Raw genomic sequence first — 68557 nt, 5'->3', positions numbered from 1 at the left:
AATGGGCCTGGCCCCCAAAAGAGAGAGGAAAAAAAACTAGAAAATTTTCCAAACATCTTTTCTAATTAAAATTCATTTTTTTTTAATTTATGTTCTGTCCCGTCTTCTATTTCTAGACTACTTATAAATTAGCAGTCACATAAGCAGTAGCCGCTCGTGTCTTGAAATCGTGGTGGTGTTGCAACTTTCGAAATATATATACAGTGTATATATATTTCGAAATATACAAGTCTAGACGTGTTTGGATAAAATATCAAAATTATGGTGAAAATAAAAAAAATTAAACATGAGTAGTTAGGGAGCTCTGTGAGGTATTTTTAATCGGGGGTGGGGAGTAATTCCTCCGTTATCAAAAAGTAATTAAATTCATCCCCCCCCTCGACCTGGTTTGAACTCCTTTGTAACCAAGTTTTGAGGTCAAAGTGTATGGCGTTATGTAGAATTATCAGCATCGTTTCTAACGTAGTTTTAATCAAGAGGGGTTTAATTCATCTTATCAAAAAGTAATTAAATTCATCCCCCTTCGACCTTTCTTTCGAGATCGAATGTAATAGTTAGCATGTTTGTACCTCAACCAATGGGGAGAGACTCACGCAATTTTAAGTTATGATGTCTTCATTTCCAATAATTTCTAGGTTGTTGTTTCGTTGCCTTGTTTATGATTTCTACCCGGGTCGGGGTCATGTCTGGTTATCAGTTTCCCCTGTTTCCCCGGAAATCGGTTTTTCCGACAAAGTTCCGAGGATGGTCACACTACCGAAACGGCCCCACACCCCGTTAACCCACCGCCAGTTGCCACAATAGTCTTTATCCTTCCTCCCCCTTTCCCCCCACAAAAATGCGCCCTAATTCAAAATAATATATGTATACATTTATATATATATTACTAATATTAACCCGGGTTATCTAAACTTATTTTCCCGCGTCTAAACACCCCCCCTGGGTTCCCCACCTGCTTGTAAACAACCTCCAGCGAGATCATGGAAGTGGAAGACATCGTAGAATCAATAAAGGTATGTACCAAAAAATTTTTCCACCTCTTTTATTCTACCTTAATTGCCTTCTGTACTCACCAATAATGTACTCAACAATAATGTACTCACCAATAATACCCCTAAATATATATACCCCTTGAGTATTGATAGCTAATGTATTTAAATAAGGGTCACTCCTATACAAAAACAGGCTATAATAGCCGAATTTATAATAGTTTTAAGAGGAGTAACATGGGGTTTTTTCCCCAGAGTGTATACTTAATAAAAAAAACTAGTTTAAATGACTATATACCAAGAATGAAAAAACAACAAAGTTTAATATTATGATTCAACTAGTTTCGTTGAATGATTCAACTTCTTCAGTATCACAGGCAAAGAATTATACAATATATATATATATATATATATATATATATATATATATATATATATATATATATATATATATATATATATATATATACGGGCACGGCGAACCCGAGGCACCTTGAAGCTGGACCACGCCTTACGTCATGTAATATACACCTGTTATATTATCTGTAGATTGGCCTTACTCTTCCTTCCCTCTGTATTACTTTTCATCTTGCTCCTTTCCCCAATTATATTAGAGTATTCGAGGGCTAGGGGTGATCCTTTCCTATTTTTCATCTCATGCACCTGACCATTCGCAGTTAAAAATGGTGAAGACAAATCAGACTCTATACCCCATCGGTCGTCGCGTGGGTTACCAAGGACCGTAATGGATGGTAGGTCCATTTTTCGTTCTTGAGATTCGTTTGTAATTTGTTCAGTCCACTTTGCCTTGTTATTGTGCCTCTTATGATTGTCCCATAGGTTTTTCCAAAATTTGAGTGTATTTTCTTTGTCTCTGGTATTTATATTTATATTTTATTAAATATAATACATAGCATAATACATACCATTAAACTTTAATAAAAATTAAAGAAATCAGTAGGAAAAAGTGGAGCATAGCCGAAAATCGACAAGTCATGCAGTGCTTCTACAGTTCAAACCCCTCAGTTAGGGGATTTCAGAAACGAATCTTCCTACTTTGGCTTGAACGATACCCAAATTCGTAAATTTCATTCGTAAGTATCAAACGCAAGATATTTAGTGAACTTGAGCTGGAAGCACTGAAACCTCAAGCTGTAAAAAGAGACTGTACTGACCCTGAAGTAACCAAGAATATGAATGGAGCAGAACCAGATTCCAACGTGCAGATTGCTGAAAATCTTGAAAATATACAAATAGTTGAAAGGAAGCTATCAGAGAAGGAACAAGAACTCGCAAAACAATTATCGAGCAAATGAACACCAACCTGGAATGAGTTAGGCTTCCAATATTGAGACAAGTACCTCAACGAAAACTGAAGACTCGTACAAGAGGCCAATAAAACTGCAAGGGCTATTCCGACTGGAATACGATTAGTGAACCCAAAAGCAGTAAGGCTCAGGAACCAAAATGGAAGCATTGACTGGAGAATAAAATTCTTAAACTCAGAACAGAAGTGAGCAATTTTAAAAACCTTACGGAAAAGAATCTGAAAAACACGAAAATCCGAAATAAACTCATAAAGAGAAATAATACTGGAACACGACCTATTGATTAGAGGAACTGAAGAAAAGAAGAATTAGAGGAACTGAAACATAAAACAGTTGCAGTTGCGGCTAAAATAAGAAGATACAATGCACGCATTGAACAGTACAATAATTCGATGTTTCGCGCAAATCACAAGAAAATTGATTGCTGCAGGAATGATAATCTTAAAGAAAAAATATAAATATTAATACCAGAGACAAAGAAAATACACTTAAATTTTGGAGAAACCTATGTGACAATCCTAAGAGGCACAATAACAAGGCAGAGTGGATTGGACAAATTACGAACGAATCTTAAGAACGAAAAATGGACCAATTGAAAATAACAACTGAAATGGTTCAAAAGCAAGCTAAAAAGATAAAAATTGGTCAACACCCGGGAAGGATGAATTACATGACTACTGGTTGAAATATTTAACGGGCTTACACGAAACAGTTGCTAACCAATTTTATGATGTTTTAAAAGGACAAAGCAAAAAAGAAAGAAGAGTGGCTCACAGCAGGGAAAACGTTTTTAATCATAAAGGATAAAGAATAAGGTCCAAACCCAGAAAACGTCTCCGACCAATAACCTGCCTGCCAACAACTTTTAAGCTACTTACAGACATACTAGCTGATAAAATTTACAGCTATCTTAAAGCAAATTCTCTTTTCCCAATTGAACAAAAAGGTAATAGCAAAAATTCAAGAATCACAAAAGAACAATTATTGATAAAATGATTCTGAAAAACTGCAAACGTAGAAAAACCAACCTTCATATGGATTGGATAGATTATGAAAAAGCATTTGATTCGGTGCCTCATAGTTGGATTTTAAAATGCACCGAACTATCCGGTATTAGCGAAAACGTACAAAAAGTTTTGCAATCCAGCATGAAAAACAGGAAAACAACGTTGGTTCTGAATAGAGAAGAAATTGGAGAGGTAAACATCAAAAGGGGTATCTTTCAAGGAGACTCATTATATCCTCTATTGTTTATCTTGTCATTGATTCCCTTAACCAGAATTTTAAATAAAACTGCTCTCATGGTTATCAAACGGCGCAAAAAGTGCAAAGATATCTCACCTTTTATACATGGACGTTATGAAGTTGTACGTAAAAATCAGAGAATGAACTCGGATCATTGCTTAATACTGTGCACATATTCAGTCAAGATATATCAATTGATTTTGGAGTACACAAATGTGCAATTTCTGGAATAACAAGAGGAAAGTTTGAAGATCTGAACGAAATCGAGCTGTTCAATGGTGAAATAATCAAGGCAATAAAATTGTAAAATAGCTACAAATATTTGAGAATTTTAGAAGCATCACAAATTTTGCACAAGATCAAAGAAAGAACTAGAGCAGAATACATAAGACGATTAAGAAAACTCCTTAAGTCAATGCTGAAGTTTAGAAATTTGATAAAAGCAATTAATACCTGAGCCATACCTGTCCTGAGATATTCAGCAGGCACTGTTGAATGGACCCAGCTAGAGATGGAAGATGGAAGATTTAGACCTAAAAACTCGAATATTAATGACAATGCACCATGCCATCAAACTTCGCAATGACATTGACATGCTCTATCTCTCACTCAAAAAAGGAGGCAGATGATTATTACAAGTAAAGAAGTTATTGAAGAAGAAAAACTAAATTTGAATGATTATCTGCAGCAAACAATGGAAAAATTTCTAACTGAGGTAAGGAAAGAGAGTTTTATTTAAACCCAATGAGACAAAATTGAAATACAAAACCAGCCAAGTAAAAGTGAGAACTGAAAGATGGAAAAATAAGGCATTACATAGAAAATACCTTCCCAGGTATTTTCTATGCACTTCACAGCATAGAGGACAGTGCTGATAGCAACTTGACCTGGCAATGATTGAGAAATGGAGCACTAAAGAAAGAAACAGAATCGGTAATTTTTGCAGTACAATAACAGGCCATTAAAACCAACGTTATGAAAGCAAAAATACAAAAAATTCAAGAAGACAGTAAATGCAGATTGTGCAAAGAAAATGGAGAAACGGTAGACCACATCATATGTGGGTGCAGCAAAATCGCACAAATTGAGTACCGTAAAAGGCATGATAATGTAGCCAAGATAATTCACTGGAATTTATGTAAAAAGTATGAGTTTAAAGTGTCTAAAGGCTATTGGAGGCATAACGTCCACCAGAAAATGGTTGAGAATGAAAAGGCTAAACTATTCTGGGATTTCAAAATCCAGACTGACAAAAGCTTGGAATGTAATACACCCGATACAACGGTGGTTGTAAAAAGTGAAAACATGGGTGTTAAGTTTATCGAAATATCAGTACCAGGAGATAATCGGATTGATGACAAATAAAATAAAAAAATTACAAAGTATCGCGATTTGGAAGTTGAATGAATCTGGCAAAAGAAAACGAAAGTTGTTCCCATAATAATAAGTGCTTTAGGCGCCATCCCTAAAACATTGAAAAACATCTAGAAACACTGGAGTTAGATGGATTAAAAATTGGGCAGCTGCAAAAGGCGGCTTTGTTCGACATAGCGTTCATTTTCAGAAAGTATTTCTACAACTCATAGGGCCCTTGGGTAGGGCTCGAATTAGTTGAATATAACCTGCCTTTTACTTAAGACTGAGGAAGCAAATCAAGCTTTGATGAATATTATATATATGTATGCATGGAAGTTCATTTACTCCGTTGTTATACATATTTTGTTAAAATATGTATAAATATGTAAAATATGTAAAAATCGTTTAATATATATATATATATATTCAACAGAATCAGTATCACTGAACTCCATGCCAATTGTATAATCATGTTTTCAGTTAATAATCTTGTTTTCAATGAAGTAATGATTCCATAATCTTTTCACTAGTTATATTTCAGTCATCAAATTCGCAATGAAATAATTGAGTCAATTAGCTTTGAGAAGTTCTCTGCAAAGATGATATGCTTCCAAACCCTTGCCTCGTCAAATGAGAAAAAAGGATTACATCGCGACAGTAACATTTTTTTCGTATAATAAAAGATAGCATAACTGGCTATCTTTTTTCGTGGCATTTATCAACAATTCAACGTGAAGAAGAACTGCTAGCGCTCGTACCTATGAAGGGAACGACGAAACGCACTGATATTCCTGAAGCCGATAAGAAAACGCTCCAGCGTTTCGACCTCAGCTTAATCAATCTCAAGGGTGTGGTAATTGATACTGTCCCTGATATGGTGAAAGAATGAAAGGTTTGTTGCGTTGCTACGGAAAGAACCGGAACAAAAGGGAAAGATTTCGTCCATTACCACTGTTTAATCCTCCAGGAGAATTTGTGGCGAAAACTATTGGATTTGAGAATGTCATGAAAGTAATTGTGACTGTCGTCAAGATTACTAGGGCAAGAGGATTGAATCATCGTCAATTCCAAGAGCTTCTGACCCAAGAGTGCGAAGCAGATCATGGCGATGCGGTTTATTATAGTGATGTACATTGGTGGAGCAGAGGTAAGGTTCTTAAAAGAGTCTTTGACTTAAGGAGCGAAATACAAAAGTTCATGCAAACCAATGAGAAGCCGATTGCGGAATTCAACGATGCGAAGTGGATGACAGATTTTGCCTTTGTGATCGACATCTCTTTGCATATGAATGACCTAATTACGCGGCTACAATCCAAAGATCAAAGATCAAATGGTGCACACACACACACACACACACACACACACACACACACACACACACACACACACACACACACACACACACACACACACACACACACACACACACACACACACACACACACACACACACACACACACACACACACACACACACCACAAAAACTTTGATGTGGCCAAGCTTAAATTTTGGGAGAGGCAACTCCCAAAGTTTGAGCTTAACTCGTTTTCAGTTTCTCTCTGAGTCCAACTGTTCGTCTCTTGATGAATACGCTCCAAAATTAGCCGTGTTGCGAAGTAAGTTCAAAGAGAGATTTGGTGATTTTCGTAACCAACAGTCTTCTTTTGATTTATATTCAATGCCATTTAGTGTCAATGCTGCCGAAATGCCAGGCTCAGTACAAAAGCTTGAACTCCAAAACAACTCTCCTTTGAGAGAAAAATTATTCAATGTGCCCTTGCTTACATTCTACAAAGACTACATTTCTGAGGACGCATTCCCTAATCTTCGCCGGCTTGTTTTGAAGATGTGCGCTTTGTTAGGAAGCGCACATACTTATGTCACGAGTTCTTCTCCAGAATGAAGCGTGCAAGACAAGAGCTCAGATTATGGACTAACATTTCGCGAATACTCTGCGCATAGCGACTTCCAACATTGATGCCAATTTCGACAAGCTGGTTAAGGAAAAGCATTGCCATGTTGCCAATTGACATTGTAAAAAATTTATGTTTTTTTCATTAGATTATCTCTTTTCTAGTATCGATTGTATTTACTTATCATGAACCCGATTCCTACCTACACTCTTAAAGCTGAGTTTGTTTATTTTTATAGAATTTTCTGTAAAGTATCAAATGCACAGCGTTCCTTGTAAATCTGGAAAGCATCTTACAATTCTAAATACCATAGTATAGCTTAGTGGCCCGCTGGCTTCATTGAAATTTTTAATGCGGCCAGCACTGTCCAATAGGTTGAAGATCCCTGTTCTAAGATGTTAATCAACTTTCTCCTAAACTTAGAAGACTATTACCTTAAAGTAACGTATCACAATAGCACTCATGCCGCTGATGTTACTCAGCCTGTCCAAGTGTTTCTTCTGTCTCCAGCCCTGTATGTAAGTTGTTTGCAATGTTCACTGACTTATTTTTTTTTTCGTAATTGATTTTTCTTCTTAGAATTGATATTACGTTATATATCCAGAAAACATCTAGAAACATAAGCGTTAATCTCGGTACTTTTTGAATAATTTCTTGATTTTCCTTTGCTCTTTAGTTTATTTCTTTAAGCCCTTCAAATTGTAGATAGCATTACTCTTAACTGCGGCAAACTAGCTTCGTGTTGTTTTTATTAATAAAGAATTAAACAATATGCATCAACTACAATAAGTATCAAAATCTCCCATTTTGCCTTGAGATCTTGTCAAGAAACAAGAAACTTCATCTGATGAGAGGAAACAAATCTTAAACTTGGAAGTTTGGATTTGGTTTTTCATCATGGAATAAAAGTAAAATCCAAACATCAGATAGCGTTTTAGGTCTTATAAAAATTTGTTGGTGATACAAAATAAACGAGGACACTGTTCTTCTTGCACAGTACTTTTGATGAAGTACTATGTAACTTCTCAAATTAGACAAATATAAAAATTCATGATGTCTGAATGAAGATCAAGATTTCTTATTGACAAAAGAAAAGTCGCTTAAACACTTCAGAAAACTGAATGGTGCGCATTTGATCATTCTATCCCCACTTGCCCAACGAACATTATCTTAGGAATATTAAAGTTGTGTATCTTCTATTCATCAGTGCTAACTACTTTGAATATAAGTGTTATCCAAGTCGTGAATTTGCCTTATTTAAAATGATAACTTGTAAGGTCGTAGCACTGATAGATGAAGGCACTCATGGAAAGACAGAGGTGAAATATTGTACGTGGATGCAATACGATGATTCACACCATAATCAAAAGACAATATCGAGTATATGGTTTCATGGATGATACTCAAGTTTGAAGAGGTAAATACAGTTGGCTGGGAAAATTGAACAGTGAGAAACGCCTCTGAAACATCTCTGACAGAATAAAGATAATGGCTGATTTCATACAGAACCTCCACTGCAAGGTGGAAATGAACTCTCACACTTATTGACAAGAATGCAGTATCGATCATATGGTGCTCAAATTTGTTTACTCGGTATGCGATGAATTTAAGCACATGCGTAATAAAAAAAGATGAAGAGAAGAAAAAAGAACATCAATAAACAACTGAAGATGAAATAACATTTGCAGATGCTTTAAGGGAGTTTATGTCGAAAACAAAATTGTAAGTATAACCCATCTGACAGATGTAGCACAAATCTGAAAGTGGAGTTTATAGGATGAAAGCTAAACCTGCATGAGTGATATATAAAAATAGCAGTTATGATGGCTACATTTGATGGCTTCACACCTTGAAAATCGTGTGAAGATTTTTATCGTATTTCAAGACGATGTACATGGAGTTGGCAAGAGCTGGGTAATAATCCCGTTAACAATGCCTGGCTTTTCAATAAGCACTTGAAGGCTGAGCTAGGCAATCTCATATGTAGTTTTGTTTTAATTTTTCTCTAAAAAATTCTTCCCCTGGAAAGCGGGAGTTTTCATCAACAAAACAGGCAACTCACCCAGAAGATCACGCACAACTTAATAGACATGGTACATTGGTCTTATAGCTACATCAGCCATAATTCAAAATGTCTCATCTCGGGAAATGTTTCTCACAAGACAAAGAATCCAGAGAGAGAGAGAGAGAGAGAGAGAGAAAGAGAGAGAGAGTTTACACGCAAAATGTATTTCAACCTATAGCAATATAGGTTTAATAGAATAGTGTTATATTGTCTCTTATAGATCTCTACAGAAATTATATCAACATTCCCTAAATTTTATTTGGAAGCAAGTGGAGAAATTTGATATGCGACGTGCTTTCTAATATTATATGCGCATGCGTGCAGCAGATTTGGAAGATTTGCACAGGATTAGTAGTTCGCCAGAAAAGAAGTAGTGCAGAAAGAAAACTTCTTAATGCCGAAAGAATGTTATTCCTAGAACAGAAATTTGATCTTATCCGTATTTTTGTTTTCAAAAGTCACAATCATAAAAATATTTTTTTTACGGAACTGAGGATCTGCTTTTGTTGCTAGTTCCGATAGTTAACACTCCCATACAGAAGTTGGATAATTCACTGCCACGTATTAAGATTCCCAGTTGTCTTATTTCTTCTTATTCTGACGTCATATTTTGTTAATTCAATCATCCTTTGAAAGACATTTTGCGGTGTTCTATTGGGGTTACTTCAGGAAGAGCAATGTGACCAATATTATGTCTATACGTACAATAGTCGTTCGATGACATTAGGATATGTAAACACTCTTCCAGTGTCTTCCTAACGTCACCGAAACTGAGATTACGTACAATCTGTCATTACATATTGATACGATAGTCTCGATATTGTCACATAGTTAAACTAGACTAAAGAATGTATCAATCCTAACTTCGTTCACTTTTTACATCGCTGATAGACTTTTCATGCTGGAATTAAGTTTATGATCAAAAATAGTTTAAGTTTTGCTATCGCTTAACACTCCCTGTTAAGTTGGTGATGTTACTGAATGATTTCTTACTTCAGTTTTTTTTCCAATGTAATCTGGTTAAATCAAAGGTTACCTGCTCCTAATGTGGGTGAGCAGTAACCAATAATCATCCTTTTATACGAAATTGTAGAGCCGAAATTAAATCAGGAATTTAATTTCCTGATTTCTCTAATTTAGGTAAAGAAGAGATCAGAGTTGCAAATTGTTAATTTCGAAGTTTCCTCCTCCTTTTACCGTTTTGATTAATCTGAAAGAAAAGCCGCCGTGCCTAGTTTTGACACAAACTTTCTGCAAGCATATCTTCACGCTTCATTACTCCTGCTTCTTCGAGACTCTGGATGCAATTAGTTTGTACGTGACATAAATATAATGATGATGGAGCAGTTCTAGATACGAAATGCCCTTCATTACTGAATCACAAGACAGAATAGGAATCGCAGTACTGAATGTGACCTTTCAGTAGAAAGCTACGAAGGAAGGCAATACACTATAAGAGAGCTCGGGGGGGGGGGGGACATTAAACATATTTATAATTGATTTATTCGAAAACGCACTCTAGACTCCGTTAACTCGGATCATTACTGGTTTGTAATATAGAAACAAAGGTGCAAAGACAACAACAAATAAATTTCACAAATATGAATTCAGTGTGCTTTTATTCTCTATAAAGAAATGAGGAGATATACTAAGTAGGAAGTAAGAAAGTACGGATTTAAAATTAAAAAAATGGCGACCGCACTTTGACTTTGATTTTAGGTATGCATATTTAGTTGCAGATGTGTGAGTTTATTTTAAGCTGTGTTATAATAATGTTTTCTGGTTATTACAGTTGAAATGATTATTCCACTTTTTTATGTTACTTGCACCTGGCAAGTAACATAAATAACATCAATATAAATAACCTATACATAACATAATATACATAAATAACAAATAACATCAAACATAAATAACTTACTGGAACACATCGTCCACCACAAAATAAAAAAAACTGAGATGCCTCAGTGATATGATGAATCGGTTTAAGATGCATTCCACGAAAGCAGTTGGAAAGGGATTAGCTGCCTTGATGGCTTATCTCTCTCCTCTGATATACTGAAATTTCTCAAATGATGTGAGAATACATTTAGACGTTAGCAGATCTTTCACCTCTTAATCCTTTATGTTCAGTTTGATTTCGTTAAGTAAGTGCTCAACTTCTTTATTACCTGTTGAAGTATAGTTTCCATTTGCGTGTGCAATCCATTTCAGAGAAATCCAATTAGTATGCAGAAGTATCCCATCTCCTTAGATTTATCAAGGCCCGAAGTGGCTTAAAAAGTTACATATTTGGCCTCTATAGCAGGGTTTCTAGACTACGTAAAAACTAAAATATGTAGTTAATAAAAATAGAAAAAAGTCTTTAGCTCTCTCACGGTACTAATGTGCTATAGATTTGCAAGAAAAAAAACGTTCGTGAATGGTACCCATATTAAAAAAAAATTATTCTACGAAACTGGGATGAAAGATAGCATTATTTCCAGCTCACTTCAGTGTTGAAGTTTTTAGCTTAATATTTCCGTAAAACAATCATCTCTCTTCGGTTAAGAGGGATGCTTGTTTTCATTTATCACGATCCAAGCTATATCAAACCTAATAAATTCAGTACCATTTTAAAATGTAATTTGAATATGAACCATTTATAATTTTGGCATAGAGCGTAAACGAACCATTTGTCATTTCGCATGCTGGTCTTGTTATTTCTGTTTGAATTTTTACATGTTAAAAAAACAATGAAATTCAGTTTATCCTGAATGACTTAAACTTGTCTAATTCTTTTTACGTACTAGTAACTGATATGGCCAAACATACGAACTTACTAGCAGACCTAAAGACGATGGTAGAAACAAAGAAAGTCGGTTCTGGAATGGTCTTACTAGATAACTACACGGAAAGGATGCAGGTAGGTCTCAGGGAATATTTGATATTTCGTTTTCAAACCGAAATTAATTCCACCTTGACATAAAATGGAATTGATTTGCGAATATATTTAATTAATTTCAATAATAATAATAAATACCAAACCGAATTTTATTTATATCGAAAATAATACGCTTGTAATCCATTTGTTTGCTTATTTTAATGTTTTGACGCATTAATGAATCTTTAAATTCAATTTAAATATCCAGCAAACATTAATTCCAAGTTAAAATATGTTAAAATTAATTCTTGTTAGGGCGTTTGCTGTTTTTCTCTATCTACAGCATTTACAGAAATCCAACATCGAAATTAAAATTAAATTCGAATGTTACATTCAGCGGTGTCTAATCATCGCTTTATCTATCATGTAAAAAAATAGTTTAAACAGTGTAAATAAAACTAAACTTGTGCTCATTGATCTAAACGTTTAACTTGATGAAATATTGATAAAAACATTCTGGGTGAGAAATATATTTTTATCGATATATGTTAAACTTATTTAATTGAATTGGTACCTGCAAAAGTGTTTCCGCTGAAAACCAAATAGATTTTGTACGAAAACATGTTTGATATTAGTGCTCTGTGCAGAATTTTCAATTTAATTTCATTATCTCGAATGTGGTTACCTTTCACGGCTTTTATTTCTACCTTTATTGAGGTCTCTTCAGTGGGAGCCAGGCCCAACTGGAGATACCAAGGCAGAAGCATTAGCAAGGTCATCTCCTCCTATAGGAGCTGCCAAAACGGTGTGCCGCCTTTTTATTAAATTACTCTGGATTTAGAGAAAGATGTTGAAAGTTTATTTTTCACTTGGTCAGACTATAATAAATTTAGTTTAATCCTTTATCCAAGTGTGTGCAATCAAAGGTTGCGCCTGAAAGTATCTTCAGGAATTGTTGGTAGCTTGCTCCACCTTTGCAAGGAGTCGCCCGGTGTTGTACCACTTTACCCCACTCCTGAAGATACTTTCAGACGCAAACTTTGTTTGCACACACACTTGGATAAAGGATTAAACTAAATGTATTATACCTCGAAGACATCCAAAGTCATAGCACAGCTCTACACTGTGATCAACACACAAAGTAAACTGGATACTCAAACAAAATGAACAATTTGCAAGATGGTTATACGACCAGTCATCACTTACGCATCCCCCTCATGGGGGCCACATCGCGAACTCAAATATTCTAAAACTACAGAGATTACAGAATAAATGTCTGAGGATGATTCTAGATGCCACTTGGTTTATTGGAAACTCCCAGATCCACAGAGAAGTCAACATTCCTTACATCTCCTTCTTTTTTCTAGATCTCGCTGAGAAGTTCTTTACCAAGACAAGCAACCACACAAATTCGCTGATCAAGGAAGCTTCGGAATATAATGAAGCGGAAAGCTACAAATATAAAAGGCCAAAGTCTATCTTAAGTTCAGTTGAACACTGCTAATTTCACTGCCCTCACTGGACGATCATATAGTTCATAAACACTCCATTCATAGTTTTTTCATTACAGACAAATGGGAATATGAAAAGCAATTTTGCTTCACCCATCTAGTAAGAAATGTTCTTCGTCTATTTTTACTATTATTCATAATCAAAAAAGCTCATCGAGAGTTGAATTGGGGTAAAATGTTATTATACAACAGTCATCTTTTTGTTATATAAAGGAAAAACATAAAGATAAAATTATAATAAAATTATAATAAAATAAACATAAAGATAAAACATAATGATAAAGATAAAAGATAAAATTCGTTGGAAAATGTGAATGTGAAATTTGAATTGGTGACGCAATAAAGTTAAAAATGCAAAAAATTTATAGGTATTCCTATAGATATGTGCAATTAATAAGAACATAAATTTCTCAATGTCGGCCAATTAAAATGAACCATTATAAATATAAGGGAAAGAAATAATGGTAGTTCAGAAATATCTGACAGTGAAAAAGAAGTCCCTCCCCCTTATTATTTATACAAGATAAATACTCCTTGACAGTTTCATTATATAATTAGGGAACTAATAACATTAGAATGTTTTCACAGGAAAGAATTGCATGCAGTAAACACTGGTGCACACCAATGATACATAAGCCTAATGATGTCTGCAGTTATTATTAAATGTAAACTTCGCACAGAACAAACCATAAGTATTATTTTACTAATCCATATTTTGTTACATGATAAATCTCAATATTCAAGATTTACGAGAGGTATATCGCATACCTTCCTTATACTTCTCGTATAAAGCATATCATAAAATTCTGAGAAAGATCAAGATGCGTGAGAACGGGAAAGATTTCATCCATTTCAAGGAAATAAGAGACATGGAAACTGGAGTAACAAATATGATGGAAAGTAGGTTCAGGTGAGAAACGTTTTATTCTCCTAATCCATTTTCGGTAACATTTAACATTGTAATCTGAAACACAGATACAAAATGCATGCTGATTTTGTTTTCAAATTTCGGTTATTGTTGGCTAGAGCTTTGATTGAATACGATGTTTACTGATAATATTTTTTTTCAGAAAGCTCATGATGTCATTAATTCATTTGAAAATGCACAGATTGATAGTCCTGTGAGATGGTAGTTTTCACAAGACCCAATATTGCCTGGTGAAAGTGGAATAATATAGGAAATAACTCTGTAGAAGTCTGTCTCGAAGAATTTCAGAAACAAGTGTCTGCTCGCCATTCGATTGTTTGATATTTATTGAATGTCTTAAAAGAGAAAGTAAGAATGATATTAGAATTCAACAGCACTTGAGTGGACATGATATCAGATGAGAAAGGAATACAATGATTGATTCTTTTTTTTTTTTCCATTTTTGGTCGAGTGGAATAGCCTTATTAAACGACTGTGGTATAGATGCGTGCGAGTATTGAATGGTTAATGATTGTTATCCCACCCGGAATAACAATCATTATCACTTGAGATCTCACTTGCATATTGAAGGTTTGTAGCAGTAAGAAAAACGACCAATGTTGAATAATTGTCTGGTCTGTGGAACATGCTTTATAAAATAACTGACGTGCTAGGTTTCCAATCCTAAAATAATAAAAAAAATGAATGGTATTAATGCATGACCGTAAAGTACACCATACAGTATTTACAGGATATTGCTCTAAATGAAACATATTTGGTTATTTTATTTTTTATTAAAAAATTAAAATAGAAATCTTCAAAAAGTGAGATATATCTGTAATTCTGAATGTCATTTTGGAAGACGACAAAGCCGATCGCCTCGTGGTGTCTTTTGGGTAACGCTAACTGGCTTTCTTTCTTAGTGGTTACATCTTAAAAATTTATAGTTTTTCTTCTTATTATGATAAACATCGTAATTATAATCAATGAATAATTACTAAAGACCGAAACATCAGCTCTTTCGAAATAACTATAAAAATACTTATTATAATTACACAATTAATTACAGTGAATTGCCCGGTGGTGAATTGAAAGGGATGAATTTTCCTGTGCTTCTATACAACATATTTTAAATCATAAAAACGTACCTGGAAGATAGTTTTAGATTGCTGGAGAACGTGTTAATATCTCTTATAGTTTCACACCTCCTCTGTAAAGAAATAAAATAAAATAAAAGCACATTTTATTTATAGTAGGTAAGTTGAATTTAGTTTTAAGGTATTACCTGACTATTATTCTTCGATTCGTTACCAGAAGAAATCTGGTGAGCTGGGTCACACACAGCGTGGAAAAGCACGGTTGTAGTACATCGTCGAAAGACGAAAACAGTACTCTTTGGTTGGAAGATTTCGAATCCCATATAAGATGCAAAGAATTACTTATAGGCTGGAAGTAAGCATATCTTGTCTGATAACTGGATTTCTTTTTCTCGAAACAGACAAACCCGCCAGTTTGTCTGTTTCGGGAAAATAAACCGTGCCACCGCCGTAAGGGAGTCTGGTAATTAAACCTCAGTGTAAAAATGATTAATGTTCTTCTCCTTCCTACACTGGAATCTAACCGGAGTCTTTTTTTCCAGAGGCGTGATTAATCTTCAGAAGGAAGCATCGATACCAACGTTTTCTACTTCGCAACAAGCCGTCTGCAGAACAATCTCTTCTTGGTTTTATCTGCTTTTAGGTTAATCAAACCAATATTCTCTTCCGAAATAGTGCAGGAGAATTATTAAATTCATAGCTGCTCAGACAACGTGAACGATCTTGTTCTATCTCCTGCTAGCTATATTGCTGAACTTTGTCAAGCATTCAGAACCAAAATGAATTACATTTTGGTGACCACCCTGAGCATTCGCATTTTGTGTTTGTAAGAATATATCACTCACTTTCTGGAATGGTAAATTTTTATATTTCGAAAGATGCCATGTATATTTTCTTTGCTCTACACTCAATAGCTTGAGATGTCTGAGCACTGCATGCTTTGTCAAATAGGATTAGTGGCGATTTATAGTAGGTCATTTATGCATAAAAGAAAAGGGATAGGTAGAGTGCTAGTTAGATAGATCGTCAGTTAGAATTACAGTCAAAGCAATACGTTAACGCTGCAGTATGTCTCTTAATTGGATGTGTTCGCAGTTTGATTGGTCTATTTTGTAAAATAAACTTTGCTTATGCTATCTCCCAATGAGAGTAGGTAACTTGCCTTCAACTAAATTGTCTTAATAAAATTCGCGTCTTACATGTCATTCGAACCAAAGTATTTCCAGTAGGCAAATGCCGTGATGTCATTGCTGTTTGTTCACCCTTATAAACTTTGATCTTTGTGTGGCCACATTGTTACCGAATCCTTGATAGATATATGAAGAGCTCAAAGTCCAACCTCTGCTTCATGCAACGTGTTCTATGTTAATTTGTCTGTACTTTTCCGAGACTCCTTTAAATTGCGAAAATGATCTCACCGGAAAAAATATCTCGAAATAAAAGACTTCCTTGGTATTAGTAGCGTACACAACTAAACGACAAGCTATTATCACTGCAGTTTATTGAACTAGTACATTGCTACAACATTCTTAATTCCACAGCTAATCATACTGTGTCTTGTTAATATTGATCAACTGCACTTACCTCAGGCAGTGCAGTTGAACAATGGATTCCATGCAGTTTGTTATCGAATCATCTAGAATGAAAAACGATCATAGAGATGGCTAGTTGCAGATTGGATTAGTACCAGAATTGGGATGGGTGGGTTGTTCAATCCGGGAATGTCGGATTTCCCTTGCAAAAGATTTATGTTATCAAACATCCATGGAGCCGATGGACCACATATCACCCACACACACTATCTGTGATACCTTCTTTTAAACTCCTTCACGCTAGATGCATTCACCACTTCAGTAGACAACTATTTCATTCACACATCGCTCTGTGAGAGAAAAATCTAGCTGTAATACCTTTCTTAACCGCACACAAACTAACTTTTCGTGGATGCCGCCTTCTCGTAACAAACAGCTGATATCATATAATACCCTATGAGAAGTTTGTAGGCGTCTATAATATTTATCCTGTTTTCCAGCGTCTGTAGTCCACATACTCTCAATCTCTTCTCGTAATCTACATTCCATAATTCTGATGATATCGATTAACTTTGTTAGTCTTTGCAAAGCTATATCACAGCTTATTTACCCCATCAAAACCCAGGAGACCAAATCTGCTCACAGTAGTCCGGGAGCGGCCTGATTGTATCAACACCTTGAATAGGCAAAAATGACTATCCTTACAAGTGATTGTTCGTTTCAGCATCGTAATATCCTCTTGTGTTTCATTTGCAATTTTTGCTATGTGACCTATGAAGTTCAACTTTCCATCCACCAAAACTTCAAGATCCCTGGTCTCATTATCTGCTTCAAACATAATCCCACTAATATGCTGTTGGAAATTTCATCACTCCAAAATACATTAATTTACACATGTAAAACACCGAAGTTTTAGCCATTATCATTTATAAAGTTCTACTCTATTCCAATCGTTCAGTAAGTGCTGTATTTTAGTAGCATCCCCAATTGCCCTGCTTATTTGCATCATCAGCAAACAATTGAACATCTCTTGTCAGGTTATCACAATATCATTAACTTATTGATTAAACAACAACAGTTCTAATTGTCGACAGACGCTCATAACTGAATCTAGTCCCCACAACCTTGCTAAACACGCTGTTATTTAATTTCCAGCAAATGGCTTCTCGCTCTGCTCCCTTTAGCCAAGTACTGAAATATTTCCTCTGCATCAGTCTTGTAAACGTCTTTTAGTAACTTACATATTTCCATCATATCACTTTTTCCAGCATGTCAACAAACTTTAACAACCACCCGCAAATCCTCAGCCTGCCGTACGTCACTCTCATAGGGATTGTCTTCGCAATGTCCCCATTCAAGTATTCCCAGTGAACAGACCTGATTCAGATGTAGACGCATCAGGGCATATAAACAGGAATGAAAATTTCCTGAGTTCTATTTATCAGAATGTTCTTCAGTAACCAAATAATCCCATGAGGAACCTTAGATATCTTAGCAATATTTCCTCGGAACTTCGTTTCTCTATCTACTAATATCCTCTAGCTTCGTCAAGTTCCTCGAGTACAGTTCCATCAATGTTGTGTACAGATTGGTAAACATCATAGTCAGATGCATTGCCAATTTTTAGCACTAGCGTAATATGCGAGCTGATATCCTATCATAGCTATATTTGCATCGACATTTTGTGATATATACTAAGCACTTCCAATTCGTCAACCTAACAAATTTCATTGCAACATCCTTACTGGTATGATGGCATCCTTGTAAAGTGGTGAGGCAGTACATCATCACCCAAACTTATCCGTAGATTTTGCCTTCCTTTCCGTAATTGTCACCTTTGTCCTGCTTTGTACTACCAGTGAGCTTGCTGATCGCAATTCTCGTATACAGCATTTCCTCTACAATATTTTTGTAACTGCTGCTTAAATAATCAATCTCTTATCTTATTTATCCTCCTCGTTGGGTATAATCTGATATTGTTGCCTTCAAATACTTCTTGGCAGTCTCCCAAAATTCTCCCCTTGCAAATTTTTATACCACAACATTGCGTAAGCTTGTCACAAAATCATCTGCGATAATTAACAGTATTTCTCCACTTGTCCTATTTTCTATATCCATCCTGAAAATACCATACACGCCCTTGCATTTTATCCCTGTAACTACATCATTTGCTTTCAGCCAAATCTCTAATGCCTATTACGGTTAGCAAGGTTGCATTAAACAACACCCAAAACTCCGTCCTCTTATTGATAATATACTTCTAGCATTAGTATATAGTAATATTGATGTATACTATATTGATATAGTATAATAGTTTATCAACTACAGCATCCCATTTGGCATTCAGCCACCTTTACACCTTATATTGACTACCCCATTAAATTATATTAAATTAAAATACTCCATATTAAAAATATCCTTGACCAGATGATTTTATAATTCTGAATTATTTTCTCATAATGAAGGAAATGCCTTTTTATTGCTAGGAAAAAAATTCTATTAAAAGCAAAAGTAATCATTTTATTTCTATGGCTATTTTTAAATGCACGTGTGTAATTTCTTTAAATACAGGCATAAGAGAAGCCAAGTTAATGAAAATATTTGATAGCGTGTGGCATCACAAAATATTCGCCTTATATTGTCAACAATAAAAGAATGCAATGATGAAGAATATTTAAGAAAAGCAGTGTTAACTACAACAATAAAAAAAACTCAACTTTTTTTTTTCAAATATATGTGAAGTTCTGAAATTTATTTTACATTAATCTAAAAAAAAAGAGAAAGAACTAAGATTTAAAAAAATTACTTGAAGAACTTCTAAGTAAAAAACATTTGGCTGGTGTATGTGATGACATGAAGAATATATTAAAATAAAGCACCAAGACATGTGAACGAATTGCCACATTGAACTACAGATTTAAGTTAATGCCATTGCACTTCTCGAAAAGTCGATTCTTGCGTATTTATGTGTGGCTGCTTTCATATGAGGGTGCTTCAAAAGAGATTTCGGAACGTGGTTAAGATGACTGAAGAAACTTATTCCAACGTCTGAAGTTTATTACCTTACTATTATTTTTTTACTTAGACTTATTTACAAAAGTGCGGTTCGCAGGGATCAGGGACACTGCAAAGTTAAAATGATAAATCTTATATATTACGTAGCTCATGAAGCAGCCGATTTGATCATGACAAGTTGGAATTATCTGAGTACAATTAGGTACTTTTAACAAAGGATAAGATCGTGGGAGACTGCCTAGAAACATCAGTTGACGACTGATCAGGAAAGTAGCAATTTTAGTGTTATTCGATCCAGCTGAGTTGTGGAATGGAAGAATCTGAGCAAAGGCCTCATTCCTTGATATAGTGATAATTTATCGCTTTATATTATACAATATTTGAAGGGGAGTATTCACATGACTTTAATTTTTTACCTGAGAGGATGATAAATCTAATGGCGTATCGAACAAATATCTAGTAAATTGCATTTGTAGCTCAGCTGGTCATATAGCTACCTGGTGGAAAAGGTTTGGGTTCGAATCAGGGAAGCAAAGAATCTTTACCACGGTCGATTGAAGGCGAGTTAATCGACTTTATATAAGGGTGGAAGGTTCTGCAATTCTACGAAAAAAGTCAAACCAGCCATAAAACACAAGCAATTTATAACCATAGCAGACAATACCATACAATACAATACAGATAGGATTAACCGCCCCCATCATGAAACAGTAAGCAGATTTTTTTAAGCCAATTTACTTCGCCATGATACTGAGTAATCCTCAATGTTCCGTGTAAATAACATGAAAGCGAAGTTATTTTGATTTTTTTTTGGTTCTCTACAATGCTACTTTTAAAGGTAAAAGTAGCACAGTAGAGATATGAAGTTACAGGCAATATTATAAGAGCAACTTTAGCTTTCCTTGTATAGAGCTATTTGTTTAAATTAGTCAGCAAATTGTATTCTCAAGCCACTTTCAAGGATGAGAAACCCTGTTGCCTCCAAATGGGTCCGACTACCTCCACTTTCATTATGCGTACTGCTATCGACTGAGTTATGTGTTTGCTTACTGTATAGTTAAATACAGTTTTTGTTCATTGAAAATAATGGTGTGTGCTTTCATTAGTATGATATTCCCATGATTATGTTGGCTATTGCTGGTCATATTGGAGTGTTCTTTTTAATCAACAGGCTATAGGTTCGAATCCTACTGTAGCATGGATGTTGGAACTGAGGTAGCTGCTCTGAACCAATGGTGACATTTCCCACCGCTCGAATGATTTTTTCCTTCCAGAGAAGGCATTCCTCAACAAATACATCGTTTTCTCAAAAGATAGTTGCAAATTTTAAACAGCTCAACACAGATCGCGTTCTTCATCATTATACCCAGTTCAAAATAAATGTATGATACTCTATTTTGCAAGGCCATTTGAAAGCTGATATATAAATTAAATAACTTAAGTACATTTAATGTGTAGAACTACAGTTTGGAGAAATCAAGAAACTTGATTTCATCGAAAAGTTTAGGAATAGTTTTACTGGTAAACAACACCTTTTATTTACATACAGCGTATATAGAATACGCTGTATATATACATTCTACGATTCTCAGAGGATAGGAAAAATAAATAATACTGAAGAAGAAGACAAGCATCAGTGCGACTCAAGTATTCTCTATATGTCTGAGAAATATAAACGCGATTACGTTGTACTAGATGTCAAATATGCAAACTCTATATTTAGATCGTAGGACTGATTCAGTGAGTGATTTTGAGAAAGTGAAAAGCGATATCTAAATCTGAAGAACACCTACAAATTTGCTACATTCCTTCGGCCAACATGTTCTAAATCCTTTGATACTGAATGAAGATATCAAACAAGAACAATGCACGCCAAAGGAATGTAACAAATTTAAAGGAACTTTTGTATTACTTCGGGAATGTTTCTATTTTAGCCAGGACTCCGGACTATTAGATACATGACTGCTGCTGCATGATTGCGATTGTTATAGGGATCACATAAATCCCATGAACCAGTGTGAATCTGGAAATCCGTGAGATTAATAGACGTTATCCTACAATTAAGGCAGAATAGTTTACTATTTTATAATAGACAGTGGAATGAGTGTTTTGTCTTATTTATCTTGCCTACTATCATTTTTATTAGCAGAACAGGTAAATTTGAGTGAAAATGAGTGTCTTTGGAAGTTGTCAATGTTGTGAATCACTGTGTTGGTTTGTAGTCGCTGAGTTAAATGAAAGTGACAAGCTTTACTCTATCATTGAACTTTTTTTTCATTCCTTAAAACAGCCAAAAGAAAAGGCGCAACTAATAGACAATAGATTTGACTTTCAACTTTTCTTCAGCTTTAATTCCAAAACGTCTAGTTCAATTCAACAGTTAATATGATGGTTTGCTCTTATCAGAGAAAGTGATTTTTAATACTTACGTAAATGTATGAATATTGCTATGCAATACGAAACGATCAGAATTGAATTCTATACGCAAAGTGGATACTAGATTCAAGATTATTTCAAAGTCCAATGTTTGTGGAAACTACCAATGTTTCTTAAGTTGACCTGAGAGCTTACAAAAATACAATTCTCGGCATCCCCCAGTTACCTTAACTTGCAGTACTTAAGAGATATGAGCGCTGCCCAAGGGTTCATATATTCGATTATTAGTGCATTTGATAAAGGTTTCACTGGGTTGACAGCTGTTTCGAAGTGGTTGGTTTTCTTCAGAGACCATATAAATGGTCCTTCAGGTCACTCAGTTGGGTAACCCTTCAGATTGCACAACAGTGAGTGACTTGAAGGATCATTTAACTCAGCGGTGGCCGTACTCAGTGAGAGGCTCACCCTACCACTGAGAAACTGAGCAGAACCGCTCATATTCCAGGGAAAGCATCAGTCGAGGCAGCCCTAATACAGGCCATCCCAACGAACCAAAATCCCCAGATGCTCAATGGCTCCCCAAGGGCTAATTTATGTGCGGTGAGGACTCCAAAACTTTGGTGATCTCTCAGATCACCCAATAATGAGTGACCCGAAGGATCATTTAACTCAGCGGCTGTTCTACTCAGTGACAGGCTAACCCGAGCAGAGTCGCTCATATTTCAGGGAAAAGAATCCGCCGAAACAACCGCGTAGAGGTCACCCCAACGCGCTCAGACCACTCTAAACAAATTACGAACAGTTCGTCCAACTAAGCGGTGGTTCTATTCATTGATAGGATCATCACACCACTGAGTAAACCCGCTCATATTCCAGGGAAAACCATTCACTGACATGGCCCAAATAGAAGCCACGCTGCAGAACGCCAACCCTCGGAGACTCAAATTGCTCTCCCAAGGAAAACCTTAGGAGAGCAAAAACTCTCGTTCAGTGCTAAGGAATTTAAAATGCAGAGAAATCTATTTTTCATGAGGCAGCTCTCGATCGCTGCGTAAAAGTAATTAAAAGGAAGAGCCATCAGGCTTCATTTCGGCGATGTCAAATTACATAGGAAAAGATAATTTTAGATCGCAGAAATTATGACTTAGAGCTCCTTCTTTTAATCAGAACAAAACTGAATAATCATTGTCGTCCCCATCCAGCTGAATAGAGTTGAATCCACCATGAATAATAGTTTTCCAATCCAATTTGTCAGTAACTAAGAGTTGAGACTACTTTGCTCTTGGTGTTTTCTGTCCATTTCTTTCACTATTCTTCCCAATGAATGGCGGGAAGCACCATTGATCTATATGCTTCGTTCCATTTTAAGTTCTTTGAAGAATGTGTATTTTTCACACATTTGTAAGCTTGGTCATAGAAGACCACCTTTTCTTCATTTTCTCTTCATAATATAGCCTATTTGTGAACAATTTGCCTTAGAGAGGAGTAGATGGCGTTGAATGTAGATGATGATGATTGTAGTTGTGGTTCGATGTATTTGGTGAATTGAGTGGTGGAAACAGAGTTGTAGAGTAGGTGCCCTACCTCGATGTGGGCGTGTTATGTAATAATAATGGTTTCTAAAATTGTCTTTTATTAGTACTTCCAGGTACAGGTTAAATACTGTATGATGAAAGTGGATGAAAATTGAATACTGTATGATGAAAACTGCAAATGCTTCCTCCATGCCATAGTATTATCTTCCAGTACTATAAAAATGGTAAGTATTTTTATTTTAAAATCTCAAACAATTTATTTCTGCTTATTGAATCATATGCTTGCTTAAAGTCTATAAAGTAGCAGTAAATCACTAAATGATTAATCACTACTTTGTAATATTGCAAACATTATACATACAACATTATACATATAATGGAATCGCTTCGCAACCATGCTTTATTCAGACTGATGCTATTTAAAACAACAACACTCACATCTCCAATATTAAAACATAAGTTCCCCTTTTAAATACAATTCTAAGAAAGTGTCAGGCGTGTACAATTTTCCCATAAGCACTTTATAAAAATGAAAGAGGACTCAGCCAAAATTCATTATTACGGTCTGCAAAACGGACGAAACAAAACTAGATGTCATAATTCTTCTTTCCTATTCTAGTCATTTATGTTAAAGATATGACTTTATAATTTCAGCTGCCGTGTACCAACTTATATTAAAAAAATCTGATGTATAAGAATAATTAATAAACGTGTCTAAATTGCAAATGCTTCCTTAACGGGTCAATTTTTACGTGTTATTTTTATTAGAAGAAATCGCTTAAAAGATAGGGAGAGGGAAGTAAACTAGTCGATCACGTAACATAACCAAAATTAAGTCAGATACTTAATTTTATTCTAAAACTTGAATCACCTGAAAATCTCACTCAGTTGGAATCTTTCTATTTATTAATGGTTTTATTTTTAACCTGCATAGTTCATTCCAATGAACAATAAAGAATTTCAATAGGTTTGACAAAAGAGCTAAAGGAACTGGGCTTTTTGTTGCTGTTGTTGTTGCCGTAAGGAACACTCTTGTAGAATGCCTACCACTAACATGCTTTAAATAAGCCAAAACTTATCTTGCATGTTTTTAAAATTTATTCTGTTTAGTAATTATCGTATATTACATTACATTTCAAGAGTAAGCCACTTTAGAGAATGCATTTATTTATAGTAAGCTGTAAGAAAAATATAGACATGCTGCAAAGGATGAATCGCCACTTAAACGTTAGTGTCATTTTAGTAAAATATACCATCAATATTCGATTCTAATAACGATTTTTGATTACGCAAATCACAAAATTATGCCAATAACAAAATCAACCTTTAATAGATCTCAAGTTGCAAACTTCGACATACTAAAATGACTCATGCAGTTCATCTTATTCTTCTACAGAATGTGATTCAAAGTCCTCAAATATCTCTATTGGCATGTGATTGATGCCCTTTGCCCAGCTGTAATGAAAGGATATATTAGACTCCGGTGTAATAGTGTGCTCAATCAGTCTTGAATAGAAAACTGATCAGGAACGCGAAACACGTTTCTTATTGCAAGAGATTTTTTTGTGAAAACAAAACTGTTGCGCTTTCTAAGTCTCCTATAATTATTTAGTCAAACAACATAAGTAAAATCCTTGTAAAATAAATATATCCTAGTTTTATACTGTGAACGAAAACACTTTTCTACTAGCTAAATGATTACACGGCTTTTTCTCTATATATATATATCTGCTGTATTTTCTTCTAGTATTTTCTCTCCTACGAATCTAAATATGGAAAATTTGAGCGATGTTAACTTCGAAGTACAAACGAAACGCTTTCTGCGATCTATTTTAGATAACCTTGGCTTAGCTAAATTACCGAACATGTCGCGAGCAAATGTTTCTTCAGAAACTATGACAAGAGTTCTGAAACAATACAGAACACTTGTGGAGGAGAGCAAGAAAGAGGAAGAAGAAGAAGAAGGCGATGATGACGATGACGACGATGATGACGATGATGACGATGACATGTATATTCCGCTAGGCCGCTCAAAAGACATTTCTATTCAGAGTTTCAGTAGTTTTATTAACAGAGGTAAGAATATTTTCGAAATACATTTACTCTTAGAGCTAAATATACAACAATTACTACCCTTCAGGTTTGAATATATCTTTATATCGCTGAAGCTTGTGATTTTGATTTGTATTTCTGATGTTTATTTGATACATCCATTCAACAGGGCAGTGAAAAAGGCCGTTTTTTCTTTGTTTATGCAGGGAATCTATTTATTCCAGAAACCCTGCTCTAGAGACTAAACGTGGAACATTTTAAGCAATTTTAAGTATCAGTACAATAAGGATGAATATATCATCCGGTGATATACTTTTATCATCCAAACACTTTCATAAACAGCCATCGTAACCAAACTTTGCCAATAAAAGCAGGCCTAGTTGAAATTCAGTGACATAGAAAAACTCCAGGTAGGACAAAATGCAAGACCTTGGTGTAGCAATGAACTAAATCTCAAGATTCTTCACTCATTTCCTGCTGCAAGGACTGCAGAAAACAACAAAAATAAAATGCTTCATTTACGATTCATTCCTTAAAAATATCTCGAATTAGTAAACTGACCTGCAATAAGGGTTTCCACAATAATCAAATTAGTCTTCTTTACTGAGAAGGTGTAATAAATTGCATATTGTGAGACCAAGCACTTCATTTCCAAAAAGAAAATTTTTGAAACTAATATGCAAGATGGCAACTTTAATTAGAACAATTCATCTATCGTGCAAGTAGTATGTTAAATTGTGTGTTCGTTATGAATGCGATAAGATATCACCAAATTCTATGGAGTTCTAAATCTGTATTTTGAGTTTCTTCGAATTAATTGAAATCTATCAAACAATGCATTTAATTCCTTCGGGCTCCTGTGCAATAATTATACTGCTTAGATTCCTTGTCTTGTTCCTTTTCACAGTGATACAGTTTGAAAAAAGTGGGAGAGATTGCCAAGCAGTTTATTCTACATTGACAATAATCTGGAAGGGATGCAAGAGAACATATTGTTCACTGTACCAGTTATTTTAGACAGTTCAGAAACCACCTATACTTCCTGGATGAGTACTTGGACTCCTTAAAGGTGTTACATAATATTCATAAATTTTTCTTGTGATTGTACTGTCGGTATTTTCATTCAGTTACTGCAAGGTGCATTATTTTAGTTTGCTAGATTTGGGAATAGGGTTTGAAAATTCTTTTAGTGGATAGGTGTTCTCGATCCCGTAGCTAATGAATAAAAGATTAACGCAAGGTATGTAGTGGCAGGTAAATACAAAGTAATGGCATGAGAAAATTTCACTTCCATGATAGTAAGTAAAATATCACTTCTACAAAATGAGTCCAGCAACGGACACAGATCTCCTTACATGTACCTTGCATTGAAAATTAATAATGCTTTTCAAGTTTTTATGTAACGTGGCTTGGATGAAAGGGAGAGTGGTAAGCATAATCACTTATGTATCTAAGTGTATCGTTCCGGAATATTTCATATAATTAGTGATACCTAAGATCGCTGCAGAAAATCCGAGTTTCGGTACGATTTGATTTAGGGTTTATTTTCACCTACTAGCAGACCATCCTTCGATCTTGCATTCGAAGAACAGTCGCTTTGATTTTCGATCTATTTAAACACAGAACTAACTCTCATAACAAATTACACATGCATATATCGCAGTGCCTTCCAAGGTTGCTCTATGATATACTTAACGTGAACTACATACCAAAACGATGTCCTTATACACGAAAATAAATTCAAGTGATTATAATTACGCATACACAATATGTTCAGCATTCATTGCTGCAAATGATTAAATCTAGATTTTTTAAGTGACCATGATCTAATTTTTCTACTTCCCAAAGCGCAACAATTCATAAACTGAACACGATAATCTCTACCACTATTGGATTTTCCAAGTTTATTTTTAATCCTTTCTTGTTGGTGGAATGATGTGATATCTTGCATCCTTGTTCTGTTGAGAGTACTAAGGCTCGTGAACTTTGAATGTTGATATCTTAATCAAAAGCAGTTACCTAATGCCAAGATAACTCCGACAACTTGAAATTATCGAGCTGTTATTAAAGCAATGCACGTCAGCCATTACGTATAAATTCAAAGTTATGAGTGTATATTTAAAAAACTTAAGACGTTTTTATTCCCAAAGGGAATTGGCAGCAGTCTCTTAATCCTAAGTTTTTAAAAACCAATGACAACTATTCAAATCTTCGTCGTAATTGGAGTGAAGGCATTGACTAGCCAGTTAATGCAGATTTGTGACACAGAAATACAGCACGCAGCTGTATTTTTGTATTTCTTCATCTCTTGTTCATAATAGTATTTTGTCATCATTGTCATAGTAACTACCTGAAAAAGCTTGATCATTAACCGACTTCCTAACAACAATTTTCCTCCAAATTAATTATCTGTCAAAATTGATATTATCAGATTTTATATTTCTGTCTTTTAGACACTTCTTAATGTATCAGTCCATCTAGATCTTGGACTTCTTTCGGTATATTTCCTGCCATCCTGGCAAAAAATACTTGCTTTGTTTAAATTGGTTTTCTCCGATTCTGTTTAAGTAACCACATCACCTGCGATTAGTTCTGTTTCACGCAGTACTGAATGCTAACGATGTCTAGTTTTTTTATTATTATTATTTTACTGTTAATGTAATACTACCAGTGATGCCATTAATTCACTTTCAATAATTTTCTCTGAAATCTCTCATATCTGATTTCCACTCTTTGATCAAGTGTTTTTCTAAGAGCTGATCTCTTTTCGTAAGTGTTAAAAAGGTTTGAACACTGTATTGTCTACAGCTAGTTGAGTGTTTTGACATTTGTTTTCTTTTTCCATATGGTTATTCATTCCCAACCACACTAGTTTGACTAATTAGCTATTTTCAAATTTAATTTATCATAGTCACCAAAAAAAAAAAATGTTCCTAAATATCGGAAATGTTTTATATGTTAATCAGGATGCAGGTGATGTTTTCAATGATCCTGCCTCCTGTTATTACTGATTTTCGGACCAAATTTGTTACAACAGTTAATCAATTTTGTCATGGAACCTGCAGTCTAATACTGGATTTATTAGAATAATATGGACAGCATAAAGTAAGCTGAGATTAGCATTTCTAATTTCGATATAAGATTTAATACCACTCTCCTTCATAATATGATCCATAACAGTGGAGTTAATGTGTAACCTTATCACATCTGATTTAGATGTGATAAAGTTACACATTAATTGCAGGATTACAACTCAAATATACATAATTAATAACTAAATACGTACAAAACCAACAGTAACAACTTTAATGAATTAAAGGTACAAATATTTAATATTGAAAGTAAGAGTACATCATCAGTGTAGAACAAACAGTTAAAGGAATGGAATACAAAGTACAGCACAGTCGGTGGATCACCAATTAAATTGTTGCTTCGTGCCAGAAGATTAATTAAAATAATATTAAATAATTCCTTAAATATAATTATTTCATTGATGGTTGCACTTTTGGTAGAGAGGCACAGTCATTTCGATTCAAATTCTGTCGATGCAAAAAGGCTTCGCCACTTTCTTTAAAAAGACGTTAATATTTAAACCTGCATCTGTGGAGTAGACATGTTTATCCCACTGGATAATACGATTAGTCTCAATGCTATGTTGTGCTAGACCAGAATTATAAGGTTTCATGCATTCAATTTTTTGTCCAAAGTATGCTAAGTTACATTCGCATGGTATCTGGTAAACACCAGCCAATGAATACAGTGTCATTTTTGTCTTTTGTGGATAGCAAAAAGTGAGAAAGTTTGTTGATGGGAAAATATGTGGGAATAAGATGATACTTCTTCAAAATTCTGCCAACAGGTTCTCAGATGCTTGAAATCTAACGGATTGGAACTCTGCGGTTTGTTGAAGAAATTTGATGTGTTGAGACTTAGGAGTCAATTATCTTATGCAACCATCAATGAAATAATTGTCTTTAAAGAATTATTTAATATTATTTCAATTAATCTTTGGTACGCGGCAACAGTTTAATTGGTAACCCACAGACTGTTCTGTACTTTGTACTCCATTCCTTTAACTGTTTGTTCTACACTGATGATGTACTCTTACTTTCAGTACGAAATATTTGTACCTTTAATTCATTAAAGTTGTTACTGTTGGTTTTATACATGTTAAGTTATTAATTTATTATGCCACAGGTACCTCTATGGATTAAATATAGATAATGTTTAGCTCAATATAACGTCAAATTTTAAAAAGTTTAGAACATCGTTTCTCTTGGCACCTTGTCATCTTCCAGATATAAAAAAATTTAGATAGACACTTGTTTATACTCTCATGATTTCATGCAGTGAAAATCTGATCCTAACAGTTGGCCTGAAATTGGCTTGTTCAAAGCTTGCCTTCCACAATTTTAATTAGCTTTTCTCAAGCATGCTTGCAACAATCACCCTAGGAACATTCAGTAGAGAAATTCTCACTGCAGTTCTCACATTTATTTTTATGTTTCTTTTTGTAGACGAGAGCTCTACTCCAGAATTCCTGCACAGTTGATGGATTTATCGAGGAGCATAATCTGCTGAAAGAGCTGAGAATAACGTCTACACAGAATCAATTAGCCAAGGCTTCCTTATTGCAGAAGCCAATAAATGTGTGAAAGACTGTTTTTTTGTTTTCTTATAAGATTAAGGTAGATTCAAGAAACAATCCTAGTCATCCTAACTCTGTCAAGAATGTCCAAACAAACTCATTAAGTGCATGAAGGACTAATCTTGTTTCATCATATTAGTTTCTCTTATTCATAGAGAAACTTCGTGCATATCTCTGTGAATTGTTCCCGGATAAAGAATCCAATTGAAATTTATAAAAACATAAGAAGAAATGAAATTATTTCTGTTCTTAAATCATCTATTTTGTGATCTCCTTCCTAAAATTACATATATACAATTCCAAATGCAAGTATCACTACTGGTCTTGCTGACATTTGTCTTTCATATCATAGGAAAGCTTGACAAGAATATAATTTCTTGTCAAGTATGTCTGTCTGTCTTATCGTACCTCAGCTAAATTATAACAGTTTTAAGAGCAGGCCACCCGTGTTAGGCATTAACCCTCGTCTCTTATTACGTTACATTTGCGACGCTTCTTTAAACCTCCAGATTTTGAAATGCAAGGCATTTTGATTTTCTGCCAAATAACAATGTTTCTTTCGTTTATATAAGTCTAAACCAGATTTATGTCATTTTTTTCTCTCCTTCTCCAAAACGAGCACCCATGAAGATTTCTTCTGTGTAGCCCACTCACCTTCCATTTGGATACAAGCGGCATGAGAACAATATAGACCTACATGACCAATTCTACAGAGTATATATTGTACACCTCTGGCTTCTTTATGGCTTCATTAACCACAGAATGGTGGTTACTTTGTTTAGATGAGTGAACGCCAGCCTGGTTAGCCAAATGGTTAGCGTATCCACTCTCCAACCAAATGGTCGCATGCTCGAATTCCGCTATAGGCATAAATATTTGTGATTGTCTTAAGGTGGGAGAATAATTTCATAGCCCGTGTGAGATAAACACCTTGCTTATTGGAGACCTAAAATGGCTTAAAAAATTCCATGTAAATTAGAGTTTTCGAGGTATGTGAAAAAATAAAAAATAATTGCTCACACATGGCACTGATCTGCTATAGTATACAGTAACTTTTATATTATGCTGCTTGAAGACCTGGGCTATGTCAGTCACGGTTTTATGCAAGTTAAAGTAACAACACCTACCTACGATATTTCGTTTTTCATTTTATTTATGCTGGGATGACTAAGTCATCCCAGCATAAAGAAAATTGTAAATTGTAATTTTCATAATGTAACCATTTTTAATTAAGATATCCTTTATGTTAATACAAGCCGCCACTGCGGGATATAGACTGTATCTTGTATTCTGTCTCTCAGGGTGATCATAATACAGCATTTCTGTGACAACGGTACAATGGGGGTAAGTACGTAGGAATTTCGTTGTGTTTGTTTTTCGGCTAGGAGATTAATGTTTCCAGAAGAAAATGAGAATTACGTTGTCTTAATCTATTTCAAGAGTGTATTCATTTTGAGGATGTAAATATTCAATAATTTCGCTCTTAGATACAAGCTGAATGAAGACGATATACAGGGTGTTCGGGATAAATTTGACATATTTATAATTAATTATATTTTTCCGTAAGTTACATGTATTAACACACACTTCTCTTCATTTAAAAGTTTGGACCCTTCATTCATATACAAGATGTCAGAAAGGATGGATAGCTGGAACCCACCTGAATCATGGAAGAGAATAACTTGTATCATGATGATTCGTGCCCGCCATCAAAATAAGGATATTACGACTGCTGCCCAATGCTCCCTGAATACAGTAAAAACAATCAGGCATGAACTAGAGACTTGCAATGGTGACTACGAGGATGTAGCAAGAAGAAAGATCCCTAGCAGACGATCTGATTGCGTTCGTACAGCAGATTTCCTCGCAAATCTGCAGGAACAGGTGTTGAAGAACCCTGGCATTGGAATTCGGGCTTTGTTCGTGGAGTTGCTAACTGTAGTCAAGCCCTGGATAACAAGGGTAGCCAATGGTAGGCCGTATGTATGGCAGCAGGATTCGGCCCCTTGCCACACCTCTGGGAAAAGTCAAAAATGGTTGTCTGAAAATTTCTACGACTTCACCAGTCCAAATGTTTGGCCTCCAAACTCCCCAGACCTTAACCCCATGGATTATTTTGTATGGGGCGCAGTTGAAAAAGACACCAATCGCACTTCCAGTAATACAAAAGCCCAGTTAATGGATAAAATTAAAACAGTTTTTGCGGCCCTTCCCAGGGAGACTGTAGCATCAGCTTGTTCGAGGTTCCGAAGCAGAATTGAAGCTGTGATCGATGCTAATGGTGGTTATTTTGAGTAAATCTTGTTGATAGTATTGTAATTAACTCTGCCTGTAATGTTTTTTTGTCAATTCATTAAATTTAATAGATACAAAGAAGATTTTCTTTTTCCTTACGAAACTGTCAAATTTATCCCGAACACCCTGTAGATAAATCAGAAACATATTTTTATGATTTACTTCGTTAGGCGTTGAAGCACTCCAAAATAAGTTAAAAATCCACTACTCTTTCAATGCTAGAAAACATAAATTTGACGGGCCCCACAAACCAAACCACAGGGAATAATTCGAATTTTAAGTTTAATAAATTCTTTTTTCCTCTCTCTTAGCGATGTTTATAATATGAAACACTATTATGAATTGGACCAAACTCTAGTATGTATGGAACAAGAGTAAGATGAGTAAATGATTAATCCTTCCTGTGTTATCCGCTAATTGTTCTGGATCGCATACTGAAATCATGTCGAACTAAGAACTTGTCAAAGCTGAAATTTTACTTAGCAGAAATGATTACTTAATGTTCATTAGTATTAGGAAAAGAGAACTGGAATGTGCTAATGGTAAAAGAGAGCTGAATGCAAGCGATGGGTTTCATCTAATACGGAAGGTACTAAAAGTATGAGAAAGTTGCTATTCTCGGAACAACTGGAAGTGTGTGATCAGGAAAATGAGAATTTATAATGTTGAGAGTATGAACGACAAGTCAAATGTGAGAAAAATATGCTTTAGAACTACTAGTATTATACAGGTGTCAAATGTCATCTCCATGGGGAAGATACATTGCAGAATGTAATGAGTCACGTGTTTGTAGCAGATATAAAATGGAGGAATATGACGCTCACAAGTCAGTGCAACTGGATTCGGGAGAAATGCTGCAAGAAGAAAACTGACGGAGTTTGAAAGAGGTGTTATGGTAGTATGCCATGTTGCAGGACTATCTGTTTGACAAACTGTTGACACACTGGACACCATACTAAGTCAACAATCAGCGAATACCTTACTGAGAGGGAAGCGTTTGGATTCAAATGCAAATGCTACCCGCAATGGACGATCAACCATATTCACCGTACGTGACCGTGAGTTGGTACGAAGGATATGTAAAAACAGAACTCCCCTCCCAGAATGCCTAGAACTCCCCATTCAACGGCCAACACGTTGAATGCGGAGTTCTAGGCATCGAACGGGACACATTTATGCACAAAAACATTCAGCATCGAAGCTAACAACATGGATTTCAATTTCTGCAATATGCACCATCCTCTAACGAGCGGATGGACGCATGTGGCCGGTGAACGTCTGTTACCAGATTGCTTCACCCCAAGTGAGCTGGATGCAGCTGTAACTGCGTGGTTCGTGGACGTGAACAGTCACCACTGTTGATTGGCCTCCACAGAACACTGATCTCAGCCCTATTGAGCATCGTAGGATGAGCTGTGGAGAGTTGGGTGAGGTCAAGGGACGTCTTCCCCACTACAATCCAGGACCTCTTTACATGTCTGCAGAAAGACTGCTCCGAAATTCTCAGTGGTCGCCATACAATGCCCCGTAGGATTGCTGTAGTCATCGCAGCGTTGGAGATCCTACTTATGGATCCCGTTTGTTTGTTTCCAAACAGTGTAAGATAAAAACGATTTTGGCATTAGGTAGTGGAACCACGCGAAAAGTTATAGCCATTACTGAAACTTGGTTGACAGCATATGTAGTTACATGAATAGATTATGATGGGTATAGTATTCTTACAGAAAACCGGATTCGGGGGGTAAATATTGCTGTCGATAACTGAAGGCTTGCTGATAATAAGAGATGGAGGGAGGTAGAGAAGGAAGTTTGTGAATGGAAGTTCATTTGAAGCAATCCGGTGTGAAATAATGGCCTACAAGACAAAATCATGAAGTTCGTTGCAGCTATAAGTTTCAAGGGATGATATAGAAAACATGCACCAGTAAATAAACCTGATGGGTGCGAATCGAATAATTATTATGGTAGATTTTAACTACGGAGACATAGACCGGAAATAGGAAAGATCATATGGTGAGAAGGAAATTGATTATTCACTACTAAAAGATAATTACTGGAAAATCATGCGATGGAGATGACTCGTGGCATGAGAGTTTAGGATTGTCACATGATCAGAACTGTCGATAACTAAAATGGTCACATTGATGAGTGATCACTCGGTCTTGACTTAGGAGGTTGCAAAATTTACGCGGATGTTTTGGTTAAGAAATAATATATGCGGATAGAACATGTGATTTTATAGCAAGCTCCGGATCATCTTGCAGCAACGTCATGGTATAAGTGGCCTTGGAGGGATATTAGTACATGGGATTGAATCAAGAGATATCGAAAGAAGCATCATCAGTATCCATTCCAAAGGTAGGCTTTAGATGGACGACTAGTATTCTCAAGTGGGATCTGCAAAAATAATAATAAAAATTTTAGGGAGAAAATGATCCGCCAACTAACGATGAGTACCAAGCTCTGGCAAGAAAGGTGGCCAGCATAGTAAGAACGAAAAAATTTGATTATGAGAAGACCTTAGCCAAGCAGGTCAACCGAAATTCCAAAAGATTCCTGTAACTAGTGGTAAGTATGCCGCTCACCTTCAACGCTAGTAAAACCCAGTTCTGTCTTATTTCTCACAAAAAAAAACATTTCCCCCAGCATTGTTTTCGATGACACTCAAATTCTGAGACAAGATGAAATTTCTCTTCTCGGAATTACCTTGACAACAAGCCACTCCTGACATAAACACATCACAACCACTCATCCTCAGCTTCCAAAACACTAGGTTCTCTCTTTCGTTCAAGACGCTCCTTCACCTCTAAACAGCTGTTAACACTATACAAGTCACAAATCCGCCCAGCTCTCGAATACTGCTCTCCCATCTGAAGTGGAGCTCCAAAAAAGCTTCCTCAAAATGTTTGACTCAATACAGAGGAGAGCAATTAGACTAATAAATGGCCCATCCCTCACCAACTCACTTCCACCCCACTTTCACATAGATGCTTGGTCTCTGCAATCTGTGTATTCGATAAATATTTCCATGGGAAACGTTCATATGAAACAGGATCAATAATTCCCCACTCTGTACTAAGTCCATTGGAACACGTACAGCTGCCGCTCACCATCCTTTCACAGTGCACCTCGAAAACCAAAGAACAAGTTTCTTTTCCTCTTCATTTCTGTATTCCCACATTATGTAAGTGCATAATGCAAAAGGTTATTTCTTGTATTTGTACAGTGGCTATGTATATAGTTTACAGTTACTTGCACAGTCTTGAATCAAGAACATGGAACTCATAGGTTATCTTCCTTAAATGGTCTTTTTATGATTTTATATATTTTGAACATATGAAGAGATGATATTTGATATATGAGACACGTTAAGCTGGGAGGAAAGTGCTGATCTAATAAAGAATTTTATCCTAATTGCCTACTATTTTTCCTATCTATGATTCCAAAGTCCAGATATCATGCAAGTTCTAAAATACTTAGTGATTATAAAATAACGTCAAGTATTCAGAGCCCTCTAGCGAGTAATGTATTGGAAGAAACACACTAATATTCGGTAGACGTACACAGTGGAACATGGGGATTCGATGTAACGAAAAAAAAAAAAAGTACCAAACGTCGCCAACAGGGGAATTTTGGAGCTGCAAAATTAATTTTAGTAGGTGTGACTAATGAATGACTAAATGGCAAATGAGAGACAGCACACATAATTTCATGACGTTTATTATTAATTACAAATGAGGTTCAATATGACCACCATTCTGATGTTCCAGGAACTGCATGCGGTGCACGACATTTTCCACAGTGGCTCGCAACATATCGGAATTGATTTGTCTCACGTGTAACGTTATTCGATCTTTCAAAGTTGGAATATCGAGTACATGTCCTTGATACACAATGCTTTTAAGAAATCCCCACAGCCAAAAGTCACAAGGATTGAGATCAGGCGATCTCGGTGGTCATGGCGTGGGAAATGCTCGACTAATGATTCTTCTGTCAGAGAAATGTTGTCGCAAAACACGCTGTACCTAAAGTCCGATGTGGGGTGGGTCACCATCTTGCATGAAGATGGTCGAATCGGGACATCCTCTTTGCTGCAGTTGTGGAACTACAAAGTTCTGTAGCATATTGGCATACCTGTTAGCATTGATGGAACAGGTCACTGGTCCATTTTGGCGATTTTCCTCGTAAAATTATGGACCGATGATAAAAGATACCGTAAATCCGCACCACACTGTGACTTGGACGAGTGGATAGGCATCTGCAGACACACGTGCGGATTAGCTGCAGCCCAAATGCAACAGTTGTGTGTGTTAATATCGCCGTTCAAATAAAAGTGCGCTTCGTCACTCCATAAAATCTTCCACGGCCATGCATTATCCACTTCCATGCGCGCTAAGAATCTCAAAGATAACCTATTCGTGTGGTCGCATCACCAGGGCGCAATTCTTGAACATGACTGATTTTATGGGGTAAAACTTCAACATCTGATGTAGGATTTTCCACACCGTTGTGTATGTGATATCCGTTTGCTGGAATATTGCTCGTGCACTGCTGGTACCCTGCACATTCGTCATCTCCTGTTCCACAATAACAGTTGCAACTTGTTCAACTTGTTGGTGATTGATTGGTTTGCGTCCCCTGCCCACCTGCACTGCTAGAGTTCCAGTAGTTTCAAATCGCCGAATCCGTTTTCGTACGTTTGTTACGCTAATCGGTCCTTTTCGTAAATTTTTCATACGCCGAAAATCACGAAGATAAGCACTGGCATTATTGTTCCGCTGATAATAGAGTTTGACTAACAAAGCACGCTCACGTAAGGTAAGTGGCATCGAAAAGCAGTTTGTCTAGGAATGATAAGAAATCTCACATGCTTTCCTTTTATTGCATGATCGCTCACAAGAAACGCGATAATGCAAATTAATGCATTTTACTCGGTAATCAGCGCCAAAATTTCCCCTGTTGGCAACTTTTGGTACTTTTTTTCGTTAAATCGAATCCCCATGTTCCACTGTGTACGTCTACCGATTATTAGTGTGTTTCGTCCAATACATTACTCGCTAGAGGGCTCTGAACACTTGACGTTATTTTATAATCACCCGGTAATTGCATGATACCATGATATCTTAAAACTGATTTCATTCAAAATCAGTTTTATGATAAGATCTTAAAACTGATTTTGAATAAAGGTAACTATTTAAAATGTAAATTTTGAGACTGACTTCAGGAAGTTATTGTTGACCTCTGTTACTTTAAGTAATCTTAATATCAATGATTGCAAAATTTTCATATCTCAAAATTCAAGATAAACATTTCTTTATTTTAGCTTCAAAGAGAAGTGCACCATCTGCAAAATGTCACCATTTGTATTTTCCAGTCGACTTTGGAACATCTTCATTAAACAACAGTAAAGTGATGATTACATCTGCAAAGCTGAGTGTCTACAAAATGAGAAAGAAAAGCTCAGTGGATCCAATAGAAAGATCAAAACAGACGGCTACGGTTTTACTGTATAAACTTATGGAAGAAGCAACTAAAGAAAACCCTGAGCGATTACTAGTAGAATCTAGACATATAGCATTCCAGAATGATGGCTGGGAAGTTTTTGATGTCTCTAAATCTGTAGCTAGCTGGATTGAAAAACCAGCAGTTAATTTTGGATTCCATATAGAGTATGATGATTATAATTCTACAGATTTCTTTTTTGTTACTGATGGAGCAGCAGAAGAAGAAAACAGTGAATCAGAGCATACGGCTCTACTTGACATTTTAGTGCAAGAAACTTCATTGAGATCTAAGCAGTCAAAGTGGCTATCAAAATCCAAGAACGAACGAGATTGCAAAAAAATGACTAATGGTACATTGTGCTGCCGACGACGTATGAAGATAAACTTTGATAAAGTTGGATGGGAATGGGTTATTCAGCCGAAGATTTTCAACGCATTTGTTTGTGAAGGTGAGTGCCCAGAGGACTAGTAGATGGGAATGGGAATGGGTTATTCAGCCGAAGATTTTCAACGCATTTGTTTGTGAAGGTGAGTGCCCAGAGGACAATCTTAGCATTCATGGAACCCCCCATGCTTATTTGCAAAGCGTGAAGAGTCGCCTCACAGATGAAAGTATCCCGGGTCCATGCTGTGTCCCAAAAGTTCTAAAACCACTGGACATTATATATTATAATGACAAAGATCCACCACAAATAGTAGTAATGAAACGTGAAAAAATGATTGTTAAAAGATGTGGTTGTTTTTAATATTAGAAAACTATTGGCATCTTTTGAAAATAAAGTGATGCGGAATGTTCCAATTTTGAAACAGTCGTAAACGAAACATTGTGTGTGTGTGTGTGTGTGTGTGTGTGTGTGTGTGTGTGTGTGTGTGTGTGTGTGTGTGTGTGTGTGTGTGTGTGTGTGTGTGTGTGTGTGTGTGTGTGTGTGTGTGTGTGTGTGTGTGTGTGTGTGTGTGTGTGTGTGTGTGTGTGTGTGTGTGTGTGTGTGTGTGTGTGTGTGTGTGTGTGTGTGTGAGAGAGAGAGAGAGAGAGAAACAATTGATTTTTTGAAAACTACGGAAATTCTCCAATTACAACGTCATATATTATTCATACATTCTAAGGTATGTATGAGATTAATCAAATTCAGTTAGTTTTAGCCTTAATAACTGATTTAAATATTTATAATTCTGATGTATAATCAAGGAAAAACAATTTATTTTAGTGAAGATTGCAAACATAAAATGCAAAATATGCTCGGGAAATAATTTTAGTTTCCCATAGAAAAATTATATTAATAAAAGAATAGATTGATAGTATGGGAGTTTCAAAAACTACTGATAGATAAGAAATAGCCACAATAAAAGCATATAAGCTGTTAAAGGTATTTTATAGGATTGACGCTGAAAACCGTTTTTTTTAATAGATGGCGGGAAGTAAGAGAAAGAAGGGTACCCATGGAAATTGTGCAAGTATAGTTAGCGAGGATGTTAGATTTTTTTTCTTTTGCTTGAATGGTTATGGAATAGGTTGCCAGAAGTGGTTGTGAATGCTTTGGTCAATGAACGAATTTAAGGTGACGTATGATAGAAATGTGTTATAATAATAATATTCACTGATTACCTGGAACAAATCGTTTTGAATATTAAATGCCATGAAATATTTATTATTTGACTAACTCAGGAGTGCAGATTTTTGTAATGACTCATGCTGAATCATGGTAAGGAAAAAACAATCAGTTAAAAAGTTCAAAATATAATTCATGTAACCTTTAATATATAGATGTACACTATTTGTAATTCTTTAATGTGAAAAAATAAAAAATATAGAAGAATTAGGATAAGATTGTCAGGTTTTGTTTATTTAAAATCATTCCAGTTTTAAATTTTGAACTGAGTGACTTTTATGCTTTCTTTGCACAAATTTTAGTGATGCTACTGTAATTTAGTATTTTAATATTGTCGCGCGCACACACTCCTATGGCTCGTGTGTGTCCCACTGAACAAATGATTTGTCCAGCTGAGCAAGACTGCAAGAACACGGCATACGATATAGGCTTGACTGGCCAAGTGTTATCGTATCTGGTCCCAGCCTAAGACTCTTTTCCTGTCAAAATATTTCCATTTTCATCCTCAATTGAACCATTTATGTTAGCAAAGGGTGTTATCAAAATCCTTATCATTTGAAAAGCACTTCTACGGTTCTTTCTTTGTACTTCCTTTTCAATCTTTCCACATTCATTCAGAATCCGGTTGGTTTTAGTTTTAATTATTATTAAAAAAAATCAGATAACGCCTTTTTATTTCCGTACAGGGAGTATATATTTATATACTATATAAGGACCTCTTATAGCCATTTGATCTCACAAAGTCCCATGCCAGACCAATGATAGCGTGGCAGTTCGTGTTGTAGTATCTTGAGTTGATCACCTTTTTTGTAATGTTCTGACATTACAGGTACCACCCGTAAAACGACTAAGCTGAAAACAGAGCTCTTCGTTGGTCTGTATCCTACCAGTAGCAGACTTTGCATTATCATTCCAGGCACTCCCAGAAGGAAGCACAGTCCTTATTTGTCCAGGAGTTGACCACACTAACATTGAATGCGGCAAGACTGTTTTTATAATGAGATACGCGTTATAAAAACACAGGTGTTAGTTATACACAGGTGGCTCTCATCTCTTCTTCTGTCTTACTAGGGAATGCAAATATCTGGAAGAAAAGGCAGACTCCCATTGTATGAGTTGAAAGAAATAGTAAAATAAGTAAGAATCACACCTAGCCTTCAATTACTCTAATAATGTTGGGGAGGAAGGAGCAAGAAGAAAAGAAAGAAAGAATGAAAGAAGAATATGAACCAGTCTACAGGTAATATAACAAATATATATTACATAAAATAAGGCATGATCCAGGATCAAGATCCTCTGCTTCACAGTCTCTTACTCACCACAGTAAACTCTTGAGGAACCCGAAAGATATACAGAACACTTAATCAGGAAATCGTAGAACAAGTTAATGGTTTTCATTACCTAGCAACATAACTGACTTCAAATTTAAATGACACTGGAACAATAAAACACAGACCCCCCCCAGAGCATAGTCAATGATGAATAAACTTTAAAAAATTTGGAAAACAAAAGAATTCCTACAACCTTAAAATTCAAATTATGCAAAAGTATAATACTACCAACAGCTCTTTACAGGGACAGAAACTTAGTTTTTAAAAAGTAAGCAGCGAGCTTCTTCTTTTTTAGTTGTTGGGTTTTGAAATGAAATACTAACTGGACAGAAACTAAGACTAATGCTGCAAGATTTGAACATCCTCAATTAATAATTCTTAACACAGTTAAAAAGCATCGACACCATTGGCTTGGTCACAGTGCAAAAATGGAACGGGACAGACTTCCCCGGCTAATTATTGAGGATACAAGACTCGGGGGGAATACCAAGATTAGCATGACATAAAGTCTCTGTTTGCATATGAAAGAGCTTGCTTGGAACAGAACAGCAGAAGCCTCTTTGTTATCCATATGGGACTTAGCCATTCTTAATTACAGAACAAAATAATAAAATACCATGAGCGAAAGTCTGATTGCTATCGCTATTTTTTTTTAAAGAAAAGGAAAGAAAAACTGCAAAAAATAGAGCGGAATAAGTTTATTAAAAACAATTATATGGGATAATGTTGCAAGATGTTTTTCTGGGAAAGGAAGTGAATTATACTTCACGGTTGACTTCCAATATTATGGAGTAGTAATATGCATAATGGGAATAGTCCCCACCGAGATTTCTTTCAACCTTTATTGTGGTCTCCCCAGAGCGGTGGAAACACTGAGAATAAATGAAATGAGAGAAGTCATTTTCCATATACAATTAGCAAAATTGTGAATCGCCATATTATTAAAATACTCCGAATTATTAACACACTGACTGCTGATTACAAGACCCATAGTTGGTAGCTTATATTAAGAAGCAAACTACAAGTTATTTTGTATCATGTTTGCAACATAACATATTGTCACTGGTGGCAAGTTTATACATTAAGCCTGTGTTGGTCAACGTGTTATTAAGGGCTCTTCCATGGAATCAGAGAATTCATCACATAAGGATCACGATAACCATTATTTGTAACCACTATCATAACTCTCCTTACTCATTCACAGTCAGAGCATTCAACCACCTTGGAACCAGTCTACAGGTACCTATTTCTCACAATGCTAATAATCACACTCTTATACAACTTCAAGGGATGATAATACTTATCCCTCTCTCACCTCTTACTCATCATCTATTGAACATTTTCTTTAGCATCAGTCTTATAGAACCTCTTTGGTGACTTGTAAGTTTCTGCCATATCCTCTTTTCACCTATCAACTAAACTTGCGATGAATACACATTCAATCTGTCCTTAAGAGGAGTATTGCACAGACATTCATTATTAAATATTATGGGAATAACTACCGTGTTACAACAAAACTTCAGTTTAATGTAAATCAAAATATGTACATATATAATATACAAATCCTGGTATAAAGAAACAAGCCACGTTACAATCTAAGCAGGGTAAAGTCACAATAATGTGGTCAATCGTTAACACTACTTGCTTGACCTCTGCTGCAAAAACACCTTACTACATGAAAGCTAGAGTAATCTTATTATTATCTGTTTGGTTGCAAATCATTAAGAGATATAAAAGTAGACAGCAACGTGCTCTCATATAATTATTCACAGAAATCCTATCCGAACTGTATGTTTTAAATTAAAGGAATCTATAGCACGTTGCTGAAAAGTTGTAACCGCAACTTTCTATATAAAAGTTAACAGTTGTGTGTGGATGGGGAGATAGTAGTGAACTCAAGGTTGTACATTCTTTATGTAGCTAAAAAAATATTTTGCCACACAAGGTAACCAGAATGTAGTACATGGGCAAAGAGCCGTAATAATGGGCAAAACTTTGTTCTGTAAGAGAAGAATTGTCACTAACTGGGATAATTGTGAAAAGGACAGAAATGTCGAAACTAACTAATAAATCATATTAACCGATGTTATGTTTATTTTTTAAATTTTGTTCATAAAGTGTTGTGTTTTCTTTATATAGGTGGGGAATGACCTATCAACTCCTTGAATGCAGATGCTGATTTCTTGACTGGATAATAATAAGGGCTGTCTATGCCATCATCAACTCTCAGCAGAACACCATGTTTGTGATTCACGTATATATTCTGGGAGATCATGTGTAATGCGGTAACAATTTTTGTACAATGTTCAAAGGCCAGGAAGTGACAGATTTAAATAACTTAGCAGACTTGGCTTCTTCTTAATCCTGTTAGTTGGATTATATTTCACAAGTTGTTAAGTGCTACTGCAATCATAGACTAATTGATTTATTCGATGAAGGTAAGCAGATCTGTTTTGGACGACCATGACATTCTGCCCCGTTCAAAAATGTCCGAATCAGTGATATAATTCTCATCTTAGAGAACAAATTTCCACCTGATACTATGACTCTTTTTGCTCATGTAATGCGTTCTGGTTAGTTCGTGTGGCAAAATAATTACCAACAAAACGAAGGTACAGCCATGTGCACACCACTGTTCACCTACCCAAAATTGGTAACTTTTATTTATATGAAGCTTTAGCAACATGCTCTAGGTTCCTTTAAAAAACCTACAGTTTGTCTTTATGTAAGCCAAATTGTTGACAATATTTTCATTAACTCCCCACACAGCTGCCAAACTTTAAACACCTATGTATGTAGATCTAACATGTAACATATGTAGATATACTGCATGTTTAAAACAGTTTTCCATAATCTGTCTGATAATGAAAAGTCAATCAATGATACTTCTGTTTGATATAAATCGATATTGATATTCTATTTTTTTATTTTCAGTAATTTCTTTTAAGTCTGTCAATTATTATGGATGTGAGATCTTAATGAACTCCATTAAGTAACGTAATACTCCTGTAGTAACTACAGTCAAATTTATCTCCCTTTTTTATAAATAGGAGAGATCATTCGGAATGAAAAGGTTACTATGTATTATATTGACAGTACTGACATGATGTCAGTACTGTCAATATAATACATAGTAACCTTTTCATTCCGAAATGCATACATAATCTTCTTAATCACTTTTTTCAAGATCTTAACCAATACTCTTGTATCCGTTAAGATATTACTAATCAGTTTCTAAAGATATTATCAATCAGTACCAATTACTAAGCAATCTGTAATTTGCTACTTCTATCATGGAGACTCTTTTATGCAGTGGAACTATCTCGACATTTTTCCACTCTCACAATCTAGCCAGGGCTAAGAACTAAATTAAACAGCCTGGTCAGAGGTGCTTCCAGTTCCCTTGCACATTCTTATAACATGTGGGTTAACATGGCACCCAATCCCACTGCTGTGTTCACATTGATATTTTTCAGTATGGTGAGCACCTCCATTTCATCCACCTTCATTCTTAAATAATTAAAGAAAATTGTAGATTTGTTTTTATTTTTATTTATTTATTTATTTTTTGTGGGGAGAAAATAAATAAATTATACATGAAAAGAAAGCGTACACTGCTAGAAACAAGTCAACGCACCAACGAACTAAGCTCCATGAGAAAGGTATAAATTTGGGGAATATAACGCTCCCAATTACGTAAATTTTACTCTAACCTTACCTTTGTTTTACTTTAACTTAACGGTGTCCGGATGAAATTTCTGTGAGATGGGAGCTGGCGAAGTTTGAAAGCTATGTTGTGATAGGATACTATGTTGCTTTCTAGACAAGATCAAAACAAGGTCATTCCAACCATAGGATATAGGTCAGGGGTGTTCAACCTGTCGCGATTTTTGGTCGATCTCTTGTGTATTCCTCCTTACTTACACATTTAGTCACTCTTGAAAACATAATATTTTATTTATCATTATTTTGTATTATTTTTTAATTCGCTTTAAGTATTGCTATTGATTATTTATTTTTTGTTAAAATTGTCAAATCAGAAATTTTCTTATAATCCGGGTAAATGAATTAATTTGGATCAGGGGAATTTGGATCAGTCAAACAGCGAACCGTGTGAATACGATTATATGCAAAGTGTAAAAACTTGATTGTAGCTTAAATATTAAGCTACAATCAAGTTTTAACTATTCCAAAGCACATTACATCGCTTTTTACTTAGGTTAAATCCCATGTGAAGACACCATCATTGATACCCAGTTTGGCTTTTGAAATGGTTTGGGAACAAGAGATGCTCTTTTCTGCTCTCAAATCTTATTCCAAAAATGTATTGATCAAAACAAGGAAGTATTCATATGCTTCATTGACTTTGAGAAAGCATTTGATAAAGTCCAACATACTAAAATGATTGCACTATTTAAGAGAATTGGATTAGATGGTAAAGATATCAGGATCATTCAAAAGTTATATTGGAACCAAAAGGCATCTGTTCAAGTTGATGACATTATTAGAAACCCCATTTACATCAAACGAGGAGGTAAGGCAAGGATGTGTGTTGTCGTCACCTCTTCTTTTTACTCTTACTTCTTTATACTCAGAAGCGATATTTCAAAAAGTCTTGAAAGGAAAGGATTAATGTAAATGGTGAAATCATCAGTAACATCCGATATGCTGATGACACAGCTCTCCTGGCTGACAATAGTCAGGATATTCCAAATCTTCTGGAACTAGTGAATGAAGAGAGTGAAAAAATGGGATTAAAAATAAATATCACCCAAACTAAATTCATGCTCATAAGCAAGAAACCAATTCTTAATTCATCACTTTCTTTAAATGGTAAAGGAATAGAAAGAGTGACAAAGTTTAAATATCCCGGATGCTGGTTAAATGAAGAATGCAATCCAGAAATGGAAAAAAATTTGGAATTGAAATGGCAAGAAAAATTTTTCTCCTGATGAAATCAACACTGTGTAACCGCAACTTAAACTTAGAGCACGCATGGTTAAATGCTAGATATGGTCTATACTGCTGTACGGTGCAGAAATTTAGACCATGAAGACAACATCGATAAAATCACTTGAAGCCTTTGAGATGTGGTTATTCAGACAAATGTTAAAAATCCCATGGACAGCAAAAACCTCCAATCAGTAAGTACTGGAACAAATGGGGAAATCACGTGAACTTTTAGATACCATAAAAAGAAGGAAAACTGCATATCTTGGTCACCTACTTCGTAATGAAAAATATAAAATACTTCAATTGTTTATAAAGGGGAAGTTAAATGGAAGAAGAGGACAAGGAAGACGAAGAAAATCTTGGCTGGCAGACATCAGACAGTGGACTGGCATGAGCTCTGAGGGACTGTTTAGAGTTGCTGAGGATCGCTCAAAATTTGCCAAGGTGGTTGCCGTCCTCCGATAGGAGACGGCACTCATAGATGAAGAAGTCCCATATGAATATTGTAAAGAAATAAACTTTGTTTGTCTCGGTATAGTTTGTATTAGATGTTTTTGTAAATAACTCTTTTGAAGCTAACTGTATATACTGCTTTAATAAGAATATGTTAGAGTGTTAAAAACAAAGGCAATGTTTTTGTCGCCGAAGCTGTACATGGCGGCATTAGAAAGATTGTTATTGAAACTTGTATGTATGAGAAAGGCTTGCATTCTCTAAGTGTAAACATCTCCGAAGTCAGTCAGAAAGAATTCAAACAACTTTCCGATGGCCGGCAACTTACAATCAAAAGAAAGCGGAGGAGGATCCACGTTGCTTGAGAGAGGAGTTTCCCGCTTCCAGAAAGGAGCTTCTAGCTTCGAGACGTCGCTAGAGAGAGACTACTTCTAGGCCGCAAACAAGGTTTCAAATTTCCGAAAGGAAGAGTTGCAACTGCCTGAGAAAAGTTTCCAGGCCAGGTTAATGTCAGACATTCACCAGTGTGTTTCGTTTTCATTACAATTTTATGAATCAAACGACTTTACTGATACTGCTCAGTTAATGGTATTTATTCGCATGGTATTTCACGATTATTCAAGTAAAGAAGAACTTTTGAAAATTGTACCATTATTGGGAAGGAATAGGGGAGAAGACATTTTTTCGGCATTTGATGAATTTGTGAAACAACACAAACTTCCGCTTTTTAAACTTGTGTCTATTAATACTAATGGTGCTCCTGCAATGATAGGTAATAAATCAGGATTCATTTAATTATGTACAAATGATGACAAATATCCAGATTTTTTAACATACCACTGTATTATTCACCAACAAGTACTGTGTAGTAAAAGATTAAACACAAAAGATGTTTTGGATATTATATTTAAAATTGTAAATTCAGTTCGAGAAAAAGCCTTACAACGGCGGTTATTTAAATTACAGGCAGATGATGAAAGGGAACTTCTGTTATACAGTAATGTTCGCTGGCTCAGCAGAAGTCAATTTTTAGAACGATTTCTTGTATTAATTAACAATATAAAAATTTTCTTGATGAAAAAGGAGATATTTATCCACAATTGAATGATAAAGGATGGTTGTTACACTCATCATTTTTAGTAGATTTCTGTACGAAATTAAGCAATTTAAATTTAGAGTTATAAGGTAGAGATAAAAATTTAATTGACATGTTAAGTTCAATAAAAACTTTCCAATAATACTTACTTTTATTAAAGAAAAATATAAATGACCGCGAATTTACACATCTCCCATATTTATTAAAAATGTTTGAACAAAATCAAGAAATGCTTCGCTGTGATTTAAAAGAATTTATTCGTGAAATAGAATTAGTTGAAATAAATTAAAGATTTAAAGATTTTAATAAAACTGAAATGATTGTATCTTTTATCAATAATCCATTTCAAGAAAACTTGAACATCACAGAAATTTCAAATAAAATTAGTTGGCTGTTTGATATAAACCAAGCTGAAGTAGAACTTGAGATAATAAACATTCACAATAGTTTACATTTAAAATCAATAACCAATGAAGTCAATCGGAAGTATGCACATGAAAAATTCCCAATATTAACTGATATTGCACGAAAAATTCTGTAGTGTTTCGGATCGACATACTTGCCAGAATCCGCTTTTTCAAATATGACCGTCATAAAAAATCAATTAAGAAACCAAATTACAAATGATCATTTCGAGGATCTTGTTCTGCGATTGGCCACTTCTTCATATCAACTTGACTATGAAAATATTGCGAGGTCCAAACAATGCCAAATTTCACATTAACTTTTTTTTTAATCAACCAGCATTTCCTGTAACTTGTGAGTTTGTAATCAATCTGTTGTTTTTTCTTTGGAAAAATTTTGGAAAAACTTTGGTTTTTCCAAAATAGAGAAATAAATGTTTTATTCCAATATATTTGTTTGTTTGTTTTTGTTGTATTAAAATATTTGTTGTATTAAAATAATTAAAAGTGATAAATAAATTTTTAAATACACAAATAAAGTTTTTAGTTGTGTATTTTTTTTAGTTGTTTATTTGTGCTTAATCAGATATCAGGTTGGGGGAACGTGATCTATATAAGAGAGTAGATCTCCGAATAACTTTTCTAACTAAATCTGAGAGCTGGTTGTATGGTGTCTGTCTGTCTATACACATCAGCCTTACCATGGAAACTGAGAAAACATATTTCGATATATAATGCATAGTGAAAATCTAACTGTTCGCACCTGAAAATGTGTCACGTGAATGGATTCATGAGAATCCATTCACGTGACAGGAAGAACATGCAACTGTTTCAGCTATCCTCAATTCCTTTTCATTTTACATGGCACACCTGAATTTCTTCCGTTTCTTTTCAGTGTTATACTTCCAATTTTGAATGATAATTTGTATGCAGTTGCAGAAATTGACTGATGAAGAATATGGTAGCCAGTATTAATATCATGCTGGAAGTCATTATATATACATACTTGGTTTACAGTATTTGCAGTATTTACATAATTTGCCGTATGTGTTCAGTCATACTATAAACATTTCGCTGCTTTTATACTTTTCTGAGTGAAATAGATTGTCACTCAGAAAGGTACAAAAGAAACAAACGCCTCTATAATTTTTGCAATACAACGTATACCAGTTTCATAAATATCTTCAATTAAACTTTAGCATACTTAAAGAATGCTAGCGTTCTAAAAAAATATAGGAAAAATGAGAGAACCAATTTCAGCATAACAATAATGAGAGGTAAGTTATATATAAAACTACTGAACAAAGACTGGTGGTCGTTAATGATACTTCAAAATTTAGTGAAAAACTAGAAGGAAATTAGAGAAAAAATCATGAAATATTTCATAATTATATTTTCAGGGCATCGCTATAGACTCTTTCAAAGATACAGATATTCTCCAAGTAGTTAATCCAGGACTGCATTGTTCTTCTGAAGCATATTATTTTAAACTTTGATACTGCCATGTGCAGATAGAAATCTGTGAGTATTGATCAACAGCAGCTCCTCCATTGCTATTAGAAAGCTGCATTTTTTTTATTTGTTTTTGTAAATAACACACACAAAAGACTCTAATACTACAATGAAAATATATCATGGTTGGATTAAGGGTTAGATAATCCTATTCTCCTGCTGTAGAGCTGTAGAATTATCTAACTAATGAAATGAATACTTTTCATGCTACCTCATGACTCCAGTAAGCAAAGAGGGTGATCTCCCACTCAATTATCGAATCACCTACACCTAAAGACTTTCACAAAAATCTATGCCAACATGGAATTCATAAACATAGCCAGTTGGTTGGAAAGTAGCTATACTGTCCACACAGCTAACATAAGAAGCAAAATGAAATGAATATTGCCTTGACTGAAATTAGTTAAACACATTTTGTCTAATAATACACAACAACTGTTTGTAAGCTCTGAAAATGAGTGCGAGAACTATATTACGTAACTAGACCATGCATACATACAATATACATTAGCAATCATTTTATGAACACTAATTGAAAAAAGATATATGATCATTTTTGAACTGCTATTAATTGCAGCACAGCACTTAATAGTGGCTCATAATGATCATATCTCTGCACATCTGGCATCAAATGCATGTAGATTATTTTTTTTGCTTAAAATTGCTCAGGGAGTCAACCAATTACTCTGGAAGATTTCACTTGGCGTACTGTATTTTCTAATGACAAACAGTATCTTCGTAGTATTATTTCTTAAGTGAAACATTTTTAAAATTATCTTTGTATTTGTTGTTGTCTACTGAAATCAAAATCACAGTTTCCAGTAATTTCAGTTGGTTCTAATCTTGTTTTCAATTACTGATGCTCTACTCTCAATTTTTTATTAATTTTTTATCAAAGATCATGTAAAAGCTACGTATAAAACATATGAAAAAGGTGTATATTTGAGATAAAAATCAAATGCGATTCTGATTGGTGCCAAGTAAAAATCCTTCTTTCGAAAGAAAACAAATGGCAAACTATGTTTTTTAAAAACATTTTCACCACTTTTATCACTTGCAGCAGAAAGATTTTCTTTTTTTAAATATTGACTCCACACAAGACAAAAGGAACCGCAAAACTTATAGCATAAAAGTGATCTGTAGTTAAGGAAAAGTATAAAGTAGTTAAGAAAAAAGGAACCTCTCCAAACTCTTTAAAAAGAACAACAAATCCCCCCCCCAAACCAGGCGATACATACATTATATATTTACTCCACATCAAAGGCACACAAATAAACCAGTCTCTCTCACTCTTTAAATGACACATAATCAGAACAGAATAAAACCTCTAAACAAAGTACCTACCTGCCTGCCTGAGACAAAAATCAACCTTCCCAAGTGTCTACAACATGTCCTGCCAGTGTGTGTGTGGAACTCAGTATTGCAGAAGGACAGAACAAACTACTTTGGTCTTGAATTAAGAACATAAGAAATACATTTGGTTTGGAGATCTAAAAAGAAGACCATCTCAACATGCCTTAGAGAACGACCACTTCATAAGATGTAAGAAAGCCAGGCTACTCCACAAATCCCTGTTTAAACTAGAGTGACTGTTCCTGGAAGCAGCACTACTTCTACAAAACCCAGTTAACTATAACAGAATGGATGATATGATTTTGCATAGATTTTGGCATACTCCCCTGCTGATCCATCTATCAGCATCAAAAGCAGGAATTACTGCAAAGGCACCACTGCCACCCTCAGTGCATGTGACTGTTCTTGTCCTCCAGGTCAATTTTTGGCTTGTGTCTTTAATGAGTAGTGTTAAATGTTGCCTCTGATAACGCTAGCTTAAGCAAAACGTTGGCTTGTACATAATTAATTTTAACTAGTAAATTATTTATTTGCATTCCATGTCTATCTAATTTTCTGTTCCAGAAACTTCAACATGAATAAAGTAGACTTTCATCAGGAAAATTATAAATGGGATTTGAGGTTAATGAGAGAAGGTCGTTTACAAATGGTAGAAAGAGCGTAGACATACTGTAGTATCGGTAGGGAAATGAAAGTGGCAAGCAATCCATATGTCACTTTAGTGAATAGCAGGATATAAGATGGCCATTTCATAAGATGTTTCCAGACGTGATCAAACACTATGGAACGTGACCACATTTCCCTTAACCTCTCTACAACTTGAGTCCACACAGTGGTGCAGCAAGGGTTGGGGGGGGGGGAGAGGCCTCTTTCACCCAAGAGTAAAAGGAAAACACGCTAGAAAATTTTCCAAAATTCTTTTCTAATTAAAATAAATTTTTGTATTTATGTTTTGTCGTGTCTTCTATTTCTAGACTACTTATGAATTAGCGGTCACATAAGGTAGGAATACCCTGGAGCTCTCGGGAATCGTGGTCACTGTGAATGGGCGAACGGAGTAGTGCTATGGTGGACCGAGTGCTACTTCGTTTGCCCGAGCCAGGCCAGAGGAGATCACAGGTGTCGTGCATTGGCAATCACTGCAGTTGCTCAATCACAGGTCGTATGCAATGCGTAGTGTGTATTCTCAAATCGTCTTCTCAACTCGCCTCCCCCCCCCCAAGATTAAATCTTGAGTGTGCCACTGAGTCCACTGATGGATAATACTGATAAGGAATTTAATTGTTTAGCTGTAGTATGTTTCAGGCAAAGATGTTTAATGCTAGCATTTTTACCATTATGCTTAAAATCTGATTTCACCCATTCAATTTCGTTTTGCCGATAATCTTCTACGGTGATTTAATGAAGTTGGAATTTTGGTATCTTGAAACCAAAATACTGTGAAATTTTTTAATGCACTGACACATTTAGATATCCAAGATCCGGGAAGTGTCTAGGAGTTAATTTTGAGTGGATGGGAATCAGAGAGTTAATTTCAACAAGAATCATTTCAGTTATTCAGTTCGAGATGTTTGGATAAGAAAAGTGGAAAGAGTGATCAACCCAAGAGAGGAGTAAAAATCACACACAAATCATCCTATCTAGCACCTGAGTGAAGGGCATTTGGCTAGCAGAGAAGGAGACTTGCCTGAAGTCATGGTCAGAGTATCCAAGAAAGCCGACATTTCCAAAATATTATGAAAACTGAAAAGAAGAGATCAAGTGGCATTAAGAAATTAGAGAGGATTATCAGGTATTATAGTAGGAAGAAAGATTAAAAGCCAGTTTGAATTCTGAATGTTTTATATTTCAAGATGAGGTTGTCTGAGTGTTTGGATTGTAGAAATTCAAAATTTAAAGACAGTGAATACGATCAGTGGTTTTCAGAATTTGGAGTACAGCATTGGTTAAATTCATCCGGGGACGTCAGGGGCCCGGCCTCGGAACTTTTTGAAATCATCGTCACGGACCCGGAACATTTTTCTCTTTTGCGACTTTCCTTTCTTTACGGTAATTATACCTACATTATTGTGTTATTATTCAACAATTGTTTACAGTTTTGAATATGTATATAAATTCATATCTGAAAGAATAGGTGTACTCGTAATTGATCTATAGAACAATATAACAATAAAAGTAATATCCTGCTATGCTCCAACATCTGTAGCTGATAATCAAGAAATAGAAAATTTTTATATGAATCTTGAACAAGCATTAAATTATAAGTCAACATACACATTCGTTGGTGGTGACTTTAATGCCAAAATAGAATGTGGAAAAGAAAACGAAAAGTTTTTAGGACCACATGTTCTGGAAGAAAGAAATAGAAGAGCAGAGAGAGAGAGATTAGCTGCATTTGGTGCAGCTGAACAACTCTTCATCATGAATGCGTTTGTCAACAAACGCCCAGGAAGAAAATGGACTTGGCAATCACTGAATGGAGACACAAAAAATGAAATTGACTACATTTTAACAGACTGTAAAAGAGTGGCACAGAATGTTGGTACAATAAGCGAAACATACTTCAACATAGATTCTGACCACAGACTCCTCAGAGCTATTATAAGAATAGACCACAAAAATGAACAACATATCAGGGCAACATCAAACTACAAAAGACAACCCAAACAAATATACTACCACAAGTTCAGGAAGCACATAGAAGAGAACGAATGGACTGTTAAAAACTGTTACATAAATAATGACTATATTGACTTTATTAATAAATTCAAGGAGTGCAAGAAAAAATCAGTAATTCCTGTGAAACAAAAGAAAAGAGAACGACTCTCACCTCAAACTATAAAACAACTGAAAAAGAAAAAAGAACTGAAGAAATCTCAAGAAAAGTTTCTAGAATACAAAATTATATGTAAATTATTAAGGAAAAGAATTCCAGAAGACTACAAAGCTTTCAGGATACAAAAACTAAGAGAAACAGTGCAGGCAAAAACCAGCCTGAAAAAAATAGAGAAAGGCTTAAATTTTAAACAATCAATTCCATCTGCTTTACATGATCAAAATGGAGAAAAGCATACTAATAGAAAAAGGATAGAAGATATTGTGCAGAATTTTTATAATTATCTCTAGGCAACTACGTGCGAAGTTTCAGAACCTATCATTCCAAAACCAAGCAATATACCAGATGTACTTTCAGAAGAAATAGAACATGCCCTTAAGAATATGAGTAAAGGTAAAGCCTTAGGACTTGATCATATTAAGGCTGAAGAAATCCAACAAGGTCAACCAATTATTTTCAAAGCCTTGGCTGCCAGATTCACATGGTAACTTCAAAGAAAGGACGATTCCAGAGGAATGGATGACTCAAATCTATTAAAAAAAAGGAAAAAGGAAGACATAAAAAACTATCGTCCAATCTGTCTACTCTTTCATATATATAAAATCATGAACAGAGTATTAATGAACAGAATCCAAAACACACTCGAAGACAACTCCAGTAGAGAGCAAGCAGGATTCAGAAGAGGCTTCTCTACAATAGATCATATCCAGGTCATTTCACAACTAACTGACAAATGCAGGGAATACCAAATCCCTCTATATTTCCTCTTTATTGATTTTAAAAAAGCATTTGATACCATAGAACACAATGCACTCATCACTGCCTTACTGGAAATAAATGTGGATCCTACTTACATTCACATGATAAAAGAAATTAACAAAAATCAGACCACACAAATCTCGAGTGGCTTTTTTTTTTTTTTAGAATTTGTGTTCATTTTATGGATACTGCTACTTTTGTGGTTGGGGGAAAACAAATTCTAAGACCTCTCTTAGATGTGGTTGGACATATTTTCCAAATAACCTTTAATCGAGATGGATATACTATTTTTTGTTTAGATATTAAATAGATAATGACAATTATCTGTTTAATCGTGAAATGAAAAGTAGGATAGGGTGTAAGATAGATGCGTTGATGCTTTATTTAAAATGACTTTATGTGAGTGAGATTTCATGAGGAGTTGAACATAAAATAATCGACAATAAATGTGTACATTTACTAGGCTGGAGATGAACAGAGGGAAGAGAATCATGAAAACTAACGTTTAATTTAGCTGCAATTTTTTCAGTCGAATTTGTGAGTGCCTGTGGAAATGGCGTTTTATATATAAATCATTCCCACACACAAAGAGTCACAAGGCTTATAGCAAATAAATACCGTGTGTGATTTGAGGTCAAGAGCAAAGTAATCATGTTAAAGATACCAAGCAATTTTAAACCTGGTTTTACTCCATTTTTCCCAAGTAAGCAAACAGACAAAAATGTCAAGTTTGCGCCTGCAAGTGATGCAAGACTAGCTGATCCTACAGGTAGTGCAAGACCAAGGCAACTCGTGGTAGAGGTGGAACAAGCTCCGATCACTAATCTTAATATTTACCCTTAATGCCAAAACACATCTCCAAGAAGGGGATGTATGATGTTTTGTATTAAAGGCAAGGGGCCCACTACCCAGACCGGTTTCGACCTTTTTTGAGGTCGAATGGGAGTTCATGCCTTTCATCACTGGCCTCTTTAGATTTTAAAAAAAAAGTTGTGCTGAGAGTCAGCTTGATAGTGAGAGAGGAGGAGAAAAGATAGAGTGGATAGTAGTAGATAGTTAAAAGAGGCCTCAGTCGATCTACTTGGCCTGACTTAAATGTCACCACCAAGCAGATCTCCGACATTATCTCCCTCCATCCGTTCTTTTCAGCTTTCCCCGGGCAGTCACCTCTTCAGGTGTCTGCCCGAGGAAAGTGGGGAAAAACAAATGAAAGAAGCACCACATGAAAAAGAGGAACTAGTAAATAACATTAAAAATTACATATAACAATTTGTAAGAAACTAGGTAAATTCTGAAATGTCAACCTGAATGACCAGTTTAATACTGAGAAGAGAAGAGAGGGGGCAGAGCCTGGCCTGGGTGATGCAGCCCACAAGGAGCTGCACCGCCTCGGTGTAAGCCTTCGCAGCCCAGGTTCTCAGGATACCCACTCCTGTGTGGAATAGACATAGACCTTTTTTACAACAAAAATTCTAATCTGAAAGAGGACAAAAAGAAGAAAAAACAAACCAGAATTTTTTTTTTCTTCTCCCCTCTGGCAGATCGATACTAGAAGTCGACTGACTTGTTAGGCGAGGTTTAAATCCTCCTGCTGTCTATTGTTGTGGGTTTTAATGATGAGATCTGCTAATTTGTCTCCACGGACGTGGTTTAGCATGTAAAGGCCTCTGTGCAGTGCTAGTCTCATATCGTCCTCTGCATCGATAAGACCAATGATCTTTTCAGGAGTGATTTCATCTATATTATCGACAAACATGTCGTTCCATTCTGCACTGACGACTCTTGGCCCGTTTTGTCCTGTGAGTATCAGTTGAATGTCTCCGAATGTTTCTATTGCTTTTCGTAGTCTCGCCTCCTCCTCGGGGAAATCTTTTAAGAGATGCAATATAGGTGCATTGGCCTTTGCGTGAGGGAACTTTGTGGGTTGTGAAGTTGACTTTATATTTCCAACTTGTGCTGGATTTCCTTGTTTCGATTATTTAATATTTACTTCTTCAGGGCTGGCTGGCCTCTTTTGTGTGGTTTCTGCATTGTTGATTTCCATATCTGCTGCCTCCGTGTCCTCGTCTATTGTGACTGCAGTGATAGTTCCGTTTTGTTGGTGCTGCTGGTTATTTTCGGTTGCTACGTCTGTAGTGGTGGTTTGATCGGTGGCCAGTTCCTCCTGCCCTTAATCTCTCCTGGTTGCAGGCTTCTCCACTGGTGTACTTGGCAGTGTTTCGGAGGTGGCGGCATGATTCTTTGTTGTTCCCTCATGCGCGGCCTTCAGGGTGGGGAAATCATTCGGTTCTGCGCCAATAACATTTTGGGCTGTTGTTTCCGTGTTGGGCGTAATAGTGCCTCCCAATTTTTCGGCCAGATTTCTGTCCGGACAGGTGTCTATTTTATGGCCGTTAATGCCGCATTTTAGGCATGCCGATTGGCACTGTGCTAGTGTGTGACCCGCTGTTAGGCAGTTCTTACACTTTAACTTCGGGCACTGGGCTCCGAGATGAGTCAGGGCTCCACATTTAAAACATTGCCTCTTTACTCCCGGGTAACTCACCATTACCCTGGCCGATCCGATCATTACAAAATTCGGAACTTCTGTTTTCATCGTTAACGAGAACGTGACTTCCCCCGACATCCATTCAAGGTAGTCAGCGTCTTTGCGTACTTGGACATCTCGTACGGTTCCCCATTTCGAAAAGACTTGATTAATTATGTCGTTGCCTCCTTCTAGGTATTCCAGAGGGAATCGCTCTATTCTCATCTTTTTAGAGATGCTACCAACTACAAAAGGATGGCAAAGTTTCCCTTCACACTCAACCCCTTTGAGTAGTTTCTCCCTTGTTGTTGTATTTTTACAAACCACTGGATATCTGCCACCCCCATAGGGGGTAAAGCCAGAAATATTATCTGCCCCTACGCAGTCAATTAGCGCTTTCGCAAACGTCCTCTTGTGTACACTTGCGTCGATTTCGAACCCGAGGGTTCTTACTCTCGGTAGAGCCGAAGACATACTTCAAAAAAAAAGGGAAGAGTAGACCCTTGTACGATCCAAGTCCACAAAAAGACAGACCTGTAGAAAAGGCCAAGCTTTCCCTGTTTGCAGATAAGAAAAACCTGCTAAACTTAGGTACAGGGGGAATACAAAGAACCAAAGAAGAAAAAAAAACAAAGGGTTCTTACCAAGGCAGCAGGACTGTAATAGGAGCTCTCTCTCTCGGGGTCTGGAAACTGGAATCCAAGGTTGGGATACCTTCACTGCAGAGCTGGAACATGGAGCGTTCTCTCGGGGCCGCTAAATCTGGGATCTGGGACTTGTCTCATCAGTGGGAGCTAGGCTAGAAATACCAAGATTTAGTAATACAGAGCTTGTAAGTATTTTACCAAAACAAATTACCATAAGGTGTTTTAATCTTATTAAATAAAAATCTCAGGAGGAGATATAGATGTAGAAAGTATTTTTACCTTGGGTATAATTATGTTAAAGATACCAAGCAATTTTAAACTTGGTTTTACTCCATTTTTCCCAAGTAAGCAAACAGACAAAAATGTCAAGTTTGCACCTGCAAGTGATGCAAGACTAGCTGATCCAACAGGTAGTGCAAGACCAAGGCAACTCGTGGTAGAGGTGGAACAAGCTCCGATCACTAATCTTTATTTAATAAGGTTAAAACACCTTATGGTAACTTGTTTTGGTAAAATACTTACAAGCTCTGTATTACTAAATCTTGGTACTTCTAGCCTAGCTCCCACTGATGAGACCTCAAAAAAGGTCGAAACGGGTCTGGGTAGTGGGCCCCTTGCCTTTAATACAAAACATCATACATCCCCTTCTTGGAGATGTGTTTTGGCATTAAGGGTAAATATTAAGATGAGTGATCGGAGCTTGTTCCACCTCTACCACGAGTTGCCTTGGTCTTGCACTACCTGTAGGATCAGCTAGTCTTGCATCACTTGCAGGCGCAAACTTGACATTTTGTCTGTTTGCTTACTTGGAAAAAATGGAGTAAAACCAGGTTTAAAAATTGCTTGGTATCTTTAACATAATTATACCCAAGGTAAAAATACTTTCTAGCAAAGTAATCAGTTGATATTCTTCCTGACTATACGCTATATGTATATACAAGCGATTAGGAGAAAACAAATAATCTATTGACGAGGTTCTCGAAAATCTGAAGATTGTATTCAGTAGAGAAACCAGTATGGAAAAGGCGGTTCTAATCAACAGAAGTAAATTAAATGAAACAAATGGATAAGTTAGTGCGCTATTTTTGAAATTAGTTGAAACTGAACTGCATGAATTTTGAATTATATCTGTTCATATATTTATATAGTAAAGGAAAGTAGAAAAATTGTATAGTTAATTAAGCACACCGCTATCCATGAAAATACCAATACAAAAATGCAGAAACAGCGTCTATGATAAAGTGTCAGGATGAGGTGTTGTCAAGGGGAGGTCGTCTATGAAGAAGTTTGCGCGTTTCTGGATAGTATTAAGAATTATAAGGAAAATATCTCCTACACTACCCCAATTGTGAAATGTGATTTTGGACTTCTGGTGTCAGCAGTTGTATTGATAAAAAGGTGGCATTTTGAACAAAAGACGATACCAGACTTCTCTTCGAGAAGTCTGGTATCGTCTTTTGTTCAAAATGCCACAAACAAAATGCTTGTAGAGAATTTGATGAGAAGTTAATCCAAAAAGAGAAAAGTAATCTTCAATGGAGATTATAAAAATAACATTATCTGGAAGGGCTTCTTTCCTAGAAATAAGACAGTATTGTGTTTTTGTGAAAAGAAATCCATTAGAATTTTTCACCCTACACGACAATGGTGAGAAGTTCGGTGTTTGACATTGATTCTAGAAGCTTAAATCATTTATTTGATAAAACATTTCTCGAACGAAGAAGTGGAATGAGTATACTGTCTTTGGAAAAACTATGGCTAAAATTTCATATTCATGATCATTAATGTATAAACGAAAAGTGCAGAAGGAGCTCCATCAGTTGACTTGGAAAGATAACCACGTGAGTTTCTCCAAACGTTTTTATGACGTGCACCCAATGATAGGTAAGGTTGGATAGGGGTTTGAGTGGCGAAATCCCCATTGATGATCATTAATCAAAATTGTGCGCGTTTTAGTGAAGAAACTGATTGTTAATGACCTCCATTACTTATAAGAGCTTTGAAATAAAGGCAGTAAGAATTGCAGTTTGATAGGTGACTTATAATCTATTTTAAGGACAAGCTGGATAGAGGCTTGCTTTCGTGTTCATATTCATCAGGCATCTACCCAAATGCCGAGTGAATATGACAGCATTGTATGCGAACTGGTATTTCCGGAGTAAATGTTTTTAGCAGAATTAAAGGGAAACTTAATAGTCCAGATTAAGACGTTTCTGATATCTTTCTGGCGAAAGATCAGAGTAGGTGTAAAGTGACTTGCTCGTGAGAAAACGGGACAGGATCGTCTAAAAAGAATTGCAGGAAAACAGTGTTGAAGGTCAACGTCATCCTATAATGTTGTTACCATCTGAATTCACAGCAGATATTTGTCCAGTAGATTGCAAAGAACACCAAAAAGCATGATTGATGTTTGAGCAGGAGGACTTCTTTTCATTTTGTTCTTGCAAAGTCTGTTTTGGATTTATTGATGATTTTTTTTACAGATGCGGGTTCTAGTAGAGGCTAAATGTATGCTAAAGTTGTTGACTTGAACCATTTAAGGTATATAAATTTTTATCTTGGAATGCTTTTGCACATTATTTGAAGAATTAAGATATGGATAGTTATCAGGGATTTGTGCAGAGTTGAGGATGAAGGCACTCATTACAGTAAGGAATTATTTCAGCCGTCATAGCAAGTATTTGAGTCGGGAGAACAAAAAAAAAAAAAAAGTAATCAGACCATGGAAACAACGCTTAGAAATTCTGGAATTATCTCCACTTGGCACCGTTGTAGTGTCAACAAACACGAATCTGAGAAGATCGCTCTGTGAAAAAGTAACATAGACAAAGTTATGGTCAAAAGCTTCCAAGAGAAGAGCAAACAGTGTATTTGATAGGAGAACTGGTATTTGATGCAAGGCTTCGGGACAATAACGAAAATTGTTTAGTACTCTTATAGGGATGGGAACAATTGGTGTTAAATCATTACTGGTGACAGCAAATTTGACTTCTCTTCCATCTTGATGTGTTAATTTTCCGAAGGGAAGCCAGTTTGAATTATGATCACTGATGTTGCAAGCTAGTCGTACATAAAGGTACGCAACGTGTTCTGATTTGTGTTTGTTATAACGCATCGATTGAAACTCGTCACCAATTAGAAGTATACTGAACAAACATGATGTTATAGAAAGTGTTTGAGTAATACCTGTGCTATCAGCGCCACAGCTCAAACATCTAAGAACAGAAGCTATCACTGGTGTTCTTGCACCAAATGATTTCCATCTCTGGAACATCGATGGAACACCTGCAGGTAAGTAATTTACAATTAAGGAGTTGTGCTTCACGGGAGGTTTGTCTTACAGCCTTAGCTGCTGCTTCTTTAATTCCCACAAAAAAAAAAAAAAAAAATATATATATATATATATACTGTATATAACATTTCTGACTACTGCTTCTGTGGAAATATTGTGTTTACCAAATCCTTGTGTTCATGTATATACTGTATATCGATAGTGTATGACACATATGTCATACATCCAAAAATATTTACTAATTATAGAGTATATTTGTTGATGAATATCCATTTGTTTTATTATAAAAAAAAGTCAATGCCAGTTGCATTTTGGAATCAACACTAGTAGAGTTAATTGGACAGAGCAGGAGAATTGATGTATGAAAAGAACAAATCTAATTTTGTAAAAAAATTTAACAACAACAACGCACTCAATGTACAGCGAATAATCATTTGTTTTTCGCTACGACTCTGTCTAGTGTATTCAATCATGGATGCCCGGCTTTTAAATTAAAAAAAAAAAAAACGACAATACATGTACTGTAAGCTACTTGCATAAGCCAACTTCGTTCTGAATAATATTTCTATTATTATAGTTTCATTAACATGTTTAACGGATGGAATCTCTGTAGAGTTTACGCAATAATATAGGGTGGCCATAAAATAACTTTCCCTCTTTGGAGGCATCTGTAGCTAAAACCAATAAACGGAATGAAACAAAATTTTATATTGAGACTTTTGAAGGCATGGGGAGATGATTTCCGCGAAAAAAAAAGATTTATTACCAAACTTCCCCGATATGGGAAATTTTGGCGCTGCCGGGGCCGAAAACAACCGGATAATTACATCAAAGGCAGATAAAAGGGAATAATAGCATTTCGACGGTGTAAGCGACAGCCGCGTCATTCATTCCAGCTGGGTATGTAGCGCGTTACAATGATAATAATAATAATCATAATCATAATAATTAAACTAAAACAACAACTTGCGACAGACACAGAAATTAATGTAGTGATTGAACTCACAGGAAATAATGTTTTATTCATCACAATCAGGGTCCCCTGGACCACATACACGATTTTCAATGTGATGATCTTGCTTGTGTACAACAAATTGTATCTGGTGTGCGACATGCTCTACAGCTAAGCGTAAGTCGGATTGGATGTTCAAGTGAAATTGATGGCGCGGCTGTCACATATGCACAGTAAAATTTGCATCATTTTGCCTGCATATACTGCAAATATTTGACACTATGAGACAAAGCATTGGTCCAGTTTAGATCACCTTCAAGGGCAGCTTCGTGTGGACAAAATGAACCTTCTCCAAATTGATTTAAATTGCTTGCAGGGTACATTTAAGAGGCAGAGGGAAGGGAGTGAAGCGTGCGTAAAAGTAAGTTATGTAATAGCAAAAAAGAAAAAGTCTTCTTGGACGGAGAATTTTTTTGAAAGAGTGTCTCATCGCTGTGTCTCATATTCTGTACCCAAATAATAAGGAAGTATTTAAAATACCCAGTTTTTCTGGGGTAAATGTAGCACGACGTGTCGAATAACTTGCCAGTGAAGTAGTATGGTAGGCGCTTTGAAGAAGATCAAGATCAAGATAAGATAAGCAATCATGAAGTCATTCATTGTTGAGATGATGACATCATTGTGTGTGTGACATCATGAGTTTGGAATTTTTCTGGGGAACATCTGTGTGTGTGTGACGTCATGTTGTTTGTTTTGTTTGCGTATGGAATTAGGGGTGATGGTTGGAGATAAGGATTCGTGTCGTGATTGGTGAGGCAGTTTGAACAAGATCAAGATCAAGATAAGATAAGGAATCGCATCGTGGATGTGCGTTGTTATTAGATGTAGATAAGTGACGTCATTTGTTAGTTGTAAATAAGTGACGTTGTTGTTTTGAATGGAAAAGGAAGATATATTAGGGGATAAGAATTCGTGTCGTGATTGGTAGGGCACTTTGAACATGATCAAGATCGAGATAGGGAATCGAGTCGTAGATGTGTGTTGTTATCAGATGAAGATTAGTGACGTAATTTGTTAGTTGTAAATAAGTGACATTACTGTTTTGAATGGAAAAGGAAGATATATTAGTGGATAAGGACTCGTGTTATGATTGGTGGGACACTTTAAACCAAACAGGGGTAGGGTAACTGGGGAAAGTGAAGACCACTGTCATGGATCTGTGTTGTAATGAGTTGTAGATAAGTAAATGGTTTGCATATGGCATTATGGATGATTGTTAGTCATAAGACAGAGTTTGGAATTTCGCTGGGGTGACTCTTCTGTCAGGGACATCACGTGGTGTGTTTGGTTCACGTAAGCATTGTGGGCAATGTTTAGAGATAAGGAATCGCGATGTTATGTGTTTGGAAATTTCTGGGGAACATATGTCTCTGTGATATAATGTGATGTTTTGGTTTGCCTGTGGAACTGTGGGTGATGTTTTTGAGATAAGATATCTTGGAATTTTCCCAGGTTGACACACACAAATATAAATTATATGCTGGTGTCCCCACAAACCCACCCTTTTTTTCTCATGTTCATAACTCATCCGAAATTTTTGATTTGTCTACTAAGATCTTAAATGTCATTACTTTTCTAATTAACGTTATCTTTTTTATAAAATGTATGGCTAACGATGTTTTTAGTTTACACTCAAGAGAAAAACCAAATGGCATTTAAAAATATACATTAAAATTAATGGACACTTAAATGGTTAGAACATATTTGTGTGTAGTCTAGAAAATTCTAACGATAATTTAAATTACTTACAATCTTTCCCAAATGGCTCTTCTAAATGTGAATATTCCAAAAAAGATATTCCAATATATCTGAATTTTATATCCACGGAACAATACAAACTTCGGAAGAAACCTAAGAAGAGTGTAAAGAACAACTGAGCAATAAAAAAATCTGCTCTATAAGACGAAATTTGAAATATTTTTATATATCACGTTATTTGTCATCTACTCTATATAAAATAAAAAGGTGTTGAAAGATTTATTTAGTTCATTAAAGATTATACAGAATTATAAATATCTACTCTACATATTCACAAAATTTCTTTTTCTTTCTTTATTTTTTCTTAATTTCTTTTTCTTTCTTTCATTAAAGTTCCTTTAATTAGAGGTTTCCAGGAATTTAAGATAAGCCAAAATTTGAAACGGTTTTATTTCACTGATGTCACATAAAATTTGAAACGGGTGTGATGTCAGCTTGGTAGGGCATGGCTTTTGGAAGGCAATGAAAAGTGTGATGCTTACTTCACCTTTGCTGCGAGTCGCCCTTGAGTTGCACTACCATTGGGTAGGTAGCTCTCTCCTAAAGATAGTACAACACAAGGGCAACCGCATATAATCAGTCATGACCTACCAGTCCGGAAATTGGGGGGTTGGACACCAAGGCGCCAGGGGCATAGCCCTCCTAGTAAATAAATAAATAAATAACTGTGTGAATTTTTCCCCACAGTGTTTATATTTTCATTAGTCTTTCTTGAAGATTAATCATTAATTTCCGGTCTTAGTTTTCGGTCCTCTTTCAGTTCCCACAGTTACTAAGATTTAGGTTTTGCACCAGTTGAAATATGGTTTTTACAGTAGAGGCAACAATTTTCCATTAACTCAACATGTCTTTTCCTGACTAAGATCATCCAGCGATTGGTCATTTCGCATCTCCCAATGCAGATTTTTTTATATGGTTCTTTGTTTTCTTTTTTTTTCAAATGATTGTTTTTTTTTTACTTTTAAAATTCAGTTAACTACGTATTATAATCAGAATAACTGAGTAAAATAAATAAATAAAATGTGTATGTGAATTTATTTTCCCCAACTCTAGATATTTCATGTGTTATCTTAACCTGACTCATTTGCTGTCACTATATTGTTGTCCATATGTGACATCCTCTGATTAGATTTAGAATTATCTGTTAGCATTTTCTTATTGCCACCACAAATAAATAAATATTTATTTCTTATTATTTCAAATGAATATTAGCTCTGTAATATAGTTTTTTAATTTCTATCACACTACAACACACACAAACTTTTTTCTTTTCTTTTTTAAACCAATACATACAATTCTAACTGATAAATAAATTGTGTAAATTTCTTCGCTGTAGATATTTTAAATGTGGTATCTTAACTTGTGTCATTACCATTTGTTTTGCTGGTTGGTTGTATTTCCTCTATTTTACTTTTAAATTCAGTTCCCTACATATTCTAACAGAATAACTGAGCAAAATTAATAAATAAATAAATTGTATGTGAATTTCTTTCCCAACACTGTAGATGTGTCTCCTATCTGGTCGCAATTTGTTGTACCTAGGTGAGAAATCCTGCATTTAGGTTGGAACTCTTCATTCCCATGGGAAATTGTTACTGTAGTAAATTAGTGCTTACATTGTATTTTTTTAAAACCAATACATATAATTCTAATCAGAATAACTGAGCAAAAAAGAAAGAAAGAAATAACTGATTGTCCTTTTCTGACTATTAATTTTACCTTTGATTACGAGTGGTCTTAATATATTTCTATAACTGAAATTGTATTTTTTTTCTTTAGCATTAGCAAATTAAGTAACGGATATTGAGACAAACAAGTTATTGAATTCTCCATTAACGTTTTCTTTTAGAATCCAACGACACAATTACATTATTAGCTATTACATCTGTCGTTTTTTTCTGAACCAAACTTTTTTAAGAGTTTGAGAAACATTATGGATTTAACAATCTACTGTCTCTCTGTAAAATAACCAAATTCAACAGTTGTACTTTCAGTACGTCTGTTTATTTTTTCTAGTCTGGTGAAAGTATCTACAGATATAGATTCTCGTATACAGGCTTATACATTGGTTATGCATTATTAAAACACATAAGGAATAGAACAACATAGTTAAGAATATAAATTAAATTAAACTTTAATAAATATTTTCCGATATTTCGGCAATGTCACATTGCCATTTTCTAAAGGAACTTACAAAAACGTTACGTGCACGTAGGCACTACAACACAGAAACTGGGAATGAAAAGATGAAGCTATTGTTCTCCTGACAGTCCTGATGGTGCCCTCTAGCGGGCTAAGTAGGTGTTCTTGGCCGTTGGGCTGATGGTCTGCAGGTGTAGGCCTCCCAAATTTGGGGCAGTTGCATACACCCAAATTTGTTGAGGTTTGGAGAATTTCTCAGGCCTGAGGCTGATTCCATAAAGAGTCTTTCAAATTTGTATTTGCTACGGTGTATCAATGTAGCTTTCTTCCACCGTATTCTGTGGCGTGTATCCAGAACATCGTCCGCAAGCCCAGACTGACTGTATTTGTGAAAACGGATGTAGTCCTTGTGTTCCGAAATTCTGATATTTGCTGTCCTACCAGTTTGGCCAAAGTAAGACAGTTTACAACTGCAAGGGACCTGGTAAACACCAGGTAGGTCTAGGGGAAGTGGTTGGTCTTTAGTGGAGCAGATAAGGGATGCCAATTTTCTGTAAGGTTTGTAACAGGAGGTCAGGTTATGTTTTTTTAAGATTTTGGTAATCTTTTCCGAGGTGCCTCGGATGTAGGGAATGGTGATGGATTTAGAGTAATCCTTGTTGTGGAGGAAGGGAGGGGATCTGTGGTTTGTAGGTTCTAATATGTTTTGGACTTTTTTGGGGGGGGTAGCCATTGGCTGAGAAAGTGTTGAGGATGTGGCTGAGCAGACATCTTTTGGAGGAGAGGGGGAAGAAGAGGGGGTTATGGAGGGGGAAGAAGGGTAAAGGATGGGGTGGGGGAGCATTGCAGGGAAGATCCCTCTCACCCTCTTGACTACCCTTTCACTTCCACCACCTAATGCTATTTTTTTTCCATCCCAACAATTTCAGACATATAAGTGAGAGAACTAGTCACATGATCTAACATCAAAAACGCTGTTTGAGGATAAAATACTTAACATAATAATGACAAATAATATAGAATACCCTTTGAGCCACAGAGATAAGGTTTGGCCAATGATGTCACAAAGTAAGATAATCTCATATCAACATCATGTAGAAACACATCTGTGATCACTTGCACAAAAGTTTCATTTTGGAAGGAACAGTCAGGGGTAAGGGTTAGGTAAACAGTACTATAAGGAAAAACAAATGAGTCAAGTGTCTTTGCAGTTATGGCAATTCATTCATCCAGTGCAGCAATTGTATTGTGTTGTGGTGTTTTGTGTCCAGTAAAGTAAAGTAATATAATCGGTGAGCCACAAAAATCATTGAAATTTTCTTTCTTCAGGAAAACAGCTCTTTGAAGAAAACTTTTCACATAGCTCTAAAAGGATGGAAACTGATTATTATTTTAGAATACACATACATTGTGATGTATTTATCCAGGACCACTTGGGAAAAGTTATGCAGAAAGTGGTCTGATATCCTCAGCTACTTGCAAAGAAGAGTTGACTAAGAAATGGACCTCGGTGAATGTTATATTCTGAAATGCCAAGATGTGGAACTAATACTCTATGATACAGGAGCTGATGGAAGTAAAGTTTTTTCTATTAGTTGTGAAGAAGCTGAGAGATTTTCAAAAATGTATGACATTGATAATCATTTACTATTTTTGGAAACTGAATTACCAGCTATTCGTATCATGGGGAAAATTATCGCTCAACATTTAAATTCATCAATGGTAAAATTAGACTTTCAAGATTTTATCCAATTCGATAAAGATTTTTTATTTTGGGACATTTATTTATTACAAATATATGCAAACATTTTATGCAAACTATTTGCACATATTTGGTGACAAAATAATACACAGAATGTTTTGGGAGGCATGGTGTTATTTCCAGACTGACACAATATCAAATGCATGGAGGTGTGATTACCATGGTATATGATTTAAAATCTGTTTTGCAATGACCAGCTATTTTGATGTAATATAACCAAGAAACAGTGAGTAATGAAAATTTTCTTTATTGAACTCTTTGGGAAATGTTAAGAGTGTAAACTTAATATTGTGAAATATTTTTATGTAATGGCATGTTTCGAATTTTTCTCTGTGAATGTACTTGTAAAAAAGTATTTCAGAAAAATAAAATATGCAATTGTAACTTAAATGAACAAAGATGTGTGCTTTTGTTGTGTCTTTTTCCACAGTGAATTTTTACTGAGTTATTCTGATTATAATTTTGATATTTAAATCCATAACTTTATACCTTAATGCAATTCTGTTTAATTATTGTAAAAAAATCACTAGTGTGAAATTAATGCCAGGAATGGGGACAAAAAGTGCGGAAACTGATATCTATGTAATTGCTTATTTTAGAAATTGTCTAATGCTTCCTATTGACATTGTTCGCATTATCTGAAAACAGTTCATTCACATAATCGAAAAAATCCAAACTGTTAGAATTTGGTGCTTTTACAGAGAGACAGCAGATAATTTAACCCAAAAACGTGACTTAAACTCTTAAAGATTGGTATAGAAAAATGTTTGTACCCTCAGATAACATATATACAAATTTTACTTTCCCCACACAAAGCAAGATAAAAGCACACACCAACATATCCAGCAGCATGCAAAAACATGTCGTTGAGTCATCTGCAC

The 68557-nt window shown here is 35.5% G+C and overlaps 1 protein-coding gene across 1 annotated transcript; it reads left to right on the top strand.

Annotated features, from left to right (window-relative positions):
- The first annotated feature begins 25230 nt into the window (after positions 1-25230).
- On the top strand, positions 25231-40055 carry LOC150104217 (uncharacterized). The gene is made up of 3 exons (XM_090396228.1): positions 25231-25809; positions 38052-38681; positions 38761-40055. The coding sequence occupies exons 1-3, from the start codon at positions 25428-25430 to the stop codon at positions 38976-38978; spliced, it is 1230 nt and encodes a 409-aa protein (XP_090252354.1). The 5' UTR covers positions 25231-25427; the 3' UTR covers positions 38979-40055.
- Positions 40056-68557: the final 28502 nt, after the last annotated feature.

This window comes from Typopeltis vanoorti, chromosome 8, assembly GCF_054136105.1.
Source record: "Typopeltis vanoorti isolate ZY-2024b chromosome 8, IOZ_Tvanoo_1.0, whole genome shotgun sequence".
Lineage (NCBI taxonomy): Eukaryota > Metazoa > Arthropoda > Arachnida > Uropygi > Thelyphonidae > Typopeltis > Typopeltis vanoorti.
This window is presented reverse-complemented; position numbering and strand designations above follow the sequence as displayed.

Bases quoted from the DNA above. Each gene is read 5' to 3' on its own strand.
- LOC150104217 (XM_090396228.1), top strand. From the start codon at position 25,428: ATGATTACACGGCTTTTTCTCTATATATATATATCTGCTGTATTTTCT. The intron at 25,810-38,051 runs GTAAGAATATTT...TCTTTATTTTAG, and splicing joins CAGTAGTTTTATTAACAGAG to CTTCAAAGAGAAGTGCACCA. The intron at 38,682-38,760 runs GTGAGTGCCCAG...TTGTTTGTGAAG, and splicing joins CAACGCATTTGTTTGTGAAG to GTGAGTGCCCAGAGGACAAT.